We start from the raw sequence: 63,107 nt of genomic DNA, 5'->3' as shown, positions 1-63,107 counted from the left end.
TTTCTTTCTTTTCTTTCTTTCTTCCCTTCTTTCCTTCCTTCCTTCCTTTCTTTCCCTTCCTTCCTTCCTTCCTTCCTTCCTTCCTTCTCTTTCTTTCTTTCTTTCTTTCTTTCCTGCCAGTCCTCTTAAGAGCACCTAATTCTTCAGGCTGTAGATGAACCATAATATATGATGTTATTACACTAAAGTTGGAGGGATGATTGAAACAGCTGTAACCTATCTAAGATGGGCTGAATGGTTTGCTACAGATAAATGTAATTTTCAGTCTGGAATCCATGTGCAGGTCAAAACTAGAGAAGACAAAAACTACCAATTTGAAGCAACATGACTATAAATCTACAGGGTTTCTGTTGGTTGCAAAAGCTGTATAACAGGTGGGTATATTGCAAGTCTTCAGATAATTCTTAGTGAAATCGTGCCTTTTGGGATTACACTGCCTGGGAACAAAAAGGTAGAACAGACTGCTCTTTCTCAACTTTCATCTCTGTCTCCAGGTATGTTGGTTAACTATATATGGGCAATACTTAAATCAGAGAACATACCTCCTTAAACTCAGAAGCAACAAAAGAATTTTTATGTGTACTCGAAGCAGACAAGATGTCCATTTATGTGTTTCCTCTCCTTTGTAGGAAACACAGACCCTCCATGCTTTTTAAGTGCAATGAGCTTATCCACTTTATCCGAAATAGCAGCTGAATTTTTGCAAGTGCGCAGTGCCTTCTGTCTGAGCATCACTGTGCCCCTCAGCTGTAGTTGTCAGGTCCCTGAGGCATGTCCTGACAGGGAATGAGGCGCTCTCTGCCTCTTTCCTCTTTGGAGCACTGCTGACCTGAGGCTGACCCGGAACCACTGAAGCCTGACACCCACCCTCTGTTAACGCACGTGGAACTGCCAACTCAATCTGGCTCTTTGAAGGGGAACTGGCTAACCCCAGAGTGATGAAAGCCTTTCAGAAAAGGGACATCTGGAGGGAGCTTGGTTTCAGAGACGTTAATAATTGTGTTGAGCTGGGATGGATTCAGAATAACGTTGGGCCGTAGTAGGCCACAGTTCCCCAAGGCTTGCTGTCTCCACCTTGCTTTCCTGAAATGTCTGCAGAACTCGTTAAGTCAAGCTCCAGACAAGGCAAAAGACAGTAACTTAATGCTGTAAAACCCTGCTGTTTTGGCAAGTCTGCCCTAAGTACAAACAGCATCAGTGACTCCTGTGGCCCTGCCCCGCTAGGCAATAGCAGTGCTGTGTAACCTGCTAACTTGGGAAGCAGAATCAGGAAGCTGGGATTCGGTTTCCAGGTCCAGCAGAAACTTGTCAGGTGGCTTGGGCCTCTCTCCTGACCCTCAATGCTTTGACAGTCCCATTTCTAAGATGGAGATGCTCAAAGCCCATCCCTACCTTCCTCCTTCGTGAAAACATTCAAGGATGAAAGCCTTAAACCTTCCACCAGCACAAGGCCAGGTACTTCTTGTAGCAACAGCAAGAGCAGATACTAAGATCTGTGTGAGGCTCTGAGGGAAACCTCAGCCCCATTGGCCAGATGTACAGAACTACAGTCTTACCTTGGTTCTTTAAAATGAAACGGATTCATTAAAATTGGGCCTCATTCTTTGATTTTACAGCCAGCTGTGTGCATGGGCTCACTGCTCCATGAGTCACTTGAGTCAAATGTTCCCTGGGGCTGGCTTCTGCCAGCCCCTAGAACCCTGGCGGGCCACCTGCCTCCCTGGAGTCCACCGGAGACAACCAGTGAAGCCCTCGCAAGCAAATTATCTCGGGATTTGTGACCACCCATCTTCCACCTCCTTTCTGTTGAAACAGAACCAAAAGTTAGCTGCACGCAGGCAGTTCCGATAGAGAAGTATGTTCTACACTTGGAAGGAGCAGGGGCGCGACCCTGCAGCTTTGGAGATGGCTTGTACTATTTGCACCAGCCCTTCCTCGTGATGCTTGACCCATCTTCCGGCGGGTGCGAACACTTCCGGTCCTCACGCTTCTGGGAGGCTCGGAGGGCGGGGTCAACTGGTGGAACCGGTTCACTTCCTAGGGCTCCCAATGCTTCCTCAAGTAGGCGGGGGCAGAGGCAGTTCTGCTATGATTGGCATTTTCTTTGCGGGCCCTGATGTGATCCGGAGAGGATGTTCTGTCAGCTCGGATGTTCTGTCAGCTCTTGGCACAGAAGACATTGTGGGACGGCCACTGTGTCCCTGCCCTGACACACCACCACCACCAGGAATGAAAAGGATCACTGAGTATGAACTCACAGCCTCATTTTCAGAAAAAGGCAGAGGCAGGCTAAGCGTTCGGGCCGCATCAACTTCTCTTAGAAGATCTGCTCACCCTCCCCGGCCCTCGGCCCTCGCTCCTTGCCTTGCCTGTGTCCTGTATGTACGGAGAAGCTATCGCCTGCCTTGTAGTGTCAGCAGGTTGGAGAGAGGATCAAGTCATGTCTTCTGTGTTCAAGGCGGTAAAATGGGCCACATGAGTCTGTGATGGCGAGTAATCACAATGAAACTGACACTCAAGTAGAAAACGGAGTCCGCCCACAGGAGCAGCCCTGCACCAACTGCTGCATATAGGTTAAGCCTGGAGTCGCAGCTCAGGTCAGCCTCCGGCTGCCACGAGCTGGTGATTCAGTAATAACTGGAAGCACGATTGCTTTTTCACTCACTATTTTTTAACGGTTTATTCATAAAGCAATTTTTCACTTTTCACTTATTTTCAGCCCCTTTCACATCTATCTACTCACAGTTTCTGTCTTGGCTTAACCTTTCCCTCTCCTCCTCCCTCTTGCTGCTTCAATTTTCTTTATTCCCCTTTTTAAACCTTGAACCGTTAGAGCAGTATCAAGGCCTCCATTGCTTTGCTAACCAGAATGTTTCTTTCAACGTCTTCTTGGGTTCTCTCGATTAGCCTCACCTTCTCTTCTTTAGTTCTCATATTTTTGACCCCCTTTCCTTTTTGTGGCAACAAAATTAAATCTTTCTTAGTCTTCATACAAGTAAGCCTTTGCATAAAAAGAAAGAAAGAAAGAAAAACGATGTATAAGAAAAAACAAAAAGCCGCTAAACTAAACAGCCTAGAATTCATGGTACTTGAGCAGAGGTTTGATTTACACACAACTCATTATTTCCATTAAAAGAATCTTGATTCCTTTCAGATGAGCATATTAATTCCTAGGGAAATTTCATGGTTCTCACAAATTAGCAGGACCTTTGCAAGCCCAATCTCTTGCCAAAAGAAGCCACAATAGTTTTTTCCATATAAGCCTGCCCCTCATTTCCATTTTCCTCTGACATCTGCTCTCTAAATTGCAAATATCTGCCTATAGCAACAATCAGAGTTCCAAGGAAAACAAACCAAAAGGAAATAAGAGAAAACGATGGACTTTTAGCATATTAAGAGATGTAATACTTCCGAAAGAGGCAAAGAAAACCTAGGAATGACTCCTTCATTTTATGGATCAGGAAACTGAGGCCCAAGAAGTTCCAGGACTTTCTTGAGAGCACACAGGTAACTAGGCATTGAACCAGGACTAGAACTAAACCCCCAGTTCACTCTTTCCTGCAGAGTAGAAGCACATAATCTCAGTTCCCACCTTGGGCGTATATTTAGACTCTGGCCTGGGGAGCACAGAAGAAGGACTTAAGTCACCCCATTCATGATCTTTAGATGGTTAGTCTCACAGCAAATCACCCTCACGTTAATTGTTCTAAAACTGGGGAGGAAAGAAAGCGTCCCACAGAAAGGGATGAGGGTGCATCCCACTTCCTTTGCCTGTGTGGATGGGAAATAGTACTCAAGGGCAGCCTTGCTGTGGAAGGAGGGAGGGTGGAGACGGTCCCTTCTCTTCCCAAGGCGTAACTACACGGACGGGCTGCTAGCCTGGACATTGCTCTGCAGAGTGCTGGGTGCCAGGTAAGAGTGGTACCATGTCTCATTTTCCACCCCCTTTCAGAATCCCTGGGAAGAACTCAAATGGGGAATACGTTTCCAAATATTTTAGAAAATATACAGCACAGTTCATTTCGCGGTGTCATGGACTCTTCCTCAGAATTAGACAAGCTCTTCAGATTTGTCTTCCGTATAGATTTATATAAATAGTTTCCTCGGAGGCCTCAGGAACATTAAGGAAACTTAAGTTCTCTACCAGAGCCTTAGCTCTGTCTTGTCTCCAGGTGCACCATCATTTGTAAGGTTGAGAGAAACCTTTGAATTACAGTCGTGGGAAGGACTTGCCAGGCATCTTGCTTATCCTGTGCTTTCAAACAAGCTGGCTCCTCTCTAAGCCCTCCCAGCAAGGAGACTACTTCCTCCCTCCCATGGAAAGGAACCCATTGTGTTACCAACCCTAAAGGTGGGTGTTATTTTTTGTCATTTAAACCAAAGTCCCTTCTGCTAATGATTTAACTTCATTTCTTTTGCTCTGTTCCTCACCCTGGTTGCCATAGCCCACAGATGAATTCTTCAGATACCTAAAGATGGGAAGTTGTACCACGATTCCATGAGAACAACCCCCTTTTGTTAACACACTGAAGAATTTCTTACCAAAACTACCCACTGGCGTTTACCTGTCACTTCCTCTTTCTTTCTTGATGGGAGTAGGAGAAAACTACAAGGTGACTGTGTTCACATTTATGCTAACTAAAAGCTGCTATCTTAAATTCAGAGAGAAGGAATGGGTACATGACCAGCTCTGGTTTGTTAGTTATCAAACCTGGAAGGAAGAGCAAACCAGGAGAGGGTTTGTTAGTTTATAGTATTCTGTGAAACTGGGCATGGGGAGTATTTGCATAAATCAGGTTAAAAATAACTTTTTGGAATCTTGCTCTGTTTTGGGCCTAAATTACATGATTAAAGCTATATTGAGATTAAATCACTTCTCACTTATTGAAGGAGCAGCTGTCAGTAGCACTTTGAGCAAATGGACTCGGGGGTCCTGAGGACTTGAAGCTTAAAAAAGGATGTGATGGGAGGCTTATTCCTGGGTCCTGAAACATTTCTTGCAGCTGCTGTATGCCCAGAAGTGGACTCCAAAGAGGTAGCCAGTGCTCAGGATGATCCGATTTCTTCTGGCCAGACACTGATAATGAAACAGACATGTTATGGAGAAAGAACTCTATGGTCTAATAAAGGAAATAGAAATGTCTTTTCAGTTGGTTCAGTGATCCCATTCTGTGTAACTTCGCTTCTATGCATTAATGTTTTTAGCTGCCAACCTCGGTGGTACAGCCTTCCTTTGTAGACCAGATTATCCCAGGGGCCTGGTTTTACATTAGAACTCCTCCACCATGTGCCTCTAATTACTTTCATTTCTCTGCTCTGGCCTTTCCCCATTATCTTCTTTTAAAGAAGGCTTCACACACACACACACACACACACACACACACACACACACAGAAATAAGTTCACTTATACAAACTTATGGGTCCTAAATTGGTTTCCTGTCCCTCAAGAGAAAAAATTTGAGATGTGTGCCCATAAACTCCCATGGAACTGTATATCCTATATGTTTTCTTCTGGTGAAGAATTGAATGCATCATTTCTGAACAGGGCTTTTAGTTTAAGGAAAGATTCAAAAAGGTGGCTTCTTCATTTTTGCCTCGCTCTACAAACAGCTGCCCAAAGTCTCAGTTCAACAGGGTGGATGTCGGCCGAGGAGACTTGAGCTCCTAGTGAATATTATGTTCTCATGTAATGTTTCGTTAAACAGCTAAGTCCAAAAGTGTTCCCGAGATAGATAACTCTCAAGAAAAAAAAGGCATGCTTTTCCAAGTAAAGAACTATGATTTATGGTAGTAACTGTTACACTCTGACTCCTTTTGGGCTTTGTTTTGAAAAATTATTACCACAATGGTTCTGTAGAATTTAGTAGTGCAAGCAGCACCATTTGGCCCGTTTATGACAATAGGGTTCTGGTTTCCTTAACTCCACAGTTAAATGTTGGCAGCATTTCAAATTCTTGGCACAGATGTTTAAGTGAATATAAAGAAGAAGCATTAAAAAGAAAGTGGGCAGTTTTGAGTGTCTAAATGTAGGGAGCATTGTTTTCTTAACATGCAGTTAGCACGGGCATGGTACCATGAACTTGGTAATGGATGAAATGGCAAGCATGAAAACCACTTGCAAAGGGCTTTTAGATTTTTTTTTTGGTTGTTTCATTGAGGGCAGTAGCACTTTTATACAGGCATCTCTCTTATTCACATCTACCAAGTGAGACTGAAAATAATTTGTGCCTTTTTGTTTGTGACTGGAGAAAGATTAGTTACTGGAGCATCAATGGGTGAGCAAGTAGACTCACTCCCAACATATGACCCTTGGGACCACATGGCCAAGCCACCATGATCCCTGGGCTTCATACTAACAATGCCCAGAGGCTGGCCAAACAACAGCTGTCTTGAAATTTGCTTTAAATGCACAAGTGGCAAATCTACTTCCCGAGTTAAGATGTGAAGGAAAAAGATACGATGGGATGGAGGGCAGGAAGACGATGCAGAAGCACAAAAGCCCTGATTCCCCGTGGGGGGCTCAACGCTGGCTACTGAAGCAAAAATGATACCACCAGTGGGCAAAATGCTCCTCAGGTTCCCAGGGCTCCCCAGAGCCCCTCACCCAGCAGGTGGCTGGGTCCACACACATACACGCTGGATCAAGGCTAGGACTGCATTTCTGGACTTGATCTCAATTCTTCCTCACCTTGCCACCACCCCACGTCCATCAACAAAGTAAAACAAACAAAAAAGTCCAACAAAAGCAAACAAATCTTCCCCTACTTACTGGCTAATGCTTGAAATGATTTCCTTAGAGGGCACTTTTATAGCTCATAATTAAAGAGAAAAATCTTTGAGTTATGAGAGAGGCAAGAGACCAACCCTGTTAGAGCAGTCGCCGATAGAGGAGGTGAAATTAGGGAATCATCTCTGGGGGGGGATGAAGGGTCGGGGTGGGGATGTGGGCAGGATAGAGGCAAATTGTGTCATGTTCAGAATTTGTTTTGGGGCCACCCTTGCAGTATGGTTAAGGTGTCGTTCACTCACCCTTCACTCAAGACACTAGACAAGCATTGGTAAAGCATGAACATTTATATTTAATTTACATTTTGACAATTTGCACATAAATAACAATGTAAACCAGTACGTAAACATAAGATAGTTTGTTGTTCTAGCAAAGTAAAAAGCCAATAACTTTGGTCGGTTTTAACTTTGAGTAGAAGGAAAAAAAAAAAACCACTGTTGATTGTGGGCTCAACATTCACATGTAAGAGGCCTCAGGGAAAGTCAGAAGGTAAAGAGAATCAAGAAGTCTCAAGCCACTGTGCAGGTCTCAGGAAGAATTCCCATTAATGAGAAAGCATGAAAGGGGAGGAAGAGAACAAATGAGTAATTGGGAATAGAAAGTATTTGGTGTCAACGTCAGAATGTGATGCTTTGGTTTACCTACAATTAAGGACTGTGTTTGTCAGACACTGACTCAAAAATACCATAAAAAACTGTCAGTTTTGTTACTTAAAGGAACAGATCAGTAAGGCCCTTAGGTTTCTCTGCATTATCCTAAAGTTGTTGTTCTCTTCCGCAGGTTGACATTAGTTGCCATGGACCAAAGTACTGAGTATATAAACCAGACTGATGAGTGACACATCAGTTAATTAGGAAGGAGGGAGAGGAAGAGAGAGAAAAGTTGCAGTGGTCGATGGGATTTTTATTTCTGGGGCTTGGGTGTGACCACATCATCAGAATGGGGCAAAACAAACAAACAAACAAACCCCATCTTAGATTGTCCTTAATAGTAAAAAAGTATGTCTCTTTCTCCCTGGTTGTTATGCAGTCCCCACCTTTGCACCAAGGTTTTAGGGTCACTTACAATAGCAAGGGGGTGCCCAAGCTCACCAATATGACTGTGAGGTCATCGAGTGCGAATTAAGCAAAGTCTCAGAAAGGGTTTTTTTTTTTTTTATGCCATTAGGAAAAGAAGGATATTTTACATGGTTTGGCTCACAATTTAAGTGGTTATAAATATATTATATATACACATGGTATAGTGGTATAAATAGATTTATAAATATACATCATTCTCCGCTACACCTCAAATGCCAACGTGTCATCTTTGGGTTTTAGCAGAAGAGGAGACGGAATGCGACGCATTCCAGCTTTCTGGTGCACGCTGGCTCTCTCCTCTTGAGTAGCAACTCATCAGAGAAGCCATCACTTCCTGCACTACTGGACACACTCAATGAGGTAATTGTTGAACAACTCTGCAATGCCCTTTCTTCTTCAATTAAATTAACCATAAAATGTAAAAACACAAATACTGAGGAAAGTCTGAGTTGTACAGAAAAAAAATACAATTGATGTGTTGGGGATAGGAATGTTCATGACCCGCTTTGACCCTAAGACAACAAGAATACCCGTTTTCCGGTTTTTGGTTTTTAAAGTGTGGCCTGAGCCTATCTAACTCAAATCCTTCCTGGTAGAGCACCACGTTTGTGCAATTTTGACATAACAACAAAAAAGACCAACAACAAAAACACCCAGACTCATGCTTCCTCACCTCACCCATACAAAACCTTTACCTGCGCTTTGGGAATGTTTTGCAGTGGTTTTAAACATGGCATTTTGTCTTCACATTTTCAGATAATACATTGGGATGCCAAAGTCTCGTGGCCACTCCGAATGGTCACATGACTTTGGGGGTGGGGCGACCCTGTTTTTTGGAGAGGGAGACAGATTAGCAAAGCCTTCTTGTAGCCTTTCTGGTAAATCTGTGATTAGGGGGGAAAATGCTGAACTATCTACAGAAACATACAAGATTCTCTCTTTCTTATTTCTTCTACCAGAGTTATTACTGGGTAATTCTGCACACATACCCCCAAGTTATACAGTGCTGTTCAAATGATACAGTCCTATGAATGAACACATCAATTGCCTAACTTTGGCAATACCAAAACCTCATTTTCAAACCATTATTATAGAGGGAGGTCGGCTGATGTAATGTATTTGTTTACTAAATCTTAGGTACTTAAAACAGATGTGCAGAAATTATCTACAAAGAACAGCCACCAGACAAAGATATAACAACTCAAATTACAAGGAATTCTTCCAGTCATTGTAAACTTTTTTTAATTATTGCTTTTTGAATGATAAATTGTATAATAAATTATGAAGGATTATCATTGAAAAAATAATTATGACTAGGCAATAGTCTTAGCAATGGGAGGGCTATGCAAACATATCCACACAAATATTCAAAATACACAGGTTCAAATATATAGATGGGGGTGTAAATAAGTATATATAATATGTATATATATTGTCTTTCCCTCATTTATGCCCTGAGATTTCAGTAACTTTGGGGATCCTTCTTTAATTCCAGAGAGGTGAGGGGAAACCATCTGCCGTCAGGAGAGCTTTGCAGAACTGGAATTATGTACAAGCATTTGCTACAGGCACCCTGACTCGCCAAGTCATAAGTTAAGAAAAAAGACAAAACACCTTTTGTTTTCTGCAAATCTTAAGGATCCATTGGTTCGACTGTTTCTTGTTTGACCTTTACAGGTCCCAGAGGTAGTGGGTTGCTGTGAGGCAACTTCAGGAGGGACGGGTCTGTCGACTCGTAGAGGCTACATCCCGAGAGCAGTCCATTCCCCATGTTTCTTTGCAAAGACACTTTCAGGCCAGTTTCTTCTTTCTCTTTTCTGACCACGGCCAGAATCTCCTTCTCCACCACAGAGGTCACGTCAACGTTGTCCTCCATGTCCTCCAGCCGGTCAGCATTGTCGCTGATGTCAAACTTCTCGATTTCTTCGTTGATTCTGGTCAGGTCCTCCAGAGGCAGCCCCGTGGCTGGGGCCACAGGACAATACCCCTTCAGGTGGACCTTGAGGCTGCAGAGATGGATGTAGCTCTTGTGGCAGTGGGCACACTTGTGGGGCCGCTCCCGGGTGTGTAGGCGCTTGTGGAGTTTCAGGTGCACAAACTGGGTGAACTTGGCGGGGCACACCTTGCACTGGTAAGGTTTCTCTCCGGAGTGGAGTCGCAGGTGGGTCTTGAGATTGCTGGTGCTGCTAAATCGCTTGTGGCAAACCTGCAGCGTGGGGAAGGGGGCAGGGGAGGGAGGTGGGAGACCAGAAGGTTAAGAGCTGCCAAGCGGAGAGGCACGCTGCCCACCCACACCCAGCAACCTGGGAGGTGAAAAAACTCGCAGCAGCGTTAGGCAGATGGAGCGATGGGAACGCACTGCCCATGGGGTGTTGTTTCCCTTCCAGACCACTGTCCAACCACTGGAAGCTGGTGTGTCATCATCTCAGCACATCAGCAGCCCAAAGAAGGCAGAATTCTTGTGCTGGTTTAAACTATGGGCTATGGGATGATGGGAGGGCGACTCCTGAGACACTGTCGACAAAGGTCGAAAGTTCAACCCAGAAAACACTGCCCACCTGGCATTCATGTGGCTTCTCTCCCGTGTGTACCAGGTAGTGTTTCTGCAGGTGGGCGAGCTGAGTGAAGCCTTTGTTGCAAGTCTGGCATTTGAAAGGCCGTTCTCCGCTGTGCACTCTGAGGTGGACCTGGGAAGAAGCCACACACGTTAGGTTGGCTGTCACTTGGCTGCAAAAGCGAACATTCCCGTGCAAGGACTCGGGCATTTAGGATGCAAACCTCTTAAGAAAAGCATCAAGGTGGAGTCTTAGAACAAATCAAACCCAGATGTGATTTTCAGAACTCTGTTGTGTTGGAGCTAAAGGAACAAAAGTCATAGGCTAAGCAGGGACTCGAAACTGATGTTCTAGCGCAAACCCCACGTGTTTATCATTCAGAAGACACTCAGGAGAGGGGAAGCAACGTGTCCCAAGCGGCGCAGCCAGAGCAGCAAAGGCAAAGGCAAAAGCAAAGCCGCGTCGACCATGCCCAGCCCAGGTCTCACGCTGTGGAAATGGCAAGTTGTAACCTGCGGGAGGTGAACTAAATACCCACGCGCGTCGTGCACTCCCGGGGACTGACCCCGCGCCATCGGGCGGCCCACGCCAGGCCTACCTTCAGGTTTGAGAGTTGGCCAAAAGTCTTGGCGCAGACGTTGCACTCGTACTTGATCTTGCCGTTCTGCTTCTTCAGGGGGTAGGGGAGCGTCTTGTAGCCAGTCATGTTCCTTTTGTTCTTGATGAGATTCACGGCCTCGTCGCCGCCGCCGGGGGCCGCCGCGGCCGCTGAGGTAGCTTTGGGCTGCACCACGTGCTCGGCCGTGGCGGCGGTGCCGGCCGTAGGGGACCCGCTGGTGGGGCTGCAGGCCTTGTCCTTCAGGCTGGCGGCCGCCCCGGGCAGGGAGAAGGCACTGTGCGGCGCGGGCACCAGCACCTCCCGGGGGTGCTCGGGCTGCAGCAGGCGGCGCGCCCCCTCCGAGGGCAGCGAGCTGGGAAGGGAGGCGGGCGCCAGCATCGGGGGAGGCAGGCCGCCCCCGCCCAGGAGGCCGCCGTACACGGGGTACAGCCTCGGGAAGAGGCCGAAGCTGCTGAGGCCGTTGATGTTGCCCACGGCGCCCAGGCCGTTGCAGTTCATGCCGTAGGGAGGCAGCAGGAACTTGGGGTAGTGCGCGTTGTAGGAAGGGATGAAGGCGGGAGGCAGGTGCGGGGGCGGCGCGTAGCCGGGGTAGGAGCCCAGCCCCTCAGCGGCGGCGGCGGCGTACGGAGCGTTCAAGTAGGCATAAGGGTCCCGGTGCTCCTGGGAGCCGGGGGCCCGCGGCGACACGGTGTTCCCGGGGCTGCTGTGCAGGCTCCGGTCTGGGCTGCTGCGCGCCGAGGGGCTGGGCGTCGTGGAGGACGGGATGGGGGAGTGCGCGATGTAGGGCGGCCGCTCCATCCCGTAGGCCAGGGAAGCTTTCAGAAAGTCTTCCGGTAGAGGGGCCCGGATCGGGTACACCACCCGCGGGTAGAAGGGCATCTCGGGGCTCCCATTTTTCCGAAAGTCATCTGCGTCCTTTTCCGAAGTGAGGGGTGAAATGTTGGAGCGGTATAAGTCCTTCCCTTTGGAGGGGTGGGAGTCCAATTTTAGTATTTCTTTCACGCTGTACTCTCTCTTCGGGACATTCTTTGGGCAAAGTTCATGTTTCTCAGTGCTCTGCTGCTTTGGATGGCTCTGGGTTTGCGCTGAAGTAAAGAGAGGGTGATTACTCAGAGGGAGAGAGAAAATCGGAGCGACGTTGCCCAAGTTGCGCTCTCCTTGAGCAAACCTGAGCCCCAGCTGCCCCAAGAGGGACACCTGGCATCTCAACGCCCACTCATTCTAGAAGGCTCTCACCACTCCAGTTCCTTCTCAGCAAAAACCAGGTCACTGGTGGCATCGATAAAACGAATAGCACCGTTTGTGTTATTTTGTTTCCAGTGGTAAAAACCTCATGATAGGACAGTCCTGTTCGACCAAGAGTAGGAGCGCCTCCATGCAAATGGCGTGGAAAAATAGCGGGACGGGGTGCCACAGGTTAATAAAAGTCATTCTCACGTTCACGGTTTACCTAAAGGAAATCAGCACACCCTGAGAACTAGATGTGCAAGATTAAGACTCATTTCAAGTAATAAGCAGTCATCAATTTTCGCCTCCATTCTTGTTTAATACGAATTTGATAAAACCCTGTTCAGACTGCCTCTTCCCAAACAGACAGATTAGCAATGTGGCGCCACCCCTTCCCCTCGATTTGCTGACAGCACCAGAATTTCACTGAGGCTCTGGCCTATAACCAGGCTCCCAGTAATGCTGTCCCCTGGAATCACAAGGCGTGACATAGGCATCTCTGCCAAACCACAACTGGCACTTCCTGAGCCAGTTCAATTACTTAGAGCACCAAAGAAAACAGGCAGCAAAGATGAAAGCATGTATTCCAAAAGACGGCATATTATTACTTGGTAAATAGACTGTTTAGGAACAGCAGCAATGAGAGGACAGGCTCTCCAGGCCATCGCCAGCACTGCCCCTCCAAACACACAGAACAAACGATGCCTTCGGGAAGACACCAGCCAGAGCAGGGAAAACCAAACACTCGCTGCTCAGCCTTCCCTGGAAACCAAAAGTAAAATACACGCTGCTTAGTCGGAGCTCTGGTTGTTGGAGGGCAACCCCTCCAGCCTGCACACCTGCCGCAGGCATAGGCATCAGCTGTCGGTGTGTGTAGATGCCAGGAGAGGCAGGGACCTCGTGGCCTTAGCCTCAGAAGAGGACAGGCTTGGGGGACTGGGCTGAAGCCTCTGTAAAAGTATCATTCACTGTCTTTAAAAAAGTCCCTGTTCGACTTAACGGAGGAGGAACTCCAGGCTTGATACCTGATAGGTCTAGAAATGAACTCTGTGGAACTCCGGAGTCTGAATTCTTCAAATCCATTCTCTAGACTGACAAGCTTGAGGGATTCGATTCCAGTTTGAGAGCCCCTCAGAGAATGTTATCTCTGCTGGCTGTTATCAGTTACTCCTGGGTGAGCCAGCAGCCCCAGAATAAACACAGCCCAGACACTATCAGGGAAGATGCTGATGGGGGCAGTGATGGAAAGCTTGTTGAGGGAGAGGGATTTCTGAAGCCACTAAACCAAAATAAATAGCCCCTTATCAGGCCAATATCAGTCTTTCAGTGAGGCTCAGCAGGCAGGAAGTTCAAATTGTCACTTTTGTTTTTTAAAGCTGAAATGGTAAAGGAAGAGAGACAAGTAAGTTGGAGAGCTGATAGGCAAGGCATCTCACACCCACAGGAGGGAATTTTGAGGTGAAAAAGAATGATTTGGAGGCATCCACAGAAAGATGTCACCCTAAAAACAATGAAAATACAGAAACTTCACCATCATAACTTTCTGCCATTTTTATGTGGCAAGTTACATCTAAGTCTCCTAATTTTCTTCACTGGCTTCAACACTGTCTTGGTTCTAAAATTCAATAAATTAAAGCCATAAGCAAAAAGTTTACATCTGTCCGTAGCACTGTCCCTACTATTTATTTAGCCTGGTGTTCTTGCTGAGCACCTCCATAATCCGATTGTTGAACTACCACAACGCTAACGACTGGGGACTTGCCTGGCGGTCCAGCGGGAAAGACTCCGCTCTCCCAATGCAGAGGGCCCCGGTTCGATCCCTGGTCGGGGAACTAGATCTCTCACGCATGCCGCAACTAAGAGTCCGCACGCTGCAACTAACGCCCGGTGCAGCCAAAATAAAAATTAATTTAAAAAAGAAACTTAAAAAAAAAAGCTAACGATTGGGCCAACAAACCAGAAAGTCGGAATTTATAATTTTCTGTGCAAAATACTGAGCACAGTGTGCCTAGCATATAGTAAATCCATGATATATGTTCGATATCTCTTATGCCTTCATAAAAATACATTTATTTCTTATTACAAAACAATATCCGGAGGGCAACGTCAGCCCCCCTCAGGTGTTCTAAGGTGGCGATCATGGAGTCTATGTGAAAAGGTACATTTAAAAAAACCATCCTTCAGCAGCTGAGTAATCAGTGGAGCTGGTGTCATTTCTGACTCTCCCACTCAGCAGCAGCTTGAGTTAACATGAAAAAGAAAATCAAGATCTGTTTTTGTTCTTAAATCTTAAATGGCTGTAGGCGGACGGAGTCATTTCAAGAGTGAACTGCTTCTGAAGGCTCTGAATGGCTTAATTATGCCGACTCACATTTTCGATCTATAATAAGAACCCCCAAGACTACAAGAAAGAACCTAGAAGTTCTGCAGTAGGCAAAACAAAGCCTGTTTTCAACTGAAACTGAGAACGCAGATTAACATTTAGAAGTCTATAATCTGGTCAACTGTTTTCTAGATGGGTTAGTTAGATAGATTGAAAAAAACTACCAAAAAAACTTGGGAGGGGTAAGAGTTAAACCTGATAGTTCCTACTCCTTTTCTTTGGTTTTTACAAAAATGCCTATTTATGATTTCTGGCTACTTATTTTTCTTTACCTCAGTTTTCTTCCAATCTCTTCTCCTCAAAACTCTACCAGTTGAACTATCACTGCCATTTTAAAGCCCTCACGGAGATTCTGACACAAGCCTCTATCGTGCTTGAAGCATGGAACCCAACACAACTCATGTGAAGACGCAATCTACCTATTAGGCCTGATGAAACAGTGGAGATTTTCCTGATCAGCATCTCAGTCATCAGTTACCACACCTAAGACAACTGGTTTCACAAGGCAACTGGAGTCTTGGCTTATTGTCACTGTCTATCGTTAACTCTCATTCTTTACTACGAATACTGGACAATGAATGGGTACCTGAAAATGTTAAACCACCATTTAGAAAAAATTCTGCGTAAACAAAAAGGGATATTTGAGGGAACAAAGGTGTCATTTCATAGTATACGTGACAGTTGCTTCTGAACACAAAGAATAAGCATTTGAATAAATGCAAGGCCTTTTAAGACCTTTCTTTGACTGGCAGGAGGTAAGGGATGTATGTGAAAAAACTTCTTTGTGGTTGGAGCAAGGTCACCACAGCGGGTCATCTCAAATGGAGTTACTGTTCAAAAAAAAAAAAAATTAAAGTCTTTTTCAGAATCCGTGAATGATGAAGCTCAAGGAGTGGGAGGAGACCCTCAAGAGGAAGTGACCGGCTATGCTGAGAAAGTCAGGAGGAAGCAGCACATCTTCCTGGGAGATGTCCTGCCGGAATATAAGTTGCCTTTTACCACTGGGCCTGGCACCTACAGGTGGTAAAATAGCTGAAGGGCTCCTGGGATGCTTGGCACTAGTGACATGATGGAGACTCTTGGAAGCGCTAAAGAGAGATAAGGGAAAAGAACCACCACCATTGGCCAGGACCTGATTATACCCACCATACTCAAGCTGTAAGCCAATTTGTTCCAACTATTCTAAGACTTCTTCCTGAAGCTCAAGGTGCACTATATGTGTGTATGTAAGGACCACAAACACAAATTTAAAGATGGTCTTATGGTGGAGGTCCTTAAGCTTTTATAGCCCCAGCTTTTCAGAAAACTGTAAATATAGTCTTGGGATCACAGGGAGAGCAAAAGTAAACTAGACAGTGTGGGATGAGCACCAAATAGCTATACAATTGGATTATACCTGACTAGGATAAATAATTGGTCCTAAAGTTTAAGTCAAATTCTAATTTATGTTAATATTAACATTTATCTCAAAGGACAAAGTGTGAACTAAAACAATTTAGCCTCCAGATAAAGCAAGTGGGACAGCATATGGACTATTGATGAATCTGGTTAAAGGGTCTCTGGGAATTCTTTGTACTGTTTTTGCAACTTCTCCTTAGGTTGGAAATGAGATCAAAACAAAAGGTTACAAAAATTTCAGCATTTAGAGGCCAAAACTTTTAAACCAGAAGGAGCTGATTTAAAAAACTGCTTTAAAATTTAGCAGTCTGAGAATATACAACCATAGTTACAACAGGTTGGAATTTTATGGTAAATCTTAAATCATTCATAGAGATCACTTAAGAATGACTAAAATGAAGTAGGGTTTTGCAGAGAGGTCATGATAGCCAACTTTAACCAAATAAAAAAGTAAAAGCTTGCAGACCTAAGGAACGGAGAATCTGTTAAGATAAAGTGATAGGTGGTTACTGTAATACTCATCAGGAGATCAGATAATTAGGTTTTTACCATTAGGGAGGAAGCTAAGATATAAAATCTTTAGGGTTATCCATATTCAAATAAGATTTGAAAAATTATAGCTCCGAGTTTTTCTAGAAACCTTTTATGTTTCACATCAGACCATAACTTGATAACCAAATGTGCATCTCTACAATATTTCAATGTACATGTTAAGCACTGACAAATTACCACAAACAAGGAACTATATACCTTGCATCCTTGGCATGTCAGAATGAATCTCTATTATATTATAATCCTACCTGCCCCCTTTTGGATAGATTAGCATTGAACATATATTTCTTCCTGTAACTTTCTGAACATTCAAAGTAGCTCTTAGTATTTTTTAAATGATCAAGTTTCATTATAGGAAATAGAGACTAAAAAAAGCTGTTTTCCTGTTCCCAGTCCCTAGTTTAAGCCACCTACTTGGCCCATCAGATGAAGCCATGTAATTAAACAACATGTTATTAGTGCAAAGGGGCAGAACTGACGTTACTGGCATTTCTAATTTTTTTGTTCTGTCATCCACTTACTGAGATTCATCATTGTCAGCTCTCCAGGATAAGGGTAGTGAAGCCTTTCCGCAAAGTCCCGGCAATACCACACAAGAAGCTCCTGGTTGGCGGGGATGGGCTTAATGGTGTAGAAGTAGATGTTCATGCCATTCTGACAGGCGGCCAGGTTCTGCTCCCGGGCAGAATGTGCTGGGTTCACATAGCGCAGCCAGTTGCTCTTCTCCTCATTAAAGCCATCGATGAAGTGGTGAAGCTCCCCTCGGGAATAGATCTGCCCAAAAGAGAAGACAGACATGGAGAAGAAAGCCCCAAAGCAACGAAAAGCTTCCCTGGCACCTCTGAGAATAAACCCAGCAAATACCGGGTTTGATTTCTGGTCCCTTATTGCGTGGTTAGAAAAGGAAATCAGTTTAGCCGGAGTTGTCTTGAATCAGCAGAAATAAGGGCAGAAACAGGGAAGGGACACTTTGTCAGTTACCTTTTCCATTTCAGTTTTAGTGTCTTTTCACTTTTGGGGAAAAGTAACAGAAGAGTGAAACACAAGACTTCATTTAAGGAGCTGCCTCAGAAGGACTAAACAACCACCGAGTACTGTTTCTGCTACCACAGTGAATGGCACACAGGCAATGCTACTTAACTTGAGTTCCGATCATGCAGACTTTTAATGCTTTGAGTCACTGGGTATTAGACCAGCCTGACTGAGTACGTCAAACCGAGTCTCTCAACTTTTTCTATGGCCTCTGTACTTGCCGTTTCCTACACCCCCGCCCAAGGCTTAAACTATGCAAACATCCTCCACCCCCAAGCCTCCAAGTCCAGCAGGAACACTTGTTCATATGAATACTTGGAAGCTTGCCTTTTTGGGGAAATGCTGGGTGAGGCCAAGGTGAACTTCACCTGCCATAACAAAGTGAACACTGGGACAGAAGCCAGCATCAGACAGTCTACTGAGAAGTCACTTTTCCTCTTGAAAAACATGTTCGGCCTTGCACTTTTCTTTCAAGGCAGAGGAGGGGAGAGGGAACCCTCTCATCCGTGAGGTGGTTGGGCTAAAACACCACTCACAGAGCCATAAGGTTCGTGTTTTTGGTAAAAGAACAGAAAGAAACCATGTTGTTCTTTAAAGGCAATGCAAAATGAAGAATTCAAAGTCTGCCCTAGAGTAATACTGCTTTTGGTTAACAGATACCCTCAGGCCACTCGGTAAAAAGGTAGAGGTAAGAACAGGAAAAATTAAAGTATACATTCTTACTGAAACTTTATAAACAAACTCCTTGCCCTTCCACAGTAAGTTTCTCTCTTTCCCTCTTTTTAAGATGTACCCAACTCGTCTTCAGACTTAAGAGATCCTTAACACATATATAAGAAATACCTGGTTATCTGCAACTTAGAGGTTCCAAGTCATAGGGCCTGGTTCATAGCAGAAGTTTTGCTCTAACCGGACAGCAGGTTATTGCTTTCTTCTTAGTCACATGCTATGTTAGTCTCTAAAGTGTCTCTGTATTTCGCTCAAACGTTATCAGACAAAAAGGAACTCTGTCCCTTTAACACGGGCAGTAAACACCAGAATCACTTTCTTTTAAGAGTAACTTCCTGTAAATTGTGAAGGGGGAAATACATGTGGCTTCATCAAAGCAGCTTGTGAGAGCTTTTGCGGTGTGTTTTGTTAAGAGAAAATGGAACAAGGCCGGGTGAATTCTGCTATCAAGAGGGGTTTTCAAGTTTGTTTACTCTGATGTGCAAACTTCCAGGAACACGGGGTTCCATCGCTCTTGCACTCTTCGCTGGGCGGAAACTGCTTTCTAAAGCTACGGCTATGTTGATTCCAGTCAGCCTTCCACGGACTACAATTTACTGTATCCTCATTTAAAAACAGAAATGTCGATGCCCTGAAGTCACACACACACACACACACACACACACACACACACTAGAAAATAAAATAATGATACGTCAGATGAACACTGCTCCCTATCACCCTCACTACATTTCCATATATTATCAAGAAGATTAAAAACGTGCTGACTCATAGCACAGTTACAAGAAATGTCACTGGTTTCTCAACTTGAACATCCCTTCTCTTCTTTGACTGTGTAATTTGCATGAAACTTTTTCTTTCCTCACAACAGATGTTCATATTCCTGCCAGCAAAATCAGGATGCTTTTAACAACATGTGGGAAGTTATCTCCTACAATATCCTTTGCATGTGAAGGACCGATTTCAATAAATCCTCCCAAGGAAAGCATTTCAGCTACTTAGAGTGAATCTTCAATGAAGCAGGGAACTGGGACAGAGATAGGAGGTTCTTAAATATTTCTTGTCATTTTTTTTCAAAAGGATCATGAATTAACGAGACTTATGCTGGATTTTCTTAATTCCGACCTTCAACTCCAAAAACTACACGTGTCTATGGCTCATTTCTGAGAAGACTTTATTGGCAGTAAAGGGAAAAATGAACTCACATTTTGCCCATTATTAGTCAGGTATTAAATATATTTTAAGCATGACTAATTAATTAAATAAAAATTGTGAGCACACAACTCAGAGTGAAAAATTCTCAGTGATCTCTTTTGTTTGGAAAATAGTAAAATACATTTCTTAAAACACAAAACTTCCCAGATTTAAGAAAACAAAACAAAACAAAAAAAACCTTGTTTCTTAGGAACAGCTTCTGAGTGATCCCCAAATAGAAGTCTTTTATAAATATACTTGTCCAGATGATATAAGCATTCTAGGTAAATCTGGCCAGAGTTAAGTATAATACAATTTTTGTTGCTACCATGCAGCTGTTTCTTAAAAGAATTTTAGTAACAGTTTCCCAGTAATCATGTACATTTTATGCAAGTATGTATATAAAAAATTGCTTTTAAATTTAGTAAATGTAGCTTTATTTTCTAATTAAAGGAAACCAAATATCCCACAGAGATCTATGGGAAAACGGAAAGCAGTCCAATTTTTTCTCTGTTCATCCTAATCCAGGGTCTTTTACTCAAAGATTCCATCTAATTAGCTCACCTGTGAGGTCCTTTTTTATTTTTTTAATTAATTAATTAATTAATTTTAAATTTTTGGCTGTGTTGGGTCTTCCTTGCTGTGTGCGCTTTCTCTAGTTGCAGCGAGTGGGGGCTACTCTTCATCGCGTGTGCGGGATTCTCATTGCAGTGGCTTCTCCCTCTCCTTTTTTTTTTTTTTTTTTTTTTTGGTGATACGCGGACCTCTCACTGTTGTGGCCTCTCCCGTTGTGGAGCACATGCTCGGGGCACGAACCTGGGTCCCCTGCAACGGCAGGAGGACTCTCAACCACTGCGCCACCAGGGAAGTCCTGTGAGATCCTTTCTAACTGTGATATTCCAAAGGAAATTGGATTGCCCAGACTCTTTGGATGTTAAAGGAAAGTTCATCATCCCGAATGATTATAATCATTTCCCTTACGCTATGGGAGTAACTTATGTACTGTCAAACCCCAAAAGTTTCATGGTACATGTGCGTTGAAACAGGACGAGTCTTGTGGTCCATCTCCATTCCCCTAGTACCATCTTCTACCCATCCTTCCTTAAAGGCATTTATTTATTTATTTACATTGATTGATTGATTGCGATACGCGGGCCTGTCACTGTTGTGGCCTCTCCCATTGCGGAGCACAGGCTCCAGACGCGCAGGCTCAGCGGCCATGTCTCACGGGCCCAGCCGCTCCGCGGCATGTGGGATCTTCCCGGACGGGGCACGAACCCGTGTCCCCTGCATCGGCAGGCGGACTCTCAACCACTGCGCCACCAGGGAAGCCCAAAGGCATTTATTTTTGAGGTAATTCATTTATGATTACTTGTCCATTCAATTAAAGTTAAGTCAGCAAGAAATCAACAAGGGGTGAAATCTAAGGCTTGGTGACTCATTACTACTTCCTTGCACAGAAATGCAAATGAACTTACCCTTGAAGCAAGCAGCAAACTGTTTCCTTTCATCACAAAGCTCTAATGAATTGCAAAAATTAAGATTCACATATAGACCATCTCTCCATCCCTAACCACTTACAGGCTGTGTTTCCCAGGCCAAACATTTAACCAGGTCCATCACGATTGCTTAGAATTCCCTATGTCCGTGGGGACCCTGAATACTTGTGGGGAGCCCCAGGACAGGTTGAAAATGGAAGTGACCCAGCAATTTCAGTTTCATTTTTTTCCCCTAATACTTAATGAGTCTGGAAAAATTTCCCTACTTACCCGCCAAAAATATTTCCTGTTGGCGTTCTTGGGAACTGTATCATTGGTGTAGATTTCACCTATTAGAGGTCCAAAACGTGTCCCCTTTGGTATGTATTCTTTACTCACCACTCCAATAACCTAAAGGGTGTAAAACATATGAAACAATGAGTTCAACTGTAAAATATTAATCAATCTTTTCATTTCAATGAATTGAATTGTCAAATGGTAATATAACCAACAATGATGAAATTGTACTATGGAGAGCAGACATTAATGGTGCCTACATAATTAACAACGAGCTTGACTTTTGGGGAAGACCATCTTTTAAACTCGCAGATCATAAGCAAATACACAACCAAGTATAAAACAGTCTAATTCTCCGGTGACTGAGGGTCCTCTATTTTTTATTAATACTTTTTATGCGAGAACGGAGAGGGTAACCATTCCGTATTAGAACAAGTTTCAGATACTGAAGAACTAGACAGTCAAGTTTAGCCCACTTCAGCCGGCTCCTAGTTTCCTATTTCTTCTTCTCTCTCAAGCCATAAACACAGTGTGCTTAAGGGGAATAAAATAGTTTTAACCTCAGAAACCAAAATAATGTTCTTTGGTTGTTCCACAAAAGCCTAAGGAACCAGAAACAAAACATATTATATATTTTTTCATTCCAGATGAGGGTTTTTTTTTTCTTCTTATAACTTGTAAGTTCTCTTTAATAGAAGGGAATTCTTTCAAGTAACTTTGTTCTTCTCTAGCATCTTCTGCTCAACAGTGGTCAAAAGTCTTCCTTTGAAGTGGAATTTATACCGAGGAGAGCTGTGGGTTCTAAGATCTGAGGAAATGACCTTCTCAGACTTGGATGTATCACACATTTTGACTTTGTAGGGCCTTGCTAAAGAAGCATGTTAAATATACCAGTTCCTCCTGGGTCGTAAATTTCTTTGGGGGGGGGGGTTGAAAAAAAAGTCACCAACCAGGAATCAGGAAGCAATTCATTACTATTCAAAAGAACTCCTTCTCCTCTGTAATAGTCCCTTACGACATTTTGCAGTACATTTTGTAGTACATTTTGTTTTGGTTTTTAGTCACTCACTCTCCTCTTTTCATTTTCTTTTTGCTCCAAACAGCCTACAAATCACTTACTGAATACCTTACTGATATGGACCAAGAAGGGAGGTAAAACATATTTATTTCCAGTTTTTATTATCCCTGGTGGCTCCTTTATAATTGTGTACCTGAAATGGTAGGCCCCAATACATGAAGCAATAAATGTCTGCAGTGGAATCTAAGGTTCTGGTTATGATATACACTGACACCTCACTAATTTCATCAATAATTTGTCTCTGTTTAAATGAATATGGAATAAGCATACCTACATGCTTGTGACAGACCAGGCTTTCTCATGTACGTGACTTAAAGAATTAATGTTTAGAAAAATTTAGTATTCAATATACAAGCCAATGGAGCATACCCAGACTGGAAAGACAGAAAAAAAAGAAAATTTCCTATATCTAACACAAGTTGAAACAAGGTTGGTGAGCTAGTGTTATTTTTGGCCCGTTATGAATTTCTGGCAAGAGCTGAAAAAAGCAGATGTTCATTTCATCCTCCTCTACCTCATTTACATCTATCTGCCCTTTCCATAACAGCTCATCATTATTGGTATATGTTGGCAGTATAACTCTGGGGGACGGGAGTACTTCAGAACAGTCTTGAGATAAAAATACATCCTAAAGCTTAAGTAGACTTACTTATTCAGAGGCTCATTGTTTATGATATATTATTGAAAATAATTAATTTGAAAAATGCATGGAATTGGCTGCTATGACACAAATCATTTGGCATTCATATCTGAATGATTATTCCATAATATTAAAATGACAAACAGGAAAAACAAATAATGTCATTGTTGGTGAGCCAAATAATTAGCGGTTGATATTTTCAACATATCCACTTCAAAGCAGTAATTTTAAAAAAGGTACTCAACTGGTTTATCAACCTTGTTTTAAATTACAGTCTCTCGCAGACAGTGTCTTGGGGGTCAGAGCTTGATTACCAACAAGTAGCATGACATTGAGGCCAGGGTTTTTCTTCTGAATTGACATCCTTTTAACCAACGGGCTTTGTGGTATTCAGCTATCAATCTTACACTAAGAAACATACACCATTTTCTTATGGTCCAGAAGAAGTCAACTAGCATTTTGTTCCCACAAAGGACTCTGAAGTAGACATAAGCCACCTGACACCTTTGAGCACGGCTATAGGCAAGTCACTGGGGAAGCTGTGTGACAGCACTGGAAGTAGCTCTTGTCATCGATAACCTTACAAATGAAACTCAGCAGGCCAGACAGGAGAATAATCTGTTAGGAAAGGGAGGTCTGTGAAAATCCTCAAGTCCCAAACAAATAAAAAGAGCCTCAATGTTAGATTATCTTTGCAAGTGAGACAGAACCCTAGTATTTTAAGCTGTATGATGCACAGAGCTTTGGGTACATATAAACTCACACATATGAATAAATAGAGACACAAAATCACAGAATTTCAAGGTTGTAAGGAACGGTGTAGCTTATATACCATCTCTATCCGTTCCCAGTCCAGCACCCTATCTCACAATCAGCACCTTCACCTCAAATCCATGTCTGAGACATTATTCAAAGAGCACATAAGAGCTGCAACTCTAAGATTCCAGTGCTCAGCCAGGTAACCGGAGTGGGGATCGGAACCAGGGTAGTTTTTCGTGGGAAGTGGGAGACCAAGTCACACTTCTCCCTCTGGCCCTGGAAAGATCCAGATGTGAATCTTAGCCAACAAAGTTCTATCCTTGGAGCTAGCCTATGATACAGGGGAACCTGGTATGTGCCCTGAATTTCCCAGAGCTAAAAAGACTAAGAATGTGGTCACCTAGTTCAGGAAGGAAACTTCACTGGAACTGACCAGGGTCCTAAAGCATCCCTGCTGGGCACGGATTGCTGCGTGCCTCCCATAAACCCACCAGCGAGAGGACACTGGCCTCAACACTTCCCCGCCTGCCCGCTCTTCCCCACTGTGTGCTATGTGTGGGGCTGACCCCTTCAGATCTGTCAGCGGCCTCTGTTACAGAACATACCCTGAAGTCCAAGGCTTGAAGACAAAAAACAGGGCTTGTTTTCCATTTTACAAAATGAAGATGTCACAACTTAGTATAGGTGGACTGGGGGTGCTGAATGAAAGTCTGATAGTAAGGAGAACAAATTTGCTTTTTTTTTGAAAGCAAATTCCCTCTTTAGAATATATGAATACACATGCATCACAGTGAGTTTCAAGCAGAAACATCATTCAGGTCTAAATGTGGTATAAGCATCCTCACCCCAAATTATATTAAAATCATTTAAATTACTAGCTACCCCTTCCCCTCTCCCTCCATAAAAATGACTCATTCGATTAAAATTCTATTTTGAGTACAAGGATAGCTGCATTGAGATGACTAGAGCTCATCTCAGTGGATGAGTGGGTATATACTCACTGGATCAAGACTTCAGCCTGTACTTCACCCCATTTTTAAAAAAACAGGGTGGAGTGGATAACAATGTTTTTGGAAAGTTTCCTTCTTAATTATCTTCATATTAAAGGAAATGTGGCAATGCATGGGTACATGGTCTCCACAATAAAAGGCAGTATGAAGAGGGAATTGCACTTATGGCAAGATGCTTTTTAGAGATGGCTTAATAATGGACTTCAATCAAAATGGCCACTGAGTCCCCATCTTCGGCCTGATGTTTCACTGCCACACAACTCTGGAGGTCAGGCTCGGAGCCACAGAGCCTCTGAATTCAACTCAAGCAACCTCAGTACAGGCTACTGCTTCCAGAACAGAAGTGTTTAAATCGATCTTTCTGTATTCAAGTATTCACAGAAGATTATTTCAGGAGGTCAAGGGGAAAATCCCCCTAAAAGAATAACCCAGCAGTTTAAAAAGTTTTACAAGTTTTTTGAATAGTATGTCTATATTTGGTTTGAGTTCTGGAAATAGGAAGTAAGAACAGCCTCATTAAAGGTGCAGAATGATTCTAAACCCAATCTAAAAATGAGGGTCAAGATCAGAAATATGGTTTGTATGTTTTGTTTTTAAACCAAAAAAAAAAAAAAAGGTGCTGACACATAGCACAAATTCATAATGAAAAATGGTCTTGCTAAAAAAAAAAATCCCCAGGATGTCAGAACATCAGTACATAATGTAACATCTTCGCTACTTAAATGAAAACATTTAAAGAAGGGCAAGATAAATCAGTCAGATGAAAACTACACGTACAAAGGCTTTTTTCCTCTTTCCACGGCTTGTGGGACTGAAAGAACTAACTGAATAATGATAATGTAAACATTTCACCCATCCTGAAGAGAACTGGTGTGCAGCTCTCATACTCTCAATGGCTCAATTCTACTGTTCTCTTTCACCACCTGGAGGGAGCTCTCCTTCCCCAAAGTGCAAAAAGGAAGGAGGGAGAAACTGAATAACAGGTACACGTTTCCAGAGAGAGCTTAAGACAGCATTACATTTAAGTTGGTCTCCTGGTCGCTTTTATGATGAGGGACTACAGATATACTGCTCTCTTCAAGCATTTCTAGGGGAAAATAGAATAAGAGAAACCTGATCTCTTTTTAGGTTCGTTTTGAAGGACCCTCCTTAGGAATACAGGCACTGTTTGCTTTCTGGGTGCTGAATTTATGAAATATGGAGTTACACATTCAGAGAAAAAAACACCAAACAAGCTTAATAAATGACCGTCCTGAAGTTATGTTAAGACGATAAATAAAACCACAGTGACACCAAGAGGGGCCAGTGTAGCACAATCAAGTAGCACTGGTTGGGGAAGTCTGAAGAACTTTGCTCCAAGTCCTGGCTCTGGCTCTAAGTATATACCTTAAGTAAGTGACTATCTTTCTGAACCTTGGACTAAGGGCATTATTCTATTTAGCTATGATTTTACATAGAATGATGAAAATTGAAAAACTTAAGCTAAGAGCTAAACTGAGGATAAGAACCCTACAGAACTAAAGGGCAAGGATGACCCACAGAATAGAGGTCTTGATTTCAATCCCAAGGGGCTGGATGGGGCAACACAGCACAATTGAAACCTGGGAACCGATCAGTATTTGGTCAAATATGATATGGGAAAAAATGCTACACCTTATAAAGCCACAGCCAAACCTTAAATACCCAAACAAATCCTACGCTGATTCCATGGGCCACATACTAAGAGACCTTCTATAGAAAAGGGTGTTACTTTCAGAAAGAGGTGTAATTAAGGCCGATCTCTGGCATGAAATTTTTGGTAATGTTCACATAAAAATACAATTTAGATTTTGCTTTCTACGAAATCAGCCTCCTCTCTCCCAGCAGGAGAAAAAAAAAAAAAAAAAAAGTTGAGCTTTAATGAAACCCAAAGCAGAGTTGTTCTACTTAATTTTAGACAGCTGTGTCACCCCCTCACCAAAAACACTGAACTCAGGTACACAAACAGGAAAGAGACAAAGTATTTCCCAAACCGGCTCTCAACTCCTTCAAATGCTGTTCCTTAGGGAAGGAGGAAAGTGATTTGACATGGTTGTAATGAATAGTCCCAGTATAGAATTCTGGGCTCCTGCAGCAAATGACCCCCTTTTCGCGACTTTCTGAAGGCAGTGATAGGACGGACAGTGACCTATGGGAATGGCTGTGATGGCAGGGCTGTGGACGGGTGGATTCCTCCAGCTCAGCCCGGCAGGCAGTAGACCAATGAAAGCAGCTGCAGTAGCTGAATTCTCAAAACAAGAGGTGGTTCTGCAAGTTATTTCACAGCCAAACATCACGCCTAGATACAATCATTATAGAAAAGGGTAAACACAAATCCTTTGCTCATTCCAAGTTTGGGTTTTCAGCCCCTTTGAAACAACAAAGGGTGTCCCCACTTCAGAGGCCAAGAAGAAATTGGCCTGCCAGCCCGGTCAGAGCAAAGGAGCTGCCGCAGATAAACAGGGGTTAGCTCTGAAGTCATCCGGACAGAGGGCACTTTTACATGAAACTGTTCTCCGTTTATACCATCACTTCAGTTCATAAACACGTCAAGGTTTTGAGAATAATTTTAGAAACCCAGCTAATAAAACTGGCTCGTTGAAAAAGTAAATAAATAAAGCCATCTCGTGACCAAAAAGAGACAAAAGAAACATGTCAAACATTTTTTCTAAGAAAAAGTTTCTCTCCCTCAAAAGCTAGTATACTGGGGGACGAGTTCTCAAAGCTGCTGACGATTTCACCCACCCCATGCTGCAAGTCGGCTTTTCCAAGACATGTCAACTTGCCAAAAGATTTCACTGTTTACTAATTCTTATGGAACGGTGGAGAGCTGGAGGAATAAGAAGGGATGGACTTAGGGCAAGAGAAAACAATGAAAGAAGTGAATTAAGTAATCAGTTATTTACTGATACTTACAGATTCTCACAGACATACGAGGCCTCAAGGGCAAGTAGGGAGATTTGGCGTCAGGTGCCAATCTTCTTCAGCAAGAAACCAGAGGCTTACCTCTTTGCTGTTTGTGGCATATTTGAAAAGCAGATTCCTCGGTAAGGATGCCTCTGCCTGAACCGAAGTGCCTCCTTCGGTGCCAGAATCCCAGGGGTGGTCGTTCACAATGTATGTACACTTCTCCTCAAACTCAGCCTCTGTCCACAGAGTCATGTCCGCGTCCTCCATGTCCATTTTCATGGTCCCCTCAGTCCCCTCTGCCAACCCTGGAACCTTCACAGCACTGGAGTTACACTTAGGGGCAGCCTGGAAGAGAAAGGAAAGGCCTTTAATCCCCATTGTCCTGTGGCTCCTCCGAGAGAGGCTATGACTAATACAGTCGTCTGAAGACTTTAAAAGCAGATGCAGAGTGCTTGGTACAGTTGAATAAGAGCCAGAAAGCCGTATAAAGATTGCCTTGGAGAAGCAAGGTTTTAAAATGTTATCCTTAGTGAAAAATAAAAATAAAAATAAAGTGTGGCAACCACATTGGGGGACAAAGTGAAAAAAAGAAAAAAGGAAAAGAAACACCTCCAATCCCTGGCTTTACCTCTCACGGCAGAAAAACGTTGAGGCGCCTAGTCCTCTGTCCCAGGACGCCTGGGGTCATGGCCGCCAGACCCTCAGCGCTGTGGAAAAGCTGCCTCAGAAAAGTGTCACAAACAAGGAGAGGAAGAGGAAGGAGCTCTGTCTGCCTCTGAATGAAGCTAAAAATGGAAAGCGCGTGTGGTGCAGGAGCGGAACCCAGCCTGCCTTTTCCAAATGGGGAAGACTGAACTTTCCCACCAGCTCCCAACTCAAAACAACTTTCAAAACAACTCGCTCCCCCCCCTCTGCAGCGCGATCTCTTTCATCCTCTCACAGGGAAGGCCGAAAAGGGCTGCATCCTGCCAGCATCACTGAGCTGCAGCTTTTCCGAGATCGTTTGGACCATAGGAAAAGAGAAGGAAAGATGGGGGCGGAAGGGGGGGCAACTCCCCGCAGTTTCTTTTGACTGTGGGCATCTCACGCCAAATTGAAAAAGTAAAAACAAAACATAAAACTGTTCAATAGAATTCCCTGGAGAGAATTCCTTTAGGAGCCCTCAGCTACAAATAGCACTTTCCATTTAAATCTGAAAGTGTACGAATTCCCAGAAGTCACTGATGGGCTACAGTTACTGTAACTAAAGTTATAACAAACATAGAAGACTCAGAAGACAAGCTCTGCTTCCACTTACAAACTGATAAGGGTATTCCCGCAAATCCCCCCTCACACGCAGGAAAAGTGCTTTCCAAAGAGAGAGAGAGAAAAAAAAGGTAAACAACGTCTGCAGTGTTTTCGCATACAGACGGGTTGGGGAAGTAGGAACGTGGGTATCATTTCCATGTAAGAACATGTCCTTGTTAGAATGTAAACATAACACTGTCCAAGTCCTTCAGGGTGGCTTTTCCATTCTTTTATTTCTTCCCTAAATATGATGCTCTTTAAAAAAAAAAAAAAAAGTCGGATGCGAAGTTGTCTTTCCCTCAGCCACGATTTAAACAAACGTGCTTATTTCTACGTAGTTGCAACATGTACAGTCACGATGCCAAATAAGTGTTAAAATAAAACCAAATTTTAAACTTAAGCCAACGCGGAATAGTTACTTTGTTGGACGGGTGTGGGCGGGAGCCACTACCGAAATTTCAATGAACTGACAATTATGCCTAGAACTGAAAGGGTTAATGATTCATAAGGAAAAAGTCTTATAAATGTTTGACAGTACTAAGCGCCCTAAAGCAGAAGCCCTTCTGGTTTCTACTACGACTACGTTAGCCAAGAGAGAAAAAAAAAAAAAAAGTTTTCAGATCAATTTCAGAATGAAAAACAAGATCAAGTTCCTTACCAAGGTCGTACCCACACGTTTTTCCAAGCAAATATCCAACATCTGAGATAAATGTCGCTCATGCCTACACAGTCCACATGTGCTCCGCGTCCCCTCCCGGCCGAGGGCTGGCGCGCACCGACCGCGGCGGTGCCCCTCTCCTCCGGCGGCTGGCGCCCGTGTCCCGAATCCCGGCGCGGACAGGTGCCTCGCTGCCCGCTGCCCTGCCTCTCCGCAACACTGGAGGGCCGAGTGTCACGGCAGCACGCTCAGTCTGTGTTAACCCGGCCGGCGGCTCGGCCCTTTCCCCCTCCCTGCCGCAGATTTCCCATTCGTGATTCACTCCTACCAGCCGCCTGAAGTGGGGGCGTGGCCACACCTGGCCGAGCCGTGCAGAGCTCACCCCAGGGCTTTCCTCCAGCCCGCGAGCGCCCAGAGCTTCCTCCCTCCGTATCTGAATTTCAACATTTACTCGGAATCTTCTGACTTCCCTTTGAGGGCACTTAACCTCAGCGTTTACTCGGGCTGTATTGTATTCTAAAGACTCCAGACCGCCCTCCTTCCTGCTGCGGCTTTATAAGGGGGTGCACATTCCTTAAATTCAGGGAAACCTAAAAATGACCTAAAATCGTTTGAGTTCCTCGGCTCAGATCCAGTTACAGAACATACAAAACTTACTTGAAAAGATCACGTGAAAAGAGCAATTATTTTTGCATGGAATGGAATAAGATGTAGCTGTCTAGTACTCAAGCTACTGCCTGTGAAATACACGTTTTCTCCCCACAAACTTGAAAGCTTCCATTTCTCCTGCTAACTAAAGGGAACTCATCTTTGGTAGAACTGACTTCCCTCTTTCAATTATTTAGTAAATAGGGAAATAGGAAAAAGGTATAATCCTACAGATTAAAATTTCTTTGCCTTTTCTCTCCTCCCCAAAGCCCACAGGCAGACTTCCGAGGAGTGTGTTTGCAAAGTGTAGAGCATTAATCGTTTCCTAGTTAAAGGGAATGTGGAACTGATCGCTGCAAGTGGAAGGCAGACGAAGGCAGTAATTAGTGGCGCTCTACGCTGGGAGCCCTGCCCGGCTTTTCCTCCAGCCCCAGTCAGCCCTCTGTTGAAGGAAGGACATCCTGTGATGATGGCATACAATGTCCTGTTTGTTTATTATTAAGAGCGTGGACCTTGCATTCCTGCTTCTCATTACAAAACAAACCAGATGCTTTACTTCCTTCAATGGTCTTGTGCCTTCAGCAAGGAATCGTCTAATTCAGAGAAGCAATGATGCAAAGGGTCCATTTAGAGCAGACACCCCATTACAAGGACTGTTTAGGTCACTGTAACACACGTCTCCCACTATTCCTGCTTGCCTTCTATACACGGTGGTTTTTAAAATCATCTCTCTCCTTCAACCTTAGGCTGCAATGTTTTCTCTAACATTTTAAATACACGTGTGCTTACACACTCACGTCCCGACAGACATGCACACCCCGACGTACACACACCCAGTCCCCACCTAATGATACCAACTTAGTCATACAGTGAAGTGGACATGTGAGTATTTGTTTACAGGAAGAAACAAAACAAAGCAAAAAAAAGCCCAACTCGATCATAAAAATATGTCTGTTTATCTTTAAAATTTCTTTTCTCTCTTTTAGGAAACTTTTCTAGAATTTTTTTTTTGGGGGGGTAGGTGGGAAGTAAAAGATTACTTGCCAGGAAATGGTATTTATGTCTAAAGTCCTTCCTCAATCTCTGTAGTACAGAACAATTAAATTCCCACTAGGGGACATAAGTAACACACTCCCCGCTCACTGCCTGGTGACCTGTGGTTACATGTTATGCCAGAGGGGACGCTAGCACCTAGAGGAAACAGGACTTTGAGTTGGTAGATGTGCTAGGGGTATAAAACTGAATGAACGATTCCTTGAAGTGTTCTCAGAAAGCTCCAAGATGATAATTAAACAAGAGAAATCCAGGCTTCTGGAGAGGACTTATTAACTGATGCTGAGTCAGCACCACAATGGACAAAAAAACAATGTAGTCATACTGAAGGCTGGCCTGCTGTTCAAACAGTCTCGCCTGCAGATGTTAAAGAGTATTTCACTTCCCTTTTAGAATCAAACGCTCTTCTTAGGCCACATACAGCCTGCAAGCGCTGGTGAGTCAACCACGGTGGAGTAAGGGAAGGGGCCAAAAGTTGGAGAGTTGAGGTGGGAAGAGGCTATTTTAAACCAAATATTTATTTTAATGACTGGAAGATGCCAGTGAATCAGCTCTCTGTTAATTGATATCAGCCTGCACTCACCTTCAGCAGTGGTGAAATGGGCTTGAGTCTAAGGAGGATGCAAACTTCAAATACCAGTGTGGGACTTAGCCAGGCAACCCTAAAATTAGTTCCAGGTGCTCCAGCTGAGCTGGAGAAGGCCAGGAGTGGAGCTTTAAGGAAAAAAGACACCCAGAGAACTGGACTAGGAGATCCTTCCGATAATACCAAAAGCACCAAACCCAGCCATTTTTATTGCAATCATAGCAGTCAAGGGTAGGCCGTAATATAATTTAACATGAAAGCTGCAAAAAAAGCAGAAGGAATAAAGGAAGCAGGCCCCATCGTAAGGAAAAGCATGTTCATACAGTCATATCTAGGTGTGTCCAGCACAAAAGTGTTAAGGGGGAAGAAGAAGGGGTCTTCCAAACTTCACTCCCCGCTTCTAGACGGCCAGAGCTTGGCATTTAGAATGCTGACAAGCAGGCAGATGTCAGTACTGGTACAGCTGTGCAGAGAGAACTAGCTGAGGCTGCCACTGTCTGGAATCTTAAGTCTCAAAATGCTTGTTTAGTCTAAGTAGTACCTTGGTGCCTTTTTAGTCACTATATTATTTCCTTCTCTGTTAGAATACACACACACACAAAAAAAGCCAACCTCAGTTACTTTTTTTTTTTTTTTTCAGCACACGGGCCTCTCACTGCTCTGGCCTCTCCTGTTGCGGAGCACAGGCTCCAGACGCGTAGGCTCAGCGGCCATGGCTCCCGGGCCCAGCCGCTCCGCGGCACGTGGGATCTTCCCGGACCGGGGCACGAATCCGTGTCCCCTGCATCGCCAGGCGGACTCTCAACCACTGCGCCACCAGGGAAGCCCATCAGTTACCTTTTTTAATCAGCACTTCTCAGGCAGAGTTCTCTCCTTACAATGGCAGCAAATCATGAATGATCCCAACAGCTCAGCCCTCAGAAACTCCCATCTATTCCCTTTTATGGTGTCATCACAACGGCTCAACAGGCCTATAATACTCAGTCTCCGCTACCGGGCCGGCCCAGTCCTCGGTGGCCCGGGAGTTGCAATGTAGGTGGTCAGAGAAGTGTGGGCAAAGACTACTGCAGAACAAAGGGAAATTGAGTACAAAATCTGGAGACCTGACTCAGGAAAAAAAAGAAAAATTTTTTTCCTGAGGAAAGTAAAAAATGGGATGAAATGTGCCTAGGATGAAACATGTTTTCATTTTCTAATTCAACTCCAGACAAGGTCAATGACGGACTAACCACATCAAGAGAACACCCCACCCTCCTCTCCCCACTCCCCACCCTCACCCCAACACCCACTTCCCACTTCCTGTAAGTCAGGCATCTTCATGCTGGTAAACATTTGGGGACCAACTGCAAGCCTGAGCTCTAGAAGAGGGGCACTGCGGCTTTGAAGCCCTCCCACGTGTCTCAAAGCCATGCTGAGCACTAGAGGGGCACTTGGTTTTTACACTTTAGCAGCCTTTTCAACTCAAATCACTGTGCTCGGTGTGCTGGCTGCCTTCCTTTTTTAAAGCCGGACAAGAAGGGCAGGGATGTGTGTGAGTGAGAGAGAATGTATGTATGACACATGCCATGTTACAATGCAGCGTGTGTGTCACTGGTATGATATGTGCATGATATGTTTCAATGATGGGTTGCATCAGTTTAAAAATAGCACAAGGCTTCCTTCCCGTGACACAGTTCACTGCTCCAACACTTTGGACGTATTCAGGGCCTAAACCTCGGGTCAGTGATCCTAGGGGGCTGTGGGTGTTTTGAAATGAGGTTAGTATTTTGAATTCTTAAATAAGGGAAACAAAAATTAAGTAAATTGAAGAACCAAAGCTGAGCTCCCTCCCCTTCCTAGGAATAAAGCACTGGTAAGCGCCATCCAAAGGACTTTATAAAACCCACACAATGTCCGAGGTCTCAGTATTTACAGAACCACCTGTGTCTCATCATACTTAAGTGTCGTCAGCCTTCCCTTCAGACAGACACTTGTGTTCTTATTGGATCATTTACATATTTTAAATTTATTCATTGAGTTTGACATCCACCCACTTAAACAACAGCAGCAACTATAATCATTTCTACGTGATTTGTGGGGAAACCAAGGTGGGTTTCCAATGTCGGTGTTTCTTCCTAATCATGTATCTATTTTATCCAACAGTCAGACAAGAGAGGGATTTAAATGTCTGAAAAGGCTATGGGGAAGGAAGATCATTTCTGAATCCAGAAAACATTTCCTAGTCTTGCATTTGGTGGGACAAAGGAATAAAACAAACTAACAGGAGACAAAATATGGGCTGTAAATAAGGGAGAAAGAGAGCAACGGGAAAGGTGTCCATCCTGAAACTCGGCTTCCTCTTACCTCTTCTCTTCCTTTACGGAAGAGGAAAAGCAGCTGCCACATAGGAGAAGGAACACCTCACAGCAGAAGTTTGCTTCTCGCACCTTCCAGTGGGAGGAAGAAACCACACCGAAGGGACGGGGGGGGGGGGGGGGGGGGGGGGGGGAGTAGAGATCCAAGGTGGAAATACAAAGGATGATTGTAGAGAGGATGTTTTAGCAGAGTGAGATGAAAGAGGGACGAGTGGTCTTAACACAAAGGTGAGCCCTGAGAAACAGCAGCAGCCGGAAGGGCAGCCGTGAGGCCAGGAGAGGCCGCACAGGCAGGGGCCGTCCCCACGGAACAGGAAAAATGCCCCACGGCTGGGCCTGCCACACTCTGCTTCCCTGAAACCCCAGAGTGTTTAACAAAGGATCAGGGAAGAATGGTTTCTTATTAAAAATGGGACTGACAGGGTTTCCCTGGTGGCGCAGTGGTTGAGAGTCCGCCGGCCGATGCAGGGGACACGGGTTCATGCCCCGGTCCGGGAAGATCCCACATGCCGCGGAGCGGCTGGGCCCGTGAGCCATGGCCGCTGAGCCTGCACGTCCGGAGCCTGTGCTCCACAACGGGGGAGGCCACAACAGTGAGAGGCCCGCGTACTGCAAAAAAAAAAAAAAAATGGGACTGACGGTTTCTTCCCATCCTTTCTAAGCAAAGATTCGAGGTTGCGGAGGCTTGATTTTTATGTGCCAGAGTGAGTTAGGAGAGAAGAGACAGAAATAATAGTGAAATCCTTTGAACTCCCCGCCAAATGGGGCGGGGGGCGCGTAGGACCTTTGTAATTTGTTTAAAGACAGAAAGATGTCCCCCATCCCCCAGTTCTGCTCCAAAGGGGATTTCATATGCCAACGGCGGTGAGGACTCTAGACCCAGTCCAACATCTTATTTTCCTGCTGAGGAAGCTGAGGGCCAGAGGTCAGGAAGCAGAAAGCTCGTCCCTGCCAGCCCTCCTTCCATGCTTGGATCTTACAGACAGCTGGGAGCCTGGCAGATAGATGCCAGCCCCCAGGCAGGCCTCAGCTCCCACAGAGAGCAAAACCAGAACATGGCTCTGTTGAGTGTCGTATCCTCATCCTCCTGGATGCTTTAGCACCTGTGAGGCCTAAAGTACAGGTGGGCTAGGAAAGGGGGAGGGAGGAGACTCACCTATTGTAGAATCTTTTAAATGCTAAACTGGTGGTGACAGGAATAAAATTAAACCTGCCTAATTCGGTGCCTGGGTTTGGAGACTGGTGAGTGGTCCTTTAAATGCTTTCTTCTCCACCTGAGTTGAGAGGTGATGGAGGAAAGGGAAGGCAATACAATGACAAACCTAATTTAATAGACATCTTATCTTTTGAAAAACTCTCCGATGTTGACAGAAGAATACTAAGAATATGCCAGGAAACCTTTCAACAAGAAGATAGTGTGGAGATTGTGAAGCCGGCAGCCCTGGCTTATCTGATCTCCATCTACAGCCCATTGTTTCCTGCAAATACACAGGGGAAGCTGGGGCTGAGGGGTTAATGTTCAATAGGCATCTTCCCCCTTAAGGTGTGCCCCTGGGGACAGAAGGGCAACCCAGCATTACCCTAGAATGGGACCAATCACAGGGAAAGCCAGGGCTTCGTGTTTTTCAGGCTGGCTTCCCAACAGCTCCTTTTAAAAGAACAGGCACCGTCTTTAGGAGAGATAATCCCACAATGGAGGTCCATTAAAAGTATTAGGATGTAGACCGCCACCATGATCCTCGGCAGGAGAGCTCTGTCCTGACAATAGACAATTAAAGCTGATAAATCCAAGCTACTTGTTGCTGTTCTAATGCCTCCTAATTGTATGCACTTGTCCCTGGTTCCAGCATTCAGGGATGAAGCACGCTACTCTAATCTCCAAAGTACCTGACCTACTTCCTACAGGATCTTTTCAGCATTCTTGTCTTCCCATCTGGACCCCTTTTTCTCTTCTACTTTTCTCCTCTTCCTCATAGCTTGAGGAGAGGAGAAGGAAGGGTGTTGGTGGGGAGGGGGTGTCGGAACAGAAGGCTGCCTCCAAATCAATACCCCTGGGGCCTCAGACAGTTCACTAATCGGTAACAGCTAATCATGCTCACGGACACACCAGTGACTAGACTGCACTTCGCATTAGACTCAACGAGTGGCACGGGGCACACGGAGGATCCAACTGTTAGATCACTGCTGGCTGCCAAATCTGCAAGTGCTCATGTGTGCTGAGCATATGCCTCGGTGATTCTATTTGTAGCTGACATCTCACTATGCTGCCACCACCAGCTACTCAGAGCAAAGCATTCATTTCTCACCCAGCGCTCCAAAGCATATAACTATCTCAGCAACAGAGCTTCAAATGCCAGTTTGGTGCCTGCCTGCATGTGTGTGCTCTCCTTCCAGAAACTTAGGAAAGGAGCAAAACTATCTTTGCAATACAATTTTGGCCCTTAGGGTTTTTTTTTTTTTTTTGCTTTTTTTTTTTTTTTTTTTGCGTTATGCGGGCCTCTCACTGTTGTGGCCTCTCCCGCTGCGGAGCACGGGCTCCGGACGCGCAGGCTCAGCGGCCGTGGCTCACGGGCCCAGCCTCTCCGCGGCACGTGGGATCTTCCCGGACCGGGACACAAACCCGTGTCCCCTGCATCGGCAGGTGGACTCTCAACCACTGCGCCACCAGGGAAGCCCTAGGGTTTATTTTTTATGTTGAAAAATCTTTATTAGAGCCATCTATTCCTTCCCCAGTCAGTATCCTAAAGAGTACGTTGTGATCAGTCCTTAAAAAATACAATAATTTTTTGGTTGTTTTTAAAAGAAATCCTTGTATTTCAGATATACATACTGAAATACTTATGGGTGAAATCATGCTTTCTGGGATTTGCTTCAAAACTCCTCAGGTTGGGGTACAGATGAAATAATCCAGGTCTTGAGTTGATAATTGTTGAACTGGGTCATGGGGTGCATTATATCATGTTCTTCAGTATTGTAAACAAAATTTTATATTAAAAAGGTGAAAAAATAAAACTTGAAAGTTCTGCCTGACTGACCCATGCTGTTGAACTCAAGTTTATCACCTTTTGTTAGTGGGAATGCACGTTGAGAAGCATTGATACAAAATGAAGGAGGCACCTGCTTGCTCTCCTGCCCCTGTGAAAAGAAGCAGTCTCTGGGATTGCAGTCATTTAGGGGGACAAGTTTTTTTAGTGTTTGGCAAATGTAAGGCATCTTTAGTGCCCTTCAGCATGAGAGGTATAACAGTCACCAAATATGTTTAATTTCGCCCTTCTGATAAAATTGAAAATTGTGCCTCACTGAATGCTGTTTTACAGTGACCCCACTAGGAAATGATGAAGAGCCCGTCTTGGGCTGAAAACAGGAGGGTAAAACAGGAGGTAAAACAACTCATAGCCATCAGAATCGGTCCCTGAGTCATGCACCCTCCTCCGGATAGAGGGACCAGGAATAAAATATGGCAGATAACTCACTTTTTCTCCGCAGTATTCTGAGCCAGCAGCTGGCAGCACCCAGCAGGGGCTCAACTGATAAACTGTGTCAAAGTCAAATCATTTGTTAGCTCCAAAGGGAGGAGAACAAGCTGAAAGATGGACTCAGGAAGTAGATTTATCTGGTGCAACACATTAACTAGTATAAATACCAGTGGAAAAAGTAAACACATTTACCCAGCAAGAAAGGACTAATCACAAGTACCTCACTGCTTAACTCAATGTTCTCCCGAGGCTTTTCACTCATCAGACAAGTGACACCAATTCGTCTTGATGTTCTACTCAGAATATATTTAAACAAATCAAAGGTTTATCTCCTTATTGACCTCTATTTCATTAACATCTAGTTTACACTAATATAAAAAGGTTCTGCCAGACTAAAGTTTTCTCCAGTGATAATGTCCCTCTGTTCCTTAGGAGAGAACTTTTTCCAAAATACCATTAGAAATAAAAACACAGTGTTTTTCTATTCTTCAAATTGTGATGCATATTAAACATACACATTCATTCATATAATTTTAGACATTCTTTGAAACATTTTTCATTTCAGAAGCCGCAACCAGCAAAGACCAGCACGACAGTCAATACACGATATTGGGTTATTGAAGTACACGCTTTGCTAAAGAGCTGCTGGAAGACGGTAACCGTGCCAGGCATGGCCAGGACACCTGGCTTCCAGGCTGGGCTGTGCCTCCAGGCTCCATTTCCTCGTGTGTACCACTTTTTTGCTCATACTCTACCAATGAATCCATGCACTGAGTGAGGACCTGTCTCTGCAGTCTGCTACCTACTGGCCCGCGAGCAATCCCAGGCATCTTTGAGCACCCAACACGCAGCACAGTGCCTGGCGTGTGTTGGATGGTTGACTAATGTGCGCTGCATGAACGGATAAAAAAATGGCTCTCGGGTCCCACCTGTGAATGAAGCATTGCCATAGGCTCTGGAGATACTTTCTCTTTTTCTAGAGAAGGTATATACTGCTGCTCAGCCCTTGTTCATGGAACTTTAAAAAATGTTTCTGGATAGAAGCCACAGGCATAGAAATGTGCATATTTATGAGAGAAGGGAGGAACCTACCTCTGACAACAGAGCTTGAAAATAACTTCACCAGCTAAAAACAAATGTAACAGTTTCCCAGGCCTAAGTGATTTACCTAGTCCTTGTGGGGTCTGCTTTTGTGTGCTCATACAGCACTGGACCTCTCCCTAAAATCTTCCCCTGCCAGTCTTCGGACCTTCCTCCCCTTCACAGCCATTCCACCCCATGGTAATTAGGTTTAACAAGAGCAATTAACAAAACAAACTCCTTGCTGCCTAGTGGGCTGATAACTCTGATGGCAAAATTGTTTTAGGATGTGCAAGCCGTTTAAAACAAAGATAAATAAGTTAGGCAGCCATTTTGCATATAATCAATTGTGTGTAGGAAACACACTTCGACGTCTGAAACATGCAGTCTAAAATTACCATTACATTTCAACTATAGTTTACTAAGCATTATGCCTTCTTCGAATAATATTAATTCAGACCTAAAGAATCTAATTAGGATTATTTTTTCCAGTGCTACAGAGTTTTAAATGCTTGTGACACAAAGGCCTCGTTTTTTCCTATTAATAAGTAAATAGCCCTTCTCTGTGTGTGGTTTTTTTTAAAATTAATTAATTTATTTTTGGCTGTGTTGGGTCTTTACTGTGCGTGGACTTAAGCTTCAGCGAGCAGGCACTACTCTTCATTGAGGTGCACGGGCTTCTCATTGCTGTGGCTTCTCCTGTTGCGGAGCACGGGCTCCAGGCGCGCAGGCTTCAGTAGTTATGGCTTGCAGGCTCAGTAGTTGTGGCTTCCGGGCTCTAGAGTGCAGGCTCAGTAGCTGTGGCGCACGGGCTTAGTTGCTCCGCGGCATGTGGGATCTTCCCGGACCAGGGCTCGAACCCGTGTCCCCTGCATTGGCAGGCGGATTCTTAACCACTGCACCACCAGGGAAGTCCCATCTTATGTGTTTTTTTAAAAAGAAGATTGATGTAAACATAATCAACACCATCCAATTTCCTGAATGCTTCTACACAAAATACTTGTGTGCCATCTTAATTTGAAAGGGATCAGTGAGGGGTAGACTATTTCAAGTTATGGTTATGATTTTGTCTTCGACCTAGTCACCCAAGCTAGGTCCACTAAACAACACTACCACCTAGAACCTTTCATTCCTTTACCACTCAACCTCACCAGGTCCTGTCAATATTACTTCCAAATTACACAAAATACTATGATTTCTAATTTTTTTCTGTCACTATCGTTGTAAAATCTTTTCTCTGTACACCAAAAATGTGGCAAAATTCCAATGTTTTGCATATTATTCAATACTAGTGTCACATAAGATTTCAAGCATACATTTGGAGTTCTATATACTTTTTTTTTTTTTTGCGGTACACGGACCTCTCACTGTTGTGGCCTCTCCCATTGCGGAGCACAGGCTCCAGACGCACAGGCTCCGCGGCATGTGGGATCCTCCTGGACCGGGGCACGAGCCCGTGTCCCCTGCATCGGCAGGTGGACTCTCAACCACTACGCCACCAGGGAAGCCTGGGAGTTCTATATACTTTAATTTGATTTTACCCGTAGTGATTTTTATCATAGTCTTACACCAACTCCCTTGACTTTTGGAATAGGAGCATGGCGATGAAGGAAAAAGAAGCTTTCTGCAACTACACCTGCAAAGGGAAAGCCTACACTTGATTAAAAGTATAGTCTTATTTCCACTAGAAGTCTGCATGAGCATCTGACAGTAATAGAATTCTCAGTGTGTTAAAACGGGGATAATCCTACAGGAAAACAAACACAATAGCCTCTGAGGGCCAAGGAAGAGACATCAGAACCGGGGACATTTAATAGTTAATATAAGGCTTTGTAAAGCTTTTTTTATCTCTTGGATTTCCCAAGAAGTCATTGTTGCTAAGTATTATGTCTTTATTCTGAAAGAAACAGATCACTGGAAATAAAAATCCAATTGTCTCAAAATATATAGAAGTGGTGAAGAGCTAGAGCTAAAAGAATGGCTAGAATATTACTTTAGCTTCTAAAAATCTAATTTAGTGTAGGAAGTGAAGAGTTTTTGAAAATTAGTTTGCTTGAGAAAGGAAGCCACTGAAGGATTCCTCTAAATAGTAAATTGTTCTTGCTTTAAAAATGTGGCTCAATTTATAAAAATTTTGTTTTGTACAAATTTTGCAAATGAGATCTGTTGATATAGTAAGAGATACTGATAATTCAAACCAAGTTCTATCACGATGGTCAAAATTACTTTTTTTTCCAATTTAGTTGCTAGTCAATACAGCTGATGTTTCTTACTCAGTGCAACTAAGATCAGATTTTTTTCTATCAATTTTTAAAAATTGAGGTATGGTTGATTTACAATATTATGTAAGTTTTGGGTGTGCAACATAGTGATTCATAATTTTTAAAGATTATACGCCATTTATAGTTATTATAAAATATTGGTTATATTCCCTGTGCTGCGCAATATATCCTTATAGCCTATCTATTTTATACATAGTAGTTTGTTCCCCTTAACCTCCTACCTCTATCTTGCGCCTCCCCAATTTTTAAAAATTATATAAAGAGTTAAACCAGAGACTCACAAAAAACAATAAATACTAACCTTAAACATTGTATTTGATAATATATCAATGAATGTCAATTTTACTGTCTTTGATGCAGGGCCAAGGCCTCTGTCAGAGAATGAACCTCTTCCTTCTGAAGTCCCCAGTGTCTTTCCTGCATAAACCCTCTCATACTTCAATGCCTTTCAGTCCAAGAAACCTGAGGGCAAAAATCCTCCTAGATTTATCCCCCCCTCCCCAATATTTTATAATTGCTTCATCCACATCTATTTCAATTATAGGAATTTTTTCAACTAGTATTTATCAAGTCTTTCCAAAGATTTCTACTTGGTTTTAATGGAACCAAGTCTTAATACTTATATTTCATTGGTTTATACAATATTTAATTAAATTACATAATTACAACTAGCATCATCAAGTTTGGGAACACATACAAGCATCTCTTGGTAAGCATACAAATCAGCAAATACAGAGCAGAGGACTTCCCTGGTGGCGCAGTGGTTAAGAATCCGCCTGCCAATGCAGGGGACGTGGGTTCAAGCCCTGGTCCGGGAAGATCCCACATGCCGCGGAGCAACTAAGCCCGTGTGCCACACTACTGAGCCTGCCCTCTAGAGCCCACAAGCCACAACTACTGAGCCCGTGAGCCACAACTACTGAGCCCACTGCCACAACTACTGAAGCCTGCGCGCCTAGAGCCCACGCTCCGCAACAAGAGAAGCCACAGCAATGAGAAGCCTGCGCACCGCAACAAAGAGTAGCCCCCGCTCGCTGCAACTAGAGAAAGCCTGCATGCATCAACGAAGACCCAACCAGCCAAAAATAAATAAATAAATAAATATTAAAAAAAAAAAATACAGAGCAGAAATGCTCAAGGAATGTTAGAGAGGGGTTCATGAGAGAAGCATGAGAGTAAAAAGTCAGTGTGTTTACAGAGGGCACAGAGAATATAAAAACACCCAGCAAGTTATTTAGTGAGATGAGTTAATAGCATTTCTAGGTGATCAGCCAATAACTGAATTCTTCTAAATCACCACACTTGGGATAATAAATTGTTTTGAAGCAGCTGATACTGTAAAGTATAACCAAGAAGATGCTGCGATTTAAAAACATTATTCATTTTTTTCTTATTGTCCACATTTCTGAACTATGAAAAATAATTTTTAATAATCAGTAAACTGGAAATATTGACTCCATAAAATAAGCATTCTGATCTAAAAGGTAAAAGGATATTTATTATATAATACAAAACTATAAAACCTATGCTTAGTTAAGAGAGCATCATATAAAAATATGTCCTTTTTTTCATAGGTAGACGTAGAGTTATGAGACGCCTTCATTGAATTTAACAACCAATCGTTACTAACAGAACTCAAAGCAGAAGCAAGATATTTCTTAAGGTTCTATTTGAGAATTGAATCAACAGTGATACTGATAAAGGAAGTATTCAGAAATTTTAAAAAACTTACACTTCAAAATAAATTACCCATTTATTTTAATACACAAGGAATCAGTACTCATGGTTAAATTAAAAAAAGAAATGAATATTTTATACAATATCACAGCAGCTTTATTGGATTTGCTTTTGATAGACGGCCATGAGATTATCTGCTGTGCCCCGTTCATAAACCTTCAACAAAAGGCTTTATACCTGAGATAGTTTAAGTGGGTTTATTATTCCTTGCTACCAAGTGAATCCTAAAAAAACAATTATTGTTAACCATTATGGTGTAGATTATTGAGTTTATCCAAGTATCATTTTTAAAATAACATCCTATTGTAAATAGTCTTATAACCCACTTTTTTTCACCTATTACTGAAAACATGTGCCCGTGTCTGCATCATTTTAAATTGCTATGAAGTATTCCAAAGTGCATATATCATACCATGCTTTATTAGTCATCAGACTTACATCATTAATATATTTTTAAACTATTATACAGAATGCTGTGGGCAGTTAGTAATTTGAGTCTGAAGTTTAGGAGCATTCGGTCCATGAAAAGTTACAATCCCTAGAGATCTTATCTAACTTTTTAATTTCAGAGGGGAAGAAAGCGGACACAGACAGAGAGGGTAATTTTCTTTTGGTCTAGTTACTGGTATAAAGCCTATAGTATCTTATCTGCCAGCCCCCAATCCAAAAAGCTCTGAAAATTGAAAGTTGTTTCACTTTTTTATTCCTACCACCATGCAACCACTCTCATCACCAAGATACTACAATGGTCTTCGAATTGTTTTCTCCATTTACAGTTCCACCAGGATTTCATCAACATCACTGCTGCTCTGAATCACGGCCTGCCCATGGCCCTTCCCTCCCCCAAACCCTTGCATGGCCCCCACCCCTGCTGACCCAAGACAGCCTGTTGTCTTTGCCTCGATTAGTGAAATGTCATGCTGTTTTCTGCCGCAGAAACACTAATGTTTGAATAAGAACACCTCACTGGGTGGAGATGCACCAATATTACCACCCTAAATTCTCAGAAGTTCCAAAGTCTAAGTCACACCTGGCCCTGAGGGATGCAGACAAAGGAGTAGGACTTGCATCAATTCAAGGGCCAGGTCACGTTTCTCAATTGGTCACTGGGGCTGCGACTCCGTATACAATGACTGATGGTGGCCTAACAAAGATACTGGCTGAGGGACTTCCCTGGTGGCACAATGATTAAGAATCCTCCCGCTAATGCAGGGGACACGGGTTTGATCCCTGATCCGGGAAGATCCCACATGCCGCGGAGCAACCAAGTCCCTGCGCCACAACTACTGAGCCTGTGCTCTAGGACACGAGCCACAACTACTGAGTCAGCGCACCTAGAGCCCGTGCTCTACAACAAGAGGAGCCACCGCAATGAGAAGCCCGCGCACCACAACGAAGAGCAGCCCCTGCTCGCCGCAACTAGAGAAAGCCCGCGGGCAGCAGCAAGACCCAACGCAGCCACAAAAAAAAAGTTAAAAATTAAAAAAAAACAAAGATACTGGCTGAAATGAGTTACAAAGTTTTAATCTCTTCTCTTCTTATACAAACTTAAAAGTCACAAGTAATTTTTAAACAATAGTAAGATATGTAGCCACACGTTATCTAGGCAGAACAATAAATGAAAATAGTAGTTCCTTAATACTGTTCAGCTGATTTGAAGACAGGGACAATAAAATGGCCTCGTCAATTTTTTAGACTGAAGAAGATCATATGCTAGGCTATAATATTGCCCTTAATATACGCAATCCAAAGGATACTGAGAGATACGGTGGGTTTAGAATGATACACATGCACACAGACGCACAAATTCACTGACCACTGGGATTCTGCATGCCTACTCCTGGTTGCCTCATGGTGAAGAGAACAGCCAGCAGCCAGTTCTCCTCCCTTCCTCTACACCCTTGTGCCAGCCCTGCTTCCCCTTCCCCGGCCCACCAGAGTCAAATCTGCACACAACACAAGCCCAGTCTTCCGGGGAAGCTCAAAGGCCTGCTGGCATAAGGTTCCCTTCAAAGCATACCCTGGAAGTCTGTCTGGGATGAGAGTATTGAAACCATCCCCTTTCCAGGGAAGAGCTAAATCTGCCCCACCATGTTTCTGCTCTCATTTCCTCAGGGCTCATGACGTAAATGGTTAGAAGGTTGTCCCGAAGCTCCCCGGCACAGACGGCACTGCAGACGGCACTGCAGACGACAGGAGAAGCTGCACACACATCTGGGCAGAGGCTTCCAAATAGGACACACTGAGATCTGGTTATCCGGTCTTGAGTCTCATTAGAACTGGGTTACAGAGGAAAGACTCACTGTGGGACTAACTGTGGGAAAGAAGAGGGAATTGTTCCATCTCTCTGCTTCCCCTCTGCTCTTCCCCTTGGCATTGGACCAATACTCAAACTCTACAACAGAGAAGCAGAGAGCTGGGCGTGGAGAATATGAAATACCTTAGTGGCAGACAAGGCACACCCAATTGTGTGCTATACTTTAGTGTAGAGAGGGCAGAGAAGGTCACGATTCCCAGAACCGCCTCCTTTATAACCTGCATTTCTGCTTAAGACTCATATATTACTCCCCAAAATATGCCTGCATTATTCTGCTGCCTTTTAGACTATGAATTTACTCCTCACTTTTCTCCCCTTTTCTGCCCCCAAAGAAATAACTAAGAAGAATGAAGGCGAGCTTTTCATCACGGTAGGTAAAGAAGATAGATGTCTATGACTTGGTGCGGACATAAATGCAAAAGCCCAGGCAAAGGCATCAGTGAATGGAACACACTGACAGCAGGTCATTATAATATGCCCCACAAAAGCCTTCCCTCAGTGGTCCTCAAACTTTTCTGAATATTAGAATGGCCTGGGGAACAATAAAAAATTCTGATGGCCAGGTCGCACCTCACACCAGTTAAATCAGAATACTGGCATGGGAGCCAGCGAGCTAGGTTTTAAAGATCTTGTGCTACCAAGTTTGGGAAGCAAATGATTTACTTAATTCGATGCCCACCTTTTAGATTAAATCTGCACTTGACATACCGTCTTACCCCATCGTCCCCTGGCTAAGGAAATGTACCATGGCTGTGGAACATTCACAGGAATGGCATCTGAATATATGGCTTGGGTTGATCACCAGGTAATAGGCAATCTGCCTCTGAGATTAGCAAAGAACTGGGGCAGCAAGGCCAAGGACCACAGGGGTCCCTTAGGCTGGCTTGGGTCTGTGGCCGTAGGTTGTGTCCCTAATTCCAGTTATGGAGGAATATTGTGCCTGGAAAAGGGACCCACCACCAAGAGCGCGGATGAGTAAATGCCAATGCAATACCCAGTACCAGAAAATCAACTCCGAATTCTACATTCTACTGAAAATGGGTCAGTAGTGTCATCTTTGTGTATCAATTATTTGTTGGCCTTTATGTTATTGCTCTTACCAGACTGGATTCTGATCATAGTCTGAATTAAAAGATGAATGGATGGTGATGGCAAGATGCATTCTTTTTTTTTTTTTTGCGGTATGCGGGCCTCTCACTGTTGTGACCTCTCCCGTTGCGGAGCACAGGCTCCGGACGCGCAGGCTCAGCGGCCATGGCTCACGGGCCCAGCCGCTCCGCGGCATGTGGGATCTTCCCGGACCGGGGCACGAACCCGTGTCCCCTGCATCGGCAGGCGGACTCTCAACCACGGCGCCACCAGGGAAGCCCCAAGATGCATTCTTAATGTAGATGGTTTGAACCTATTGAATCATGGTTCAATGATTATATCATGGTTTGAATCATGATATAAGTCATGATTGTTCAAAGAAACAGCCTGGAAGATTGTTTTAAGAATAAATATTTGGGACTTCCCTGGTGGCGCAGTGGATAAGAATCTGCCTGCCAATGCAGGGGACGTGGGTTCGATCCCTGGTCTGGGAAGATCCCACATGCCACGGACAACTAAGCCTGTTGTTAGTTGAGCCACAACTACTGAGCCTGTGCTCCAGAGCCTGCAAGCCACAACTACTGAGGCCGCGTGCCACAACTACTGAAGCCCATGCACTTAAAGCCCGTACTCTGCCACAAGAGAAGCCATGGCAATGAGAAGCCTATACACTGCAATGAAGAGTAGCCCCTGCTACTTCTTCACAACTGGAGAAAGCCTGCACGCAGCAACAAAGAAAACTATTAGAGGAAAACATAGGTAGAACACTCTATGACATAAATCATAGAAAGATCCTTTTTGACCCACCTCCTAGAGAAATGGAAATAAAAACAAAAATAAACAAATGGGACCTAATGAAACTTCAAAGCTTTTGCACAGCAAAGGAAACCATAAACAGGATGAAAAGACAACCCTCAGAAAGGGAGAAAATATTTGCAAACGAAGCAACGGACAAAGGATTAATCTCCAAAATATACAAGCAGCTCATGCAGCTCAATATCAAAAAAACAAATAACCCAATCCAAAAATGGGTGGAAGACCTAAATAGACATTTCTCCAAAGAAGATATACAGATTGCCAACAAACACATGAAAGGATGCTCAACATCACTAATCATTAGAGAAATGCAAATCAAACCCACAGTGAGGTATCACCTCATACCAGTCAGAATGGCCATAATCAAAAAAATCTACAAACAATAAATGCTGGAGAGGGTATGGAGAAAAGGGAACCCTCTTGCGCTGTTGGTGGGAATGTAAATTGATACAGCCGCTATGGAGAACAGTATGGAGGTTCCTTAAAAAACTAAAAGTAGGACTACCATACGACCCAGCAATCCCACTACTGGGCATATACCCTGAGAAAACCATAATTCAAAAAGAGTCATGTACCACAATGTTCATTGCAGCACCATTTACAATAGCCAGGACATGGAAGCAACCTAAGTGCCCATCGACAGATGAATGGATAAAGAAGATGTGGCATGTATATACAATGGAATATTATTCAGTCATAAGAAGAAACGAAATTGAGTTATTTGTAGTGACCTAGAGTCTGTCATACAGAGTGAAGTAAGTCAGAAAGAGAAAAACAAACACCGTATGCTAACACACATACATGGAAGCTAAAAAAAAGATTCTGATGAACCTAGGGCCAGGACAGGAATAAAAACGCAGACGTAGAGAATGGACTTGAGGACATGGGGAGGGGGAAGGGTGAGCTGGGGTGAAGTGAGAGAGTGGCATGGACATATATTCACTACCAAATGTAAAATAGCTAGTGGGAAGCAGCTGCATAGCACAGGGAGATCAGCTCGGTGCTTTGTGACCACCTAGAGAGGTGGGATAGGGAGGGTGAGAGGGAGATGCAAGAGGGAAGAGATATGGAGATATATGTATATGTATAGCTGATTCACTTCATTATACAGCAAAAACTAACACAACATTGTAAAGCAATTATACCCCAACAAAGATGTTTAAAAAATTTTAAAAAGAAAAGAAAAAAGAAGAATAAATATTTGAGGGACTTCCCTGGTGGTCCAGTGGGTAAGACTCCACGCTCCCAATGCAGGGGGCCCGGGTTCGATCCCTGGTTGGGGAATGAGATACCTTGTGCGTGCCACAACTAAGAGTTCGCAGGCTGCAACTAAGAAGTCCGCATGCCGTGACTAAATATCCCAGGTGCCGCAACTAAGATCCAGTACAGCCAAAATAAATAAATAAATAAATTTTTTTTTTTAGGAAAGAAGAAATATTTGAAAGTAGCCAAAGCTACTCCTTGGGGTATGGCATGGTGCCTAGAACACATAGCCCAATATGTTTGTCAAATGAACAAATGATAGAAGTGCTATGCCATAGAACAATTTTTCAAATATTACTAAAGCCACCAATATTTACATAGAGAAAAATATAAAAACATGGAGATTCTTGACATTTTAAGTTTAAATCTAAATGCCCAGATATTTGCGAACTATACTTTGATAGTATAACTTTTCCGGAAAGAGATTCAGCAGTATATACCAAGAGCTTTAAAGATTCATAACCTTTGGTCAAATGATTATACTGATGGAGATATACTGACAAAAAAATAATTTGAGGAGTCAGATTTATATCAACATATTAGTTGCAATGTTGTTTAGAATAATGACAAAATGGAAACAGCCTGAATATTCATATTTATAGAAATCGCCAGATAGGTTATGATACAGCCACATGATGTGGCCATTAAAGAAAAGGTTTTAAATAAATATAACATGAGAGAATGCTCATGATATACCACTGGATGAAAAAAGGAGCATACAAAACTGTACTATGATATGATTCCATTCGTATTCCTTTTTACAGCTACTAAAAATGTCCTATCTTTTATGTAAAATAAAAACATCTAAAACAATTAGACGGGTATATATGAAAGTTGATTCCCAATTCTACTCCTCTAATTAGTCTTAATGAAGTCAGCAGTGTTGTCATAAATTACAATTAACTATAATCCCCATCTGACACGCACCCGCTGGTCCATATGTTGGGCCTCTTAGTAGACCAAATGTAAGAGCCTTTGAAAATTTATGTAGCTAAAAAACATGCAACAGACACAAAATGACAGCCACCTAGGAAACCTGAAAAGATAATCGTTAAAAGCAAATTGAGGGGGAGTTGGAGGGAGGGGAGAAGGAAGAATTGCATTAAATCTATTTTCCAATTTTCCTCCTTCCTTCAAGCATAAGTTAATCCAATCACAGCTCATAAATAGTTTAGAAAAAATTTTCAAGGTGAAAAAAAATACCCAGGGCATTGGAAGCCAATTCCTTATTCCCCATCGTCCTCACTAAGGCAACCCCTTCCACTGAAGTCAGGCAACTAGTTAAGAGTGTAGCTCACAAGTGTATTTTTTATCCAGCAGAAATATTTAGCTTGGCTGTCTGCCAGAGAATGCTGGAAGAACGGACTGAATTAGGGGATTTACCTTCCACGTGTTTGGCACGTGTCATTTGGAGTATCTGAGAAGCTGGTCTCTCTTTCTCCATGGCATTCGAGCAGTGGAGAGGGCTGCCAAACCATCGGAGGAGTAGTGTCACTGCTAAGTAGTAAGATAGAGCATGATCTGAATTTATAAGTGGGGCGTTTTACTCAGCTTCCAGTTTGCTTTTTTTCCATGACTGATACAATAAAAAAACGTTAGCCTAGCTATCTATCACCATTGTAAGAAAAAACATGTAATATTTTCCCTAAATTCTAAAGATGCTTCCATTTCTTTCCTCTTAACACCACTTTGGAGTTGTATGAGTCTATAAACAACTTTTGATAACCGTGATTTCAAAAAAAAGCTCTGCATCACAAGGCAGTCTTAACACCTTCATCTATGCATTCTGAGGAACTGTTATTTTATTTTATTTGTTAAACATAGACATCATTGGGAGTTATATACAATCAAGTCCCTGACTTACGTTTTTTCATTGGTCCGATCCTGTGCTAAGCAACTCTACACTTAACAGACTCTAGCTGTCAGAAGTGAATCTACTGTCATCTCCCTCATTTTATGAGAAAGGCTAGATGCTCGGCTAGCGGAGGAAGAGGTGGTGCCAGATCTGAAATCTTTACACCCATGTCCCTGTGTGTTTTTGGCAACCTCGTGCCACCAGCCCATTTGGCACAAAGATCAGTGAGTGACGGGAAGTCCCTTGCAGTTGAGGAAGGCTCTGTCTATGCTGACATAACAGTGGCCAAAGGTGGAGGACATCCCACAGCCGCCAAATAAAGAACGTTCATCAAGCACCAGTTCCTAAAGAACTTGTTTATTCTCAGAAAACAAACAAGAGAGGATAACGTTCATCTCTTTAAGTGAGGAAAGAAAATGCCTGTTTGCCTTCTCTTTGCAGGAGGTGCCCATCAGGCTGTCATCGTATCTAGAGTTGGAAAGATTACCCCGAGACTGAACCACATCTCCAGACAAGGGGGGGGGGGTTCTATCTCTTGGCCCAAACCCCCAGCTCAATACAGCCTGTTAAATAACAATGTTCAATTGTATGACTATGGATGGGAGAGGGGAAATTTAACCAGGCTTTTAAAAAGTGAATGAAGTGGGAGAGGTTTCTATAGATACAAATTTAACGTGAATGTTTTATGAGATACAATTTATGTGAAAAGGAAGGGAGAAGATATACTGCACATATACATAGGGAAGGCTACACAAGAGGCTGAAAAGAGTCATTACCTCTGGGGAGAACTGGGTGGCTAGTCGTGTGCGTAGAGTTTTCATTGTATACCTTTGGCACCTTTTGAATTCTGAACCATGTGTATTTACCCACGCAAAATAAATCAAATATAATTTATATATATGTATATGTATATATATATGTATTGCTGTGTGCGGGCTTTCTCTAGTTGCGGTGCGCGGGCTTTCTCTAGTTGCGGTGAGCGGGGGCTACTCTTTGTTGCAGTGCATGGGCTTCTCATTGTGGTGGCTTCTCCTGTTGCAGAGCACAGGATCTAGGCGTGTGAGCTCCGTAGTTGTGGCTCGCGGGCTCTAGAGCACAGGCTCAGTAGTTGTGCCGCACGGGCTTAGTTGCTCCGCGGCATGTGGGATCTTCCCGGATCAGGGCTCGAACCCGTGTCCCCTGCATTGGCAGGCGGATTCTCCACCACTGCACCACCAGGGAAGCCCACAACTTGGTTATTTAATCATTTAAGTGTATAATTCAGTGGCATTGATTATATTCACACAATTGTATAACAACTACCGCTATCTATTTCCAACAATTTTCGTCACCTGAAACAGAAACTCTGTATCTATTAGACAATAACTCCTCATTCCCCACCTGTCCCCAACTCTTCCCCTTCCCAGCCTCTGGTAACCTCTATTCTACTTTCTGTCTCTATGAATTTGCCTATTCCAATTTCCCATATAAGTGAAAACATACAGTGTTTGCCTTTCTGTGTCTAGCTTATTTCACTTACCATAAGGTTTTCAGGGTTTATCCACATATAGTGTGTGTCAGAACTTCATTCCTGTTCATGACTGAGTAATATTCCATTTTGTTTTTCTGTCTGTATATACCATTTCTATATGCCATTTTGTTTACTCATCTGATGATGGACACATTATTTTCCTCTTTGGGCTATTGAGAACAATGCTGCTATGAACATCAACATACAAATACCTGAGTCCCTGTTTTCAATTCTTTTGGGTATATCTAGGAGTAGAAATGTTCTGTCATATGGTAATTCTGTTTAGCTTTTTGAGGAAGCAAAATCACATACATTTTAACACAGAAATGATAATTGTAGGAATTTATTCTAGGGAAGTAATTGCAGGTGTTCCCAGATAATTACCTACCAGGTTACTGAACATAAGCACTGTTTATAAAATTGAAAAAATAGAAGCAAGCCAAATGATCAAGTGATATAGGATAGATTAAATGTATTATTTATACAAGCAAAGTCCATGAGGTTGTTCGGAGTAGTGGTTAAGAGAAGTGGCTCTGAGGTCATCCTGCCTGGGTTAAGATCTTGCCTCCACTATCTACATGCTGTCTGACTTTAGGCAAGGTAATTACATTTTCTACTTCTCATATTCTTCATAAGCAAAATGGAAATAATAATTGTACTATGTTCATTGAGAGGTTGTAAAGACTAACCCAGTTATTATATACATGGAACATTCATGTATAAAAGAGCCCGGCACATAGAATGTGCTTAATAAATGTCCATATGTATGGTTAGAATACTTTACAATAAGCATGCCCTAATTTTATAATACATGTTGCAGAATATGTGTAAAAATGGAGAAAATACTTGGATTTATAGCTGACATTACTATAATGATTTTGGGTGGAAATCTGCATATATATCCAAAAAATTGGAAATAGATACACAAAATATTAATAATTAATTATAACTAAGTGGTGGAAATACAATTCATTTTTTATCCTGCATTTTTTCAAGATTTTTCAAATCTTTAAGAATGAATATTACTTTGATAATCAGAAAAACAAGTTAAAAATATTGGATAGAGGAGCTGTTTTTTGAATACCCATCACATTTTTAATTTGGATTCCTAAAATTAAACAGAGTTTGATGTCCTAGTTTCAGAAATTCTAGATCCTAAAACCCGCTTTGAAGGAAGAATCATGAAGCAGAAAATTCTCCTTTACAAAACTGCCTACGATTAACATTTTATTTAAAAATCTTTATTAAAATCTGGTAATCATCTTTGACGGTAAAGTTTTAAGACTGACTTGACCAAGCCCCCCTCCTTCAGCTCCCTCCCGCCTTTTGACATGATCAGCTAGCTCTTGTTCCCAGCGTGATGAATTAAATGTATGACAGATATGACAGGTGAGGAGTGCATGGAGGGGCTTAACCAGCAGGGATAAGATAAAGCCCCCATTTAAGAACAAAGCCCCCACCAAAGCTTGCCTACTAATGACCACAAACAGAATCTCTTCATTTGCCTCCTTTGGAAGGGACAGGCGGAAACCACAACCAACGTGTGGTTAGGCAGGGAGGCTGTTTCTCCAAGGGTCTCTCAACCAACTAATTGAAAATCCTTGATTTTCTGTTAAACATGTCTTCAAGACAGGCCCCCTTCCACGGACATGAGTGAGGCTGCCTTTCAATGCCGTAGTAATACAAAAGACTTAAATTTACAGCTGGACTAAGTGGAATTACTGTATATAAACCATAATATCTATCCGCAGCTAAGATCCAGCTAAGCCCCAGAGAGACAAGTCCAGCAGGGCAAATACAAGGAATTTTGGAAGTCAATCCATTAGGATTACCAGGCAGCCCCCGATTTTGGAAGTCATGGGCTCAATCTATGGAAGCAATGAAGTCTCAATCTTCTTTTACCCTAACCTCTTATCTGAAGGCCTATTAACCCAGTTTTTATTTAATATAAATTGATAAACTACAGATGACATTGTAATCATTTTCTACAATACATAGTGACATGATATTATTGGGCAGGCTGCCTAGTCACATATGAACTTTTGTGCAGTAATTAAAAACAGACTTTTGAAAACTATTTGCATAGCAGAAGTGTAGCCCTCTTCATATATAATTACAATAACCTGAACATTACCAATGATGCATGATGCTAACGATACACATAGGAAATGAACTGTTGGTTATCGTCTCCTCCTTCAAGACTTTTAGCCACTGTTCATTTCAGCTTATTAACAACACAGGGCATTGTCAAAGAAGCTAAGTTATAGGATGCTCTCTGAAAATGTACTGTCTTCTAGGGTCTAGCTCTTGTGGACTGATTTGTGTAGGGGCAGGTCTAAACACAGTAGATACTCAAGAAATACTTGTTGAATAAATAATAGACAAGATGGACAGAAAACTTTAAAGCCATAGACATCCTCCAGGCACTGTGGAGATGAGAATAAATTTGATGGGTGTCCTGGACCACCCCTGCAGTCTGTGCAAGGTTTGTCACATTAACATAGCTTTGTCTGGCTGAAGTCCTACTGAGGACCAGGTAGGCCAATAGCAAGAAGCATTAGCTCTCTTCCACAGGTGAGGAAACACTGACTCAATTAAGCAACTGTCCCAAGTTCAAAGAGCAATTCAGAGGCCGGGCTGAGTGAGAACCCACTGGAATCTGTGAGGCACCAAGGGCTATTTCCCTCTGCTGTCCCTCTCACCCCACCCCAGCGGGAAGTTCCCTGATCAATGCTAGCTTTAATTCTGCATTGGTGGGAACTCAGGCTAAATGTGCATTCTTTCCTTCTCACTAAGGATAACCAGCTCTGGGAACATCTGAAACATCAGGACCCAACTTAAGCTTCCACTGCCAGGAAAACTAGAGAGAATTTTCCTGCTCATAGAGGTCAGGATAAATGGACGCTGCTTTGCCTGCTCTCAGAAGACAAGCCCTCAAGTACTGCTTCCTTTCTCCAGTTTCACTCAGGAGTAGAATTATTCAGATGTTCCTTAAAATATCAGATTCAAGTCACTTGGCAAATACTCTTCAAGTCTCTGGACTTGGACCCATCGCAAAAACAACCACCTGTGTGTTTTAACAGTCTGGCAGCTTCCCTGCCAGCTGAGCCCCTCACCAAGAACCCGGGAGAGCGATCGATCGCTGTGGGAGCCCTGCGAACAGGTCTGGATTGTGTCTGTCTACGGCTCATCACCCACAGAGGACATTTTGCAGAAGAGCCAAACAGACATGGAGGCAAACTCTGGGGGACAAAGGACAATACTTAACTTTCACCACCTGGGCTATCCTTGCAGAAGAAATGGTCACACTCAGTTATTGTCTTTTCCTCCTAGACAACTACTGTTTAATCCTACCTCCAGCTGATAGTAACTCGTGGAAGACACAATGCTATTTTTAGACAGGACAGTGAATTCTCCCTTTCATCTATGAGATATGTACATCCTCTTGCATTCGGGTCCCTCCCAGATGCTGGATTTGGGGTAAAATTTTAATACGAGGGCGTTATTACAAAGTGAGTGAGCTTAGAATTCTCTCAAACAGTTTTAAATCCAAAGCCATACCCTCTATACTGAACTCTTTTAAAATGTGAAAGTCAACAGAGTATAGGCTAAATCCCTACAAGCCACACTCTTGCCACAATGATGAAAGGTCATTTATTTTAAATGAGACTAGTACACAAGGGGGAAATTAACCAACATAACAAAAGCTTCTTGACATATTTCTGCCTTCTACCATTCTCAACCACTATCCTCACTCCATCTTTTTAATCTCAGGCTAACAAATGACTTGATCAAGAACTTGATTCAACACGTAGTACACTTAAAATGGAATTTCCAGAGTCGACAAAAAAATATTTTTGGGATTGATCATAATGCCACTCTTTCACATCTTTTTCTATTTTTTAGAAATTATTTTTCAAGGAACCAGGAATTACTAAAATGATATATTATCTTTATGCAATAAGTAACACTTTAGAGAAAAAATGTATCACACAGAGCAGGCAATCAAACCTGATTCTTAAATACCCGAAAATGAGGAGAAAACTCATGCCAGCCGCAATTAATGTTCTTGTTTTAAGATGTGACTGCTCATTTTTCAGAGGTGGGGTTGCGTGACATTTATAGACAGAATATAGATTAAGATCAGGTAAACTCTACCAACTTTAGATCATTCTAGTTGGTGCCAAGACTACCTGCTCTGTAACCAAGAGGTGAAATCCTTGGTGTACAAGGCAGCTTTGGAAAATCCAAGCATGTTATTTCCCCTGGTAATTTTTTTTGCCATTTGAAGAATGATCTGGAAAGGAGGTGTTGAGTTAGTTTACATTAACCTCAGCCTGACCTGGAGGTAGAGGTTTTAGGGGCTGAGCAGCGGCCACAGTCAGGAAAACAGCACAAGGAAAGGGCTGCATTTGCTGGGACCCAAGGATCACCCTGCCATTCTTATTGTGGACGGAGGGCATCCTCTTCACCCTTTGGGTGGGAGGGAATCCATCCATCTTCATTAGGTTTTTTTTGGGGGGGGGGTGGAAGGAGGAGGCCTGCCATTTCCTTTGACTTTGAAAAACAGAAGTCAACAGTGATTATTCATTTCCACCCAGTGCCCCCCACCAAACCCTCATAGGCAACTGGGGAAGAATCAACATGGCCCAACACATTAGCAGCCGTCCTATTAACCACAGCAAGCCACAACTTAGTCAAAACCCATAATTAGAAAAGATATGTGTGTTGGAGGTGGGGAGGTGTAAACGGTCTTGAAAGCTCTTCCTAACTTTTTCTATCAGGAATAACTTCTGTTAGAGCAAGTCCGTATAAAAGCTAGTCCACTCTTAGAAATGACCGGATTTGGCCAACGTTTTTTGTACATATCACATTACAAATACATTGTTGAGATTCTGCTTTTTTGTACTCCCAACAGCAACTGTGCTGGCAGTGGTATCTGGAGGACTGGAAATGCATCTCAAACTGTTCTGCAGTATAAATCTGTGAAAAAATCAGTTTCAAGATATGAACTTTTATGCTACAGAGTAACCTCATGAAAGACGGGGTTATACATTTTCCTTCCCTATGAAAAGAAAAATAGATTGAAAATGAATGCTATAGGACAAAAAGACATAGAAAATTACTCTTGATACTGCTTAGATCTTAAGAATAAAAAGAAACACTGTGCATTACAGAGATGTGTCCCAATAGATGGAGCAAAAATATATTTTTAAGATTCTATAGCTAGCTCTAAATCTGAAATGATCAAGAACCTCTTTATAAATAGCCTGAGTTGTAAGAACAAGATATGTAGACAGTGGAGCCAGGAGTTCTTTTTTTCTTTTAAATTGTAATATATATGTCCCACTTGCTTTCCAACACTGATGAATGTATTTACAACTTCACCAATAGTTGTTTTTCCCTCACCCTTGCCTATACTGGCATTTTTCAGCTATCATCTTTGTCAATCTGATAAGCAAAATGATATGGGATGGTTAGTTTTACGTCAGGATAGATCCCCTCCTGACTATATCTTGAAACTGTGCTTTAAAGCCTGTCTACTTCACTTCTTCTTTGACAGGTCTATATTCTAAGTCCATTCTCTAAAAAGTAGAAACTGATCATGGATGGGCCAGGGCTGAATTGGCCTGTTAGACATCATTAAAGTCTCCCAATGTCTCTGAAATGTAGAAAGACCTCTGCCCCTAATTAGCTGAAAGCTTCAAGCCCATCAGTCAATGTCTCTGAGCCTCAATTTCCTTATTAAGACCCTCAACTCAAACAAGAAATAGTGTGTCTTTATACCACAGTGCCTGTTGCTAGAGATGACTGAGATGAAGTGGAGGAACTCAGAATCTAACTGCATAATGGAAAATAGATTTGAAGTAACACTGAGCTGAGGGACACAATTATCATACCCAAGGCAGATGAATTCAGACATCTGGCTGGGGTGATAACTCTTGAGTCAGGTTCTGAAGGACAAGGTGGATATGAATTGCTGGAAGGCAATCAGTCCAGGTTAATCGAACCAGTTAACTGTTCTGGCTAAATCTCAGGACCCTGGCTGAAAACCAAAAAAGGGAATTGGGGCGGTGGGGAGAGAGGGGCAGTCATGGCATTGAGTCTGGGATTCTTCTTGCTTCTCGTGACTGCGTCTAGATCATTTCTCCCCACCCCCAATCCCTTCTGTTGAAGGACATGACATGCATATGCCACACCTCTGCTCGCTGCCATTATCCACAGACCCCCTGGTCTATCCCCCTCTTACTGACTTTCACACCTGGCTCCCTTCTTCCTTGCTAGTTACTTCTTGTTACTTCCGACATCACCTGATCTTTTCTCACCTTCATTCCTACCCCAGCCACCCATTCCCAGTCCACTTAATGGCATCACATCATGAATAACCAAGAAGCATCCTTCTTCCAAGCGTCTGTCTCAATCTCCTCCTCTCCGGTCTTCCCAGGACTTTACTGACTTTACTATCCTGACTCCAAAAATTTCTCAAATCACATCAGATCTTTTAGCCCAATGATGAGTTGCCCTACTTTTTCACTCTCTGATATTTATCTCCTGTTCTGACTTCCCTTATCACCCAATTTTGAGTCTATGATCTGGCCTCCCTTGCATATCATTTTCAATTATATAGTTCCACTTCTGTCATACTTACCAGTACCCAAGAGAGTCATCTGTGTCTTCAGACTCTACTTTCTTTCATCCCAATTTCTCCCCAATCCACTGCAATCAAGTTTTCACTCCCACAATTGCACTTGAAATCACATGTTCACCAATGGCTTCCATCTTGCCAAATGAGTGGGCAATTCTCTGCTCTCATCATGTTTATCTGTGAGCATCACTTGACACAATGGTGCGCTCCTTCTTGAGGAAATTCTTCATTTGACTTCTAAGCACTACACTCTCCTGTTTTCTTCACTAGGCACTGCTTCTAGTCTTCTTCGTTGGATTCTCATCTTCCTCCTTTAAGAGGTGGCGTGAGCTAGGGTTCAACTGCAGCATCTAATGCGTGGATTTAAATAACCATCTACATGCTGACAACTCCCAATTTTAGATCTCTAGCCGGGAACACTCCACCGAGCACCAGACTTCTCTAACCAGCAACCTACTTGACACCTTTACTTTGATGTTTTATGGACGTCTCCTTCTTAACAAACCAAAATAGAATAGATTTTCCCCTCCCCAAATCACTCTTCTCCCTATCTTCCAATCTCAGTGAGTGGCACCTCCATCCACCAAGATCAAATTTAGGAATCATCAATCATTTATGCTTCCCTATTCTCTATCCCCTCCCTCCACATCCAGTCCATCAGCCTGTCTCACTAGCTCTACCTTCCAAATATATCCCAAATCCTTCAACCACATCTCACCACCTCCAGCAGTACTACCCTAGCCCCAGACACTATCATCTCTTGCCTGGACTGTTGAAAGAGTCTACTAGGTGGTCTTCTCCCCATCTTGTCCTCCACCATCCATTCTTTACCCAACATTCAGAGAGCTTGTAAAGCATAAATCAGATCATGTCATTCCAATGATAAAACTTGCCAAGGGCTTTCCATCATCCTCAGAATGAAATTAAACTACTTATTTACCATGATAGTCAAGACCTTCCATGTTCTAGCTCTCAAATCTCATCTCCTTTCACTCTCCCACTGGTTCTCCAGGCTCTAGCCACACTGTCTTTTTGCTGTTTCTCTAACAAACAAAACCATTCTCACCTTTGAATCTGTGCTCTTCTCTCACCAGACCTTATATGGATCGCTCACTCATTTCATTGCAGTCTATACTCAGATGCCACCTCCTCAGGAAGACCTTTCTTATCTACCTTTCTCTAGAAAGAGCACCCTAACTCATCGTTCTCTAGCGCTTTGCACTGTTTTAATTCTACTATCATGATCACTGTCTCATTAAAATCTGGAATTGCATTAATTAATTTGTTTGTTTATTGATTTATCTGTCTATCCCACTAGAATGTAATCCCCATTAAAGTTACAGAATGTATTTTTTGCTTTCGTTTTTTGTCTTTTTACCTCTAGTCCTTAGCACTTAGAACTATGCTTGGTACTTGTAGGTACTCAAGAAATATTTGTTGGACAAGAGAATTACTGAATGAGTGGATGGAGAAGTTGAATGCTATAAATTTAAATTTTGCTCACTAAGTGATTTTTGAGCATGGTGATCTCTTGAGCAGGAACAGTGACGTGATGGAGATGGAGTTAGAGATGGGCTAGCTACTCACGTAAGACGGAAACAAACGGAGGCCAGCACCACTTGCCCTGAGGCTGTTCTAAGAAGTGCATCTGAGAGTGGGAAAGAACTTTTGCCAGATATTGCTGCAGGACGGTATGTAATGTAAGGAGGGGCCAAGGTGAGGAAAAGTCACAAGGCATTTTAAGAATGTAAACCTATACAACCCAGAAGTGCTGCTGCCCAAGGAGAAACCAGCACACGGCAAGAGAGGAAGATTATAAATTAATTTGCATCATGTTCTACCTACTTTTAACAGCAAGAGCTGAACAAAGAATTTCAGAGTTTCTGGAATTTCTGGTTCTGAATTGGGGCTGGGGTAGAATGCAGCAAGAAAGAGGGGAAGGGGCTCGCATGAGAGAAGGACGCTGGTCCAAGGCTGATGCATGACTGTGGGAGGAGCTTACCCCAGGTGCCCCTACCACCGGCATCCCTGTGTGTGGACCACGGCCGCACCACTCCCAAGGATGGAGTTGGGGAAAGGACTGTGAGAGCCCTCCCAGGCATGACCATCCAGTGACCATCCTGGGGCCTCAGCACACTCTGCCCCTCCCATCTCCTTTATATTTGTTTACTTAAAAAGAAAACAAATTATCTAAGGTTTAAGGCATATTTTCTTAGAGTAAGAGAAGCACAGAGATGAAAACTGGGTTTTATATAGAGCAGGAACCAAGGACCAAATGATTATTAGATCTAGTTTCATTTTAAAAGACGATTTATGGTTCTGGTAGGAATCCTGTCACTCCAAATGATTTTAAATGGTTCTTTGACATGTTTTTCTTTGTAACACAGTGAATTTGGCATAGATATATGTAAAGCTGATTTATTAAAAAGAAAAATCAATATTGTGCAATAAACCAGTAAATCATCCTACAAAATCAGAACACACACACACACATTCCTATCGACTTATACTCTATTCAGTATGCATCCCAAACCAACAATTGTGGTGAAAAATTAAGAACCATTGCCTCCTCTCAAGGTCTACAAGAAAAAGCTGCATTTATGTGAATATATTTGGCAGGTGTATGAGGTAAAAAGCTTCTTTTCACCTTTCTGTGCAAATATAACTTTAACAAGAGTGCTTGAACATGCTTTTCTCTAAACCACTCATAAAAATTCTTGAGGTTCTTAACCTTACTGGAAAAGAAAACCTCAGATGACTATAAAGTAAATACACAGCATATTCTCAACATCATGGCCATCTTCAAGCAATTTCTCACACTTATAATGCATTTATTTTTATATAAAGCAGATGCGTGTCTCTGGGGTAAACCATGCCTTTTATTCTTATGTTGTGAAAGTTCCTTCTAATTAAAACAGGAAATACAAATTTCCTTGTCTAGTTCTAAGGATAAACCCTACTTAGCACAAGCAGCTGTCTGCAATTTTTGATGAACCCTTTCTGACTATTCCAAATGTGCACTGCTGAATTCATACTTTGTGGGCACTTTTGAATCCCCATTCCAAGAACAAAGGGCACACCCAGCGTTTCTGCATTCTTACCAGCCAGGGCTTTGCACGCTTTGGGCACCTTCACAAGCTAAATAAGCAACGTGAGCAGCGTTGCAGCTTCACAAACGTATTCAGAGGTGAGAAAGCTGAATATATTCTGGTGGAGGGGTTAAGTAAAACATGTAAAATGAGAAGTCACTCAAAGAAAAGAGAATGTAAATGAATTTCTTTAAAAAAATATTCTTCTTTAAATGCTTTACATTATAGCTCAAATTGCAATTAAGAAGACTCTGGTCCCACCCTTCTAATTAAAAAGCACAAGTAGTTCCTTTACTGACCACAACAAAGGCCAAGTAGACTCAAACCCACTTCCTTTGCAGGAACTTCTCTTGTTGCTTCTGAGCGGTTCACGTACGGCTGATAAAACGGGCTATTAGGTCTAAGGGATTCAAGCCCAAGCAAGCTTATACACCTTGGAGCAGATTAGATATGGTATCTGCTGAATGAGACAGTTTTTCCACTCTTGTCAAGCCTGGATTAATATTCCTACTAACTGCATTTTAGGAATGGCCAATTAGTTAGAGTTCAGTCACCTGTATAGGAATGGCGGCAGGAAGGTAGAGACGAGAAACCGCCCTTAAACCCTTAGGGGTCTGTGGGTCCCAGTCCAAATGCCCTGTGCTTTCTCCACTTGACTGCTGAGCCCTCACTGGACATCAGAGTAGGAAGCCAACATCCTAAATCCTGCTGGGCTGTGACAACAGAGTTGGTGATGGAAGTTTGCACTTAACTAATGAAACAAAACTGCTTGGTAGCTTCATCTGTTAAGAATTATGATATGGATATTCCTAGCTTGAAAGGGTCTTCTTTTCATCTTAAATACAATTTCTACCTTTATATCGGAAACAACAAGTTTTTTCCTTGAGTGAAAAATTTGATGTTTGTTCTTAAGAATGACCCTCACCCAATCCTCTTCTCATATATACAGATTTAATTTTATTTGGCCTCTCAGTCAAAAGAGTCTTATTACCTAACTTAAATTTGCAAATTCAGCCAAGTGTTGGTTGTGCTTGGAATGATAACAGGCACCTTGGCAACTAAAGTGTCAATAATGACTATGAACCCTTTAAAAATCGAGTCAGGGGACCAGAAGTTGCACTAATGATTCTCCATAAACATGGCAAGAAAGTTAGTTAATAAACACCAGCTAACTTTTTTCAACTGCAGCAATAAATTGTTTAATTGGTGAAATGTCCACAAACTCCACTCAAAACACCTCCTGAATTGTTTAATTAGCAAACTCTTGCAACACTCAACAAATAGATATTGGCAAGTTAGGGAGACACAAGGTCCCTGAAGTATTAGCTGTGCTGATAATCTAATCTGTAGGATTTTCAAAGGCACACATATTTCTTTTCTTTTCTTTAAGATTTCAGACATCCTAATGACAAACATTTTGCACTTAAAATGTTCTAACAAGTAAATAAAATATAAAAGATGTATAGACAACTACTCATAATTGTGAACCAGGTTGCTAACCAGATTAAGAACACATCTCATGTATATAATAATGCAGGACATGTGTGTATGTACCCTCCCAATGTAACAGTAGCATTTGGTTCGCACAAATATACCTAAATGAAAAAAGAATTC

The 63,107-nt window shown here is 42.9% G+C and overlaps 1 protein-coding gene across 2 annotated transcripts; it reads right to left on the bottom strand.

Annotated features, from left to right (window-relative positions):
• Positions 1-7,061: 7,061 nt before the first annotated feature.
• On the bottom strand, positions 7,062-29,923 carry PRDM1 (PR/SET domain 1). 2 transcript variants are annotated; one of them, XM_029224213.1, is made up of 7 exons: positions 29,693-29,923; positions 27,844-28,092; positions 21,327-21,446; positions 17,124-17,376; positions 11,022-12,127; positions 10,427-10,555; positions 7,062-10,074 (listed from the first exon to the last, which is right to left on the bottom strand). In XM_029224213.1, the coding sequence occupies exons 1-7, from the start codon at positions 29,732-29,734 to the stop codon at positions 9,502-9,504; spliced, it is 2,472 nt and encodes an 823-aa protein (XP_029080046.1). In that variant the 5' UTR covers positions 29,735-29,923; the 3' UTR covers positions 7,062-9,501. The 2 variants fall into 2 exon arrangements, with proteins under 2 accessions (XP_029080046.1, XP_029080047.1); XM_029224214.1 differs by lacking the exon at positions 29,693-29,923 and adding an exon at positions 28,376-28,465 and having other exon boundaries at positions 7,086-10,074.
• Between the last annotated feature and the right edge of the window lie 33,184 nt (positions 29,924-63,107).

The sequence above is a fragment of the Monodon monoceros genome, unplaced genomic scaffold, assembly GCF_005190385.1.
Source record: "Monodon monoceros isolate NGI ecotype Baffin Bay Population unplaced genomic scaffold, NGI_Narwhal_1 Super_Scaffold_15, whole genome shotgun sequence".
NCBI lineage: Eukaryota > Metazoa > Chordata > Mammalia > Artiodactyla > Monodontidae > Monodon > Monodon monoceros.
The sequence above is the reverse complement of the archived record's forward strand: the minus strand, read 5'-3'. Positions and strand labels throughout refer to the sequence as shown.

What these genes read in the sequence shown, in the direction of transcription:
- PRDM1 (XM_029224213.1), bottom strand. Translation starts at nt 29,734, where the DNA reads ATGTTGGATATTTGCTTGGAAAAACGTGTGGGTACGACCTTG. An exon ending in GCCAACTCTCAAACCTGAAG is followed by an intron (nt 10,556 to 11,021) that starts GTAGGCCTGGCG and finishes GCTTCTTCCCAG; the next exon opens with GTCCACCTCAGAGTGCACAG. An exon ending in AGAAGCCACATGAATGCCAG is followed by an intron (nt 10,075 to 10,426) that starts GTGGGCAGTGTT and finishes CCCACGCTGCAG; the next exon opens with GTTTGCCACAAGCGATTTAG.